Source organism: Serinus canaria, chromosome 2 (assembly GCF_022539315.1).
Source record: "Serinus canaria isolate serCan28SL12 chromosome 2, serCan2020, whole genome shotgun sequence".
Taxonomy (NCBI): domain Eukaryota; kingdom Metazoa; phylum Chordata; class Aves; order Passeriformes; family Fringillidae; genus Serinus; species Serinus canaria.
The window spans coordinates 42,714,579-42,777,535 of NC_066315.1; the positions used below are offsets into that span (position 1 = coordinate 42,714,579).

Consider the following 62,957-nt stretch of genomic DNA (forward strand, 5'->3'; position numbering starts at 1 on the left):
GCAATTTACAGAAAGGGGCATCCAGCTAATGCCCCTGAAGGGATCCTTCCCAATTTCCTATGTCTTCTGGCCAGACCGAAAACAGCCAGCAGAGAAAGAGACCTCCCAGTGACCAAGGCAACCAGACAAGTCTCATTTTCTGGATGTCCAACCTGGAGAGTCTCAATGGGTTATGATTTTCAGAGACTGGATTATCTGGCTAGACATAACAGCCTGTGAAATGATACTGGGTTTGGCACATGAATGACTGCTGTCTTTTGCACAACCCCTGTCTGGCATGGACCACTCACGGGTCCTCAAGGGATAACACATCTCCCATGCCAACTCATCCCCCTGTACAGAAAGGACAGTGTGACTCACACTGTGCGGAACTACAGCTCCATTGATGCACCTGGCTTCAAGCTGTGGGATGTAAGAGGTGCTTCTCTCCTCCTTCCTATGCTTCCCTTCTTCTGGGAGTAAGAACTTCTGAGAAGAACAGAATGGTAAGGACGGACAGGAGAGAAGTATGGACACAGGATAAGGATGCAACTTTACCTTCTGCTACTGCTAAAGCTAACACTGAGTAAAACAACCATAGATATCAGCCCTGGATCCCAGACAAAGATCAGGAAAGATGCTGAAAGAGGCTGGGAATATGTCCTGAATGGCAGCTTTCCAAAACAATGTCCACAATATTATTGCAATTGTTTTTACTGTCACAGTCTCGTGTCCCACCTCACAAAGGGGTAAAAGGCAGGGACCTACTCAGCAATGTTGCAGCAGAAACACCTCCCTGCTGCTCCCAGCCACCACATGACACTGCACACCTTCCATGGGTCACAGTGACAGGATGCAGCAGCTGATATGCATGTCACTGATGCAGGCAAACTGACTATGGCTATTCCCAGAAGAAGTGGCATTCTTACACGCATGAGACTTTCAAAGGTACAGCACTATGCATGGAGGGAAACTGACGGGAAAAGAGCTGGGAGCAGGAGCTGAAGTCTGGCAGGGGTTCAGGTCATCATGCTCAGGGGTGAGTTATTCCCCCTGTTTCTGTGATAACACTCTCAAAAAATTTTTTCTCTCATGAACAAGTCCTTTTAAAAAGATGTTACTATGCGCCTAAGAAAGGAGCTTCCTGCACCCTGACTGCTGCTCCTACCAACTCACACAATATCATAATGCTGGAGAAGAGGAATAGGCTTTTCGATTTGCCTTCTCTATCCCTTCCTGCCTCAACTATCTCAATGCATTAATCAGGCAGGACACTAACAGGAAAACACTACTGAGCTCAAGGCCTCAGTAGTGTCCAGAGGAGCTTTTTCATAAACTGCATGATCATGCGTGATCATCAATATGCAGATACTTGGCAGGATGGCTTTGGCTGTCTCAGAAATATCAGCATCTCTCTTTCTGAAGGGGCTTACTTAGCTCTCTCTTGCCCCTGCACTTGTCTCAGTTCTGAAATCTGCCTTTCCATCTGGCAGATGGAAATCCCATGTATTTCTCATCACTCAAGCAGCACTCTGCTTACTACATTCATGCAACTCATATTCAGAAGCACTAGTTCTGCAAGAGGCTCTGCTCTGCGTATTTATATTTAGTTAGAGCATGAAATGCCTATGAGAAAGGCCAAGGGAAAGGTGAAACCCTTCTGTGTCCTTTCGTTACTGGTTTGCTCTGATAATGCGTATCTCTGTTGACCCACAGACCTAAAGCGCTATATACACTGCTGGACAAATAATACCAACAGTCCCTTTCAGAAAAGGCTTAAGGTGGGACTTCCAAAGGAGTTATGCTGTTCCTGTTAAATTTTCTGGAGGCCTGCATGCATAACTCAGGCCTGTCCTGAATTCTCAGAGTCTGAGACCTACCTAAAACTCAGGGCAAGGCAATGGCAGAGCTACAAACCCACATCTCACTGAGTACCCAGGTTTGCAAGCATTTATGCATGTGTTGGCAAATCTTGTGTCTCAGTCTGGCAGCCTAGTCACAGGGTCATGCTACCCCTGATTAATTACTGAATGGCTACTAATGGCAATATGTGGTAGGAGGGAGGGAAAAATAAAATACAGATGAAATACAAAAACATGTTGTAGTACAACCAAACCAGCTCCACACCTCTCGCATCATTTGACAAGTATGGAAAAGTAACTCAGTAATCCAGAAATGTATTTGGTCAAAGTAAGGAATCAATACTTTTTGATAAAATACATTCTATATTAATGCTCATTCACATTTATTACATGTAAATTAAATCTTCTATGCATAAAATTCCAGTTTATTCTTAGTGCTGCCTGGTCATGCTTCAGTTCAGCAGCAGGGCTCAACATATTCAGCTCCTAGTGAAGTGAGAGGATATGAGAGTGCTCAGCTTTCTGCAGCACCAAGCCTCCTCACACATCCCCTGGTCCTGCAGGTCCTGCCTGAACAAAATCTCCCTGCCTTCAGTGGGAGTTTTGCAGGGGACAGCTCTGCAGAAGGGCTGGCTGTCCAGCACTTGCAGTCTGTGCGGAAGTCACTCAAATGGCACATGACATTCCAAAGAAAAAGTGAGTTAGTGAATACAGAAAATAATAATAACGTATCTACATAATTTACAGCGTTGTTTGCTTGCAACTGTACTAGTGCTCAACTGCTCATTAACAATTCCATCAATATGCAGGGAAAGGGAGCAGAGTGCAGTACACAATACAACCTGCAGGCAGTCACAAGCACTGAATCTTAGTCTTTCCTCATTTCATGAATTCCTGCCTATCCTGCTGCCACCAGCACCCAGTTCCCACTGGGCCTTGTGGAGTCAATCCCTCACAGCATTTAGGCCAGTCCACATCTCCGCCACAGGCCCCTGACACCGTGCAAGGTACATTTAGCAGCAGGCCCTCAGCTACTACCCATGTACACCCTGCACCCTCCCCTCTGCTGTGCCAGCACTCTGTGCAGCCACACGCTGAGCCAGGTTGTGGGACCAATCCAGCTGGAAGCCTGCCTGTCTGTAAAAGGCAGAGGGCTGTGTTCCAGTCAGACCAGGCTGGCAGCCCAGCTCACTGTGCAGGTGTGTGTGGGGTGCCTGCACCTGCACATTGGTGCCAGCCACCTGCCCCTCAAACAAATGGGTGAAGTTCCCAGCAAACCTGAACAGCAGGACTTTGGCTCCAGCTTGCACGACTGTAAATTGCTTGCTTGCACTACAGTAGAGCAGAGGAAAGTCAGCCCCATAAGATCTGCTTGTGTGAGCCACAACCCAAGGGTTGGATGCTATGAAGAGACTGGTTCTTCCAAGGGAAGGCTCTGCTTAAGGTTGTAGCATCTGCCCTTGCTGGAGAAGAAAGAAAAATTTAGGGGCTTAAAGCAGGGGTGGAAACCACTGGTCTTACACTTTATTTCAGTAAGCAAAAAGCCTATTGCTGCTATACAGTGTTATACAGTGAACTGCCACAGTTCTCACATCACTAGTCCATAGAAAAGGTGCTGCCACTACCATGTCTATGCCTGCATGCTGAAAGAATGTACAAAGTTGCATTAAGCTCTGGTTTTCTTCCACTTTTTTTTTTTATATTCTTAGACTCTGACTTTTACAGTGTTGCAGACACTTCTGTGCAGACTCCGGTAACACACATCATCCCAGTTATGGAAGATCTTTGCCTCCGACGGAAAAGTCATGTGCTATGCATCTCTCAAACCATCATAAATGTAAACCATCAAGAAAACTTGCTCTCTTTAGTAACCCTGGAAAAAGAGTCTTTAAAAAATGTATTGAAAAGGAAACATCATTAACAACAGGGTTTTCAAAATGATGCGAGTTATTTATAGGAATTGTCCAAGCATTTTCTCTTCGCTCACTCTTTGCTTTTATAAAGCTAATTCTGTATAAAAGGGCTTTTGAAGCGTGTGACCATCATTTTACAACATTTAAAAAACTGGAAAAAAAGGAGTTAATTTAGAAACATCGTTCTTGGTTGTGGAAAACAGCTGTATTACATCAGAATTACCTTTGCTTCTTATATTTTCAGTACAAAAGGCAAGTAAATAAAGAGACCCTGCATCTTCACAGTCTGGCACTCATCCAAGTTACTTGGAGCTATGTAAAACAGGTAAAAAGTATGAGGGGTCATCTTTTCCTTATTACTAAGGGCCTCACCAAACCCCTTAGGGAGCAAGTCCCCTGACAAGTAAAACCTCACTAGATTTTATATCAGCTGAAGCAGTATTTTAGCTCCCCACCAATAAGGTGTACATGCCCAGACTTGCTCAAAGGCCCAGGAAGAGGTCCAGCATAATTTTAAGAGCCAGGTGCTGGTTGATACCCTTATGGCTTCAGGGTTAAGTTGCATTCAAGTTGCGCTCAAGGAAGAGTCTGGAAAATACAGGCCTGTCAGTCTCACTTCAGTTCCCAGTAAAATAATGGAAAATATTATTCTGGAAGGTATATAAAAACACCTGGAGTACAATTCAGTCACTGGTCACAGCCAGCTTGGCTTCATGAAGGCAAAGTCCTGCTTGTCAAACCTGACTTCCTTTTATGACAAGGTAATTCACCTGGTTGATCAAGGGAAGCAAGTTGATGTCATATATTTGGAGTTCAGTAAAGCTTTTGATACTCTATCAAAAGTATCCTTCTGACCAAAATGTCCAGCACACAGCTGGATAAACATGTCATGGATGGGTCAGTAGCTGGTTCACAGGCTGGGCACAAAGGGTTACAGTGAATGGGGTGACATCAGACCAGTGATCTGTCACCAGTGGGGTTCCATAGGGCTCCATCCTTGGCCCTGTGCTCTTCAACATCTCATTAACAACCAGGACACAGGACTTGAAGGAATACTAAGTAAGTTTGCTGATGACACTAAATTGGGAGGAGCTGTCAACTCTAGAGGGCAGAGAGACGTCGACAAATTAAAGAGATGGGTAATCACCAACTGTGTGAAGTTTAGCAGGGGCAAGTGCTGGATTCTGCACCTGGGACAGGACAACCCTGGCTCTGTGTAAAGAGTGGGGAATGAGAGGCTGGAGAGCAGCACTGTGGAAAGGGACCTGGGGTCCTGACTGATGGCAAGTTGAATGTGAGTTAGCAGTGCCCTGGCAGCCAGGAGAGCCAAGTGTGTCCTGGGGGACATCAGGGACAGCATGGCCAGCCAGGCAAGGGAGGGGACTGTCCTGCTCTGCTCTGGTCTGCACTGGGGTGGCTTCACCTTAAGTGCTGGGGGCAGTTTTGGGAGCCACAATGTAAAGAAGACATTTAACTATTAGAGAGTGCCCAGAGGATGGCAACAAGGATGGTAAAGGGTCTGGAAGGGAAGCCTGGTGAGGAGTGGCTGAGGTGACTTGGTTTGTTCAGCCTGGAGGAGACTGAGAGGAGACCTCATTGTGGTCTTCAGCATCCTCAGGAGGGGAAGAGGAGGGGAAGCTACACATCTCTTCACTCTCATGACCAGTGACAGGACCCAAGAGAATGGCTTGAAACTGTCAGTGGCGAATTAGGTTGGTTATCAGGAAAGGTTCCTCACCCAGAGGGTGGCTCGGCACCTGAACAGGCTCCCCAGAGAAGTGGTCACAGCACAAACCTGACAGAGTTCAAGAAGTGTTTGGACAATGTTCTCAGGCACATGGTTTGACTTTTAGGGTGCCCTGCCTAGGGCCAAGAGTTGGACTTGAGGATCCTGATGGGTCTCTTCCAACTCAGCATATTCTGTGATTCCATGATTCTAATGCACAATGCCACGAGGTTTGAGTAATAATTTGGCAGTGTATCAAAACCAGCAAAGCTTAAAGTTAGTTGTCATGCAGAAGTGGGATAGGCGACAACTATTTTTTACTTGATTTGTAAGAAATCAGCATTTGCCTTTGGATCACATGGTGTCAAAGTACCAGGGCTGGTTATAATGTGTGCTGCTGGTGCCAGGTATTAATTCAGCACTTGGAAACTCAGGTGTCAGTGAAATGACACCAATATGTCTGACACCCCCTGGATTTCCTACGTCCCATTATTTTTGTTAAGCCTTAATATGCACTTCTGCAGCACCAACCACTACTAAACTACTGTTTTTCAGGAGAAGTCTCTCCATGTTTGGTACTTTGTCAAAAACCTATAGCTGTTGAACTAAAAAGAAAAGCGCAGTTGGTGTTTGCTCTCTGCGCTGGTTTCCTTGGAAAGGTCACGGGTGAGGACTCAGCACCCTCCCCACACGCCTCCTACATTCTCAGTACTCTACATTCATGTCAGCAAACACTACTCTCGAACACAAATCGAAGAGACAAGTCAGCGACAAAACTACTTCTAGACCGATAACGGCAGAATGCTACCAAGACAATTCCATAGAAAACCCACTGAAGCAGGAGCAAAATTCAGGTCACTTCTTAGCAAAGCTCATCACGGATTATTATTATTTTTTTAAAACCATTTTTTGTAAAATTTTTATCTTGGCAGCCAGATATCCCCTTGTGATGTGCTAATTCAAACAGGCTAACGTGGGACCACCTGACCCCACCTGGTACCAAAGGCTTCCGAATTTTTTTATAGCTTCTCAGAAAATCACTGCTGACTGACACCCATCTGTTGGTGATCGGCTTCTGGCTCCTCTTCTTCCACATCTGCGTTATATTCTTCAAATGCATCATCATCAACATCTGGAAGCCCAAGTAACTACAAAGAAGAGAAAATACTGTGTAACAGTGAATTACCCACTCATGCAGCTTTGCTGCAAATCTTCACACAAATCCTATGTGCACTTCTTAAAAACCTCAAACCCTGGAATAACAGTACTGCATAATGATCTTGACTCTCTTTCTCTCCCTCCTGGGATAAAGAAAGATTTGAAAATGCATCCTCACACCAAATTAAGCGCTCAGAGACCGGAAGATAAATAAAACCAAAACAGAGCACTCGCAAAAAGCTTCACATTCTTCCCTGAGGTCACATTATGAATTGTTGAGTGTTTAGACTTGGCAGTGGTTTAACTTCAGAAAGAACCATGATAATACTGTAGCAGTAGTTGTCTTGGTTTAAGTTTGTTTTTCATCAGCCCTATAAAAGCAAAGGAGAAAACATCCTCATGAAGGCCTGCCTAGTGTGGAATAGGCAAGGAGTCCCTAAGAGCCCAAAAACCCCAACATGTCAAATGCTCTTCTTGAAGCCTTCACTCCATCACACCAGATAAAGTCTTGCTTGCTGTATAAAGCCCATTCAGTAAGAATTACTGTGTATTCCACTGAAATGCCATTCCTTTAAACTTCTGCAAATTAGATTTGGGCTTGCAAGGAATTGCCAGTCCATCTTGCTTGGACAATGTTTGGATGCCTCCACCTGATGGCTCTGACCACTGCAATGTCACCTCTTCAGTACAGGAAGAAGAGCAAGCAGCCATGTTTGAACTTCTCCCCTCTCCCCCAAAAGGTTGCCACGCCAACAGAAGTGAGGAAGACAGATAAACTGAGTAACAGTCAAAATAAAGCATCTGTTGTAGAAATCTCAGATTCCTCCACTAACAGCTATTAATAGCCACAAAGCAAAATCATAGGCCCGGCATTACTGAGAATACCATGTATTTAGCTTGCCAGGGCTGGAAGAGCAGCACAGATGCATGTAACACCCTCTTTGGAGAGTGATGCAGCTGTTAGCTCTTGAAAGAGGCAAAGCCCAGAAAAATCGTGAGGAGGGTGACACTCTTTAGGTGAGAGCATGGAAATGAGAAGGCTGCAATGAGGCAGATTTTCAGGGACTTAAACTAATTCAGTCTTTGATCGACATTCAAAATTATTCAGTGGACATAAATACAAGGCATAGAATTAGCTTCTGGGTGCAATGAAGCTTGTATTCCTCACTGTCACTGGGAGAAAATCAGAGTTTTGTTACAGGCTTTCTTTGGCAGGGAAATGGAAGGAGAATTTGCTGACTAAATCCCCTCCTTCGCATTTTAAAAATACTCACAGAAAGACCCCAAATGGAAAATGTTTTTGTTTTCTGAGCAGAACAAAGTAATTTTTCCTCTGCATACATATTTTTCAAATCAAATGCTTAACAGAACATGAACTTCTCAGTTCATTTTCAGGATGCGGGGGTTTTATTTTGTGTTGAAGCTAAAATTAAAATACTCAGTTTTCAAAAGGCAAAATTAAGGACTCTTTCTAGATCTTCTAATACACCAGTATTATTTTTCATACACATATCTGGTATATTCAAATTAGATGTGAGTCTTGTACTCCTGTTTGTATCACCTGGCAGAAAGACTTTTGATTGCATTTTTTTTCCCCACCTCTGGTCATAATTACTCTTTGATTTGCAAGGAAATGAGTCACATGAATCTTAATTTTATGGGATACTGTACTGCAAAATTAGCATGAAAAACACAACATGCACCACAAGAACTCCAAACACACGCACAATCCCAAAGGATGGGGAGTACATCCTGCTTTTCACACATCCCCTCTCTCTTTGCCATCAGGAAATCCAGCTCCTCTTCCCCTGGAACAGTGTAAATCAGAGGGAGCAGTGTAAATCAGAGTGATGTTATAGGCTTTAGTGGTTTTACAGAGGAAGAATAGGGGTGGGGTGGGATGGGATTCTTCTCCAAGGGAGATGCAGTTTTATTATCTCGGAAACACTTTATGACCCTCCAAGCCACCAAGGACCTCAGCCGTGAAGGTCTTGCTTTTAGGTGTCATATCCTGTTGCTTCCCACAGGATTGTGGTGGCCCCTCACTGCTGTTAACCCCTTTCTGCTCTCTGGACTGCAGTGACAAATCAGCCCACACCTTCAACATATGAAGGGAGGATCAGGGTCCAAAGTGCAGGGAGCTCTACAAGCATTGGGACAAAACAGAAGAAGGATATACAAAAGGTAAGGACAAAGTAAGATGATGAAGATGGCCTGGGCTGATCCTAGATTGACTCCCTTATCTTCCTTCCCACACACTAGTTTCTGCTTCTAGTCCAAAACTGCTACGTATTTTGAAGTATCAGCTATGCTGCAGGCTTGAAAGGACTTAACTGCAGAGGAAAACAAGGAGAAAAGACATAAAATAGAAAAGTGTTGTAGAAAGAGAGAGCTGATTCATCAGCAGAAAGGTGAACAAAACTGCCAGGCAGGGATGCATGGCTAGGAGGAGGTCAGGGGCATGGTGAGGAGGAAAGGAGGGAGGGTAACAACCAGCAGCATTGCCTGAATGACAGCTATTTATTTCTGCAGGCCAGACTACCCATCTGGAGGTAAAGGAGAGGTCATGGGACATGCACGAATTCATGAATAAGGAATAAATGGCTTTTACACTGCAGCCTCTCTACTTCAGATGTAGGCTTTCCAGGCTGAAGATGAGCTCAGTGTAAGACCCCTGGAATCTGCTGCTGAATTGTATGACTCATGCCTTGGTTTCCTGCAAACTTTGCCAGTTGGTGTGATGTCCTTCAGGTATTTCTTATATTTGTCTTTCTTAACCCTTTCAAAGTGCCCTGATTTTACAAATAACCTCGCAGTTACGAACTCACAGAAGCAGAGCAATGCCATCTCCTACCAAAAGCTGGCACACAAGCACACTGAAAAAGAAACCATGTACAAGACTGAGTTTTAGCAGTCCATGTGATGCTACACTAGAGATAACCCAGATCAGTGGAATCCCTGTGGGAAGGGCTACGTCTCCAGACAGATATGCTTGAAAGCACCAGCATGGGCATCTCCTAGCACCGGAGCATGGCACCTCTGACACCAGAGAAACCAAAACACAGAAGGAGATGGTAGAACACAGAAGGATAGTATTTTTGAGCCCAGTGCTATTGGTTGATATCATATACCTTTGTGGTGTCTGGCACTTCTGGATGCTCCCTGAAGAAGTGGATAATAAGACAAATTACAAAGTTTTGTGGAAACTGACCCAGGAAGGCAGTAATGGGTAGAGACAACATGCCCCTCACCACCTTCAGTAAAGAAACACCTTGAGAGGTGTGGATAGTTGCAGGCAAACCAGCACTTTTTAAAAGCCTCATCTAATTAAATATCCTGCTTGGCACTGTGTTTAGGCACATAAAACATTAGGGAGAGATGCCTGAGAACAGTGAGGGACCGTGAGCAGACCTAGATCACCCTCATTGCCTTCTGTGCCCCAGGAAGACTGGTGAGCAGAGGGAATTCTCTGTCTCTCACTGAGAGGGATGCCAACTGCTGGGCATTCATATTCTCACTGTCTCCAAAACAGGGCCCAGCAGCATGAGAAGCCTCTCCACAGCCCCGGGGCAAGCTCATGAAGACAGGGCTGTTATCATGAATGTGCAGAGCAGGACTGAGCTGAGTTACCAGAAAAAGTTGGTTTTGGAGCCTGCAGTTATGGGAAGGCAGATGCTCATCCTGTGCAAAACGGCATGGAAAGCTGCAGATGCACTGCCACTGTTTTCTTCTAAATATTCCCCTTCAAAGGACTCCAACAAAGAATTTCAGAACTGTCTGATAATCACAGATGTCTACTGGGAATACCAAAATGGAGAAGACTTTCAGAAGGTGCTTTGCAGTGCTTAGCAAGAACCTGCTAAAAACCTGCTCCCTGGTGCCCCAGACTGAGAGCCAGAGCCACCAGATACTTCAGAAAAGCTCAGTCTGACCTTCAGTTGCAGTTTCTTCCTGAACTGCCATTTTTCACACCGGAGTTTGCCAGACTGGTCTCTGTCAGCTGATTCGCTGGGATAGAGGAGAAGAAATGCCCTGCAAATGTACTGTTGCCTTGAAGCTGACAGCAAGGTGGTCTCATTGGTAAATGGGTCCAGTTCAGAAAGGACAGGACACACTATGAAGTGATGCCAAAGAAATCATTTCCCAATCTCAAAGAAAAGTTGTTTTGTTCTGGGAAAGGCCTGAGGGTACAAAGTACTGTTTCCATACATCTACTGTAACACCATTCAATTTTTAAAATCTTTCCTCCCATGTATGTGCTATTTTTAATAGTTACTATTAGGAAAAAATGTCGATACATTCCTTAATTAGACTTGTCTACACACAGCCATACCTCAAATGATAAACCCTTACACTGATGCAAATCTCTCAATACTTGGTGAAAGGAGAATCTGAGAAACTTAATATCTGTGGTACAACCACGAGAAAATGAAGAGGCACTTGATTACAGTCTGAAAGAGGTTTCTGGCAACTGAGGACACCATTTTTGTGCAAACAAAAGCAAAATGAAATTCAACAGCTAGGAAGCAAAACTAGAAAAATGCAGATTGTAATGAGTTATTCAAAGCACTGTAACTAGCCATGAGAAGAAGTGCCCAGCAGTGTTCTATCCTGTAAGTCACCTGAAGACTACATCAAGAGCCGGTGTCTTTGGAAAAGACATATTCTAGTTCAACCTCATTTTCTATGGTCACCTGTGGGAATCATGAGGTGAAATGTGATGTATTAATGAAGGGCACAGGATACATGAGCATAATGGTTCCTCTTGCTTTCAACCTTTTTATTTTGAAGAGTAGCTCAACTTGCTTTGACTGAAGTCAATTTCTCAGTAACTTAAATTATGGTGGAATAAACATGTTTTAAATGAAATAAGTAATCTGCACCAATTTAATTAAGTCTTCTTTAAGTTCTCCTTAGTTAAACCAATGGAAGTTCTTCATCAAAGGCACAGCTTCCCTGAGCAGGAGAAGACAGCTATGAAGATTTTAGAGCCCAATATTGTTCCGGAAAACATAATTATATTTTTTGCATGTTTTCACAATTACAAGCAGCTGTAGTGACAGATCAGATTTCCAGCCCTTTCTAAGAAAAGTGTGCATCTGTTCTATTTATTTCTAGCCTCTCAAAGGATTCTTTAAAACTATGCTCTTTTATGTAGACCAGCTGTGGTGATCTGTGCAAGGGTGTAACACAGGGAGGGCCAGTGTTTTCAGATTGGTGCTCCAGGCCCTCCCTTTCATACTAAATACTTTGGATACATTTCCAGTCTTCTCAACTAGTCAGCCAGAAAAAGACAGGAGGGAAAAGTTGAGTATAAAAACATCCATTGGTGAACTTTCTCATGGACATGACAGGAGAATGGCTCTGGCTACGAACCTTCCCCTGCTTTGCACCAAGCCCTTAGCCAGCCCTAAACATGCAAAAGGAGTATTTGGCAGAAATGAAGGACAATGGCTAGCCTAAGACACCTCACCCTGATGAAATCTTGGCTTTGGCACAAATCTTAGTGTTAAACAAGGATGGAGAAAGCTGAGTAGGAGGAAAACAGTAAAATACAGGCCCCCTCCCCACAAAACCCAGCTACTCTTCCAACTTCTTCTCAAGCAGTGACCAAACCAGTGTGTGCAAATACCAAGTGGCAACCTAACAGCAAAATCTGCATCGTTTGGGGGAAAAAAACCCAATCATAAAATAAACCACCCTGAGGAGAGACCGCACTTCCAGTTTCCCAGAGCTTTACTCTTGCTGTTCATATCCTTGCAAAATTCTCCAATTCCAGTGCCAGAAAACAACTCTGCCACAAAGTCCCGTGGTGCTGACTCGTATCCCGTTCCTTGGAGTCAGAGCTGTATCAGCAGGATGCAAGCCCCTGCCCACTGCCACCAGCTGACACATCAGTTGGCCTGCCATCCCGCACAGGAATCTCATCCTCTCAAGCACAGAGATGGAAATAAAAAGGTAGCTGACTTCCAAGAAACAATTTCCAATTGCTTGATGCTAGCTTATGTGCTAACACTCCTGTACCCAGGCAGCTAAATGGAGATGTAAATCTCTGGAGAAGAACAAACAGCTTGCTCTATCCAGTACTCTCCTATTAAAAGTCACAGCTAACTGTAAATGTTTAGAAGGGCAAAAAAATCACTTACAGGTCTGAAGGATTTGAAGACTTTTTCCAATATTTCATGGAGTGTCTTTTTCCCACAGGAGGAGATGTAGTCCTGTGCAAGCTGAAGGAAAGGTAAGCAGTCCTCACTTTCGCTCCACACGTGCTGAAATCCAACAGCAACACAAGAAAGGAAAGGCATTAACAGGAATTCACGCCAATGTTTCCATGTGATTTTATAGGGTGACATGTTGTAAACATCTGCCAAAGTACACCGAGCCTCCTGCAGTTCAGACCCGCCCTGGGGACAGGCATTGCAGGCTCTTTTAGAAGCCATGTTTCTGAGGAGGAACCTGGATTTTATTAACATGATGCATCAGAAAACAGGGAAGTCAATCCAGAAGCAGAAATGCCTCATGGTTGCACCAGCCATGAAGTGCACAAGCACTTGGCGCACACACATTTTACCTATAAAGGTGCTTTTGTTCAACATCAGCTCTGCTCAGACCTGAAGTCGTGTTGGGTTTTCTCTTTTTCTCTATCATCTGCTGCAGTGAAGCCCTCAGGAAGAGCTAAAGCATCTCTTTGTCTTCTGGCATTAGTGCAAATATGATGCGACCCTGGAGGTGGAATTTGATGTGTAATTCTCTCAATGCAGAAGAAAAGATGCAAAATCTGCCTGCAGGCTAGACACAGAGCCAAGGAGAGATGTTTGGGCACTTGCAGCATCCTGACACTTTGAGCCTCCCACCCTGTTTTGAGATTTACTCCTCCTGGAACACAATCTTCTCTTCTCAGGCAGGCACATTTAAACCCACTTGAGATGCTGGATCCCCAGCCTTACACTCAAAGCCTCTCAAAACTGATATTTATTCTGCTGCTAGGAGGTTGCTTGAAACAGAGATGGCAAGCAATGGAGGAAGCACCCAGACAACAATGCTTCCTGTGCCCAAGGGCACAAGCTAATGCATCATCTTAAACACCTTCTGTTTGAAAACTTGGTGCATGGGACTGTCTTAGGCAGCCTGCTACACAGAGAAGTGCAATACTGCCAAACTGGTTTCAGACTCTTGTACCTCTCTTTTTGCACAGCAGCTCTTTTCCCCAGAGTGCCTTTTTACTTGCTATAAACAGCAGGTTATGCTTAAACAAGGAAGATGAGGATCTTTCCAAAACTTAACTAACATTCAGGGAAAGACTCAAAACGACAGATGTTTCAATCCCTAGCATAAGACTTGCATATTGCCTTCCTCTTCAGCGGTGAGTGCCTGCCAGGGATGCAGTTTTGTACTTAATGAAAGAAAACAGTACTTAACATCACCTGAATTGCACCTTTAAGATTAAACCTGTAACTGCTTTGCTATGAACCTCACTTGACCTACATTTTCTTTGCTGCTAGTTGCACTTTACAAGCATAAACATAGTGAAATGTTTTGTTATGAAAAGAGTCCTGCATTACTGAGTAGGTTCTGCTCTTTCCATATAACCAGAGTCATGTCTTAACCATTCTGGCAGTAAAAATAAGTTCTTTACAGTCTTGCCAACTCTCAAACGCACCTACCACAAGTCTCATGATGCTTCATGCCATCTTAAGAGTCATGGGCCTTGTAATCCTATAAATATACAACTAAATCTCAGCTTCCATTTACAACAACAACAACAAAAAAAAAAAGCTGAAAAAAAGTCTGCACTTTGTGATTCCTATGGCCTAAAAAGGCAGAATGTTCATGAAGTGAACTGAAATGAGCCCTCTTCAAAACACCAAATGAACACTTCCAAATCACATTTTTAAAACAGCCTTTGGAGAAGGTTTTGGAGGTCTGGCCCATGATTTCTTCATACTTGGGGTTAGCAATAACTGTTTAGTTACTCCTAAACTTCGGAGCTGAATGTTGCAGCTTGGCAATTCCTGGCTTGTGCCAAACGTGTTGCAATTGTTTATATATATAAAACAAATATGACTGCTGAGATCCTCATTCTTGTTTAAATTGTGGCTTCTTTTGACTACCAGAGCTATACACAGGAGCTTCCACATAAATGAAAATCAGGCCCTGCCCTTTAATAAATCATTGCTGGTTCGTTCCCTAGGGCAAGTTAACCCCGTGTTGTCCTATCATGTTTTTACAATCTCTTTTCAAGCTGCACCACATTTTAGACACCAGTGTGAATTCATCAGCAGTAGGCAGAGGAAGATGACCTAACACAAGAGGAAAACTGAAGAGAATAACCTGATCGCTGAGTTTTTGAGGAGATTTGTTTGCATAGCATCCTAGGACAATTAGCAAGTAACAATTCCAAAAATCTCCCCATCTGCAGAGGATTTAAAATGTTGACTGTGGCAACAAATGCATTACGAAAAGTTTCATGTGCCATTAGTGCACACATCTCATTCAGAAATGGTCTGATTTAATCTTCTCCCTCAAAAACCTCAACCATAATAAAGGCCAGGGCTGTGATGCCTGTCGGTTCAGCTGCATCTACAGCTCTCTGTGGCGTTTCAGTGCTGCACCCAGGCAGTGCAGGAACCCTCTCAGCACTCACTCACCCATCTCCAGAGGAATCTGCAAAAGGAATTTCAGTCTTTCAAAATAAAAACAAACATAATTTCAGGATTCAGCTCCTGCTTAGTAAGTTCAGTAAGGCTGCATAAACAGAGATGCTTTTCCTGGAAAACCCGATGCCTGAGAACTTCTCTGCAGTGGGAGAAGGTGGGTGCTGGCAAACTGGTGGAGCACAGTGCTTGGTTGTGGCTGTGCAGTTAAAAAAATATTAACTCCATGATCAGAGTATTTGTTTTCCAAGCTTGCCCAGTTTTGCTCGCTGTTGCTTTGTGTCACTACAAAAGCACACAGCCACTAATTTCCACCTAAGATCATGGCTGAATTATTTAGTTCAACATCTACACACAGCACATAGCTGATGAAATCAATAGGGTTGTATCTGGAGGGGTTTGCTTTCCCTCACACCTTTAGATGACTCAGTGTAGCTGGATGACAGAATCACTTGCTGGCCCACCTTTTTCTAAGCAGCCCACTTGTTGTGCATGACAGTAAAACTTTTTATTTATGGGGATAACTTGACTTGCATAAAATATTCAGACCCGCTGACTCTGTTCTGAAATATTTTCAGGAAATCTTGCAGCAAGATGGCATCATATTTTTATTTATTTTTATATTTATTTTATTTAGTTACTTTGAACACCACTAATAACATGACATGGTGACAAAACAAATGACAGACTGTAAAGAATAGCATCACAACTCTCACTCTCCTTGATTATGGCTACCCAAGTCAAATTAATTTCTCGAGAACCTCAGGATCATCAGGAGCTGAATAGTACATTGTTCAGCTATCTAAAATGCTGATTTGGAGTTTCAGTGTCCAGGTGGTACTGAAAATGCCAATAAGCATCTACATGGGTCTCCTGCATCTCCAGCATGTTAAAAGCCTAGCCTAAAGATATCTTTTCAGGAAATGAAAAGTATCAGATTGTTATGATCTGGGATCTCTGATGTTAGACAAAATTCAGTGTTTTTCTCCCCCAGACTGCATCTTGGCAACCTTTCCAAGTTTTTCTCGTCTCCTCTTTCCTTTTAAGTTCATCATGCTCATCATTTCCTCCTTACAAGTGGGTTATCATGGAATTCTCTGGCACCTCCTACATAGCTTTTTAAGTCACATCATTATGAAATTGAAATGACGACGTAAAGAAAGAACAAGAATACCAGGCATCAGATGCTTATTAAATGTGAGGCTCCTTTATAAGAGGCACAGGGTGCAAGAAGGCTGTGAAGTGTGTCACTGTGAATTCTGTTTATATTTACTCACTTTCACACTCCACACTGTGTTAAAGGAGCCATGCAACAAGGCTTTAAAGCGCAAATGATAATCAGTCCCTTGGCTTGTATTAAGTCTCCTTAAAATAAACTTTAGCCTGTGATTGCACACAGAAAGCAAAGTTATAATCTGGAACATTAAAAAAAAGGAAAGTGACTGCAAAAAAACAAGATGATCAAGCTGGGAGTAGAAATTAAGTCCCACAGTGCACTAGGAGAAGGAAAGAGGATGCTGGAGAATCTAACCATTAGTGGGTCTTAATCATATTAAAGAAACACCATCTCTTTAACGAAAAAGAATTAAGAATGACACCTATCTGCCTGTCTTAAAAGTATTAGCATTACAAAAAGTGCCTCAACTAATAAGGCTAGAAAAGACAGAAGAAAACGTCATTTCTAGTTTTCCACTCCTCATGTTCCAGATTTGACAGGAGTTGGCCCTTTGCTCCATTTTACTAGTGGTGACTCTGGGCAGAGAGTTCTTCCCACACCAACCCTGGAATGAAAATATTTTCAAAAAAAACCAAAGGGAAAATGTGATTTCAAATTAAAAAAAAAAAAAAATGGTCAGCATTGGAAGAGGATCTGGCCCTTTCTGAGAACAGGGTACAGGCATCTCCAAAGAGCAATGAGCACTGGGGTCTGACAGGCTCAGAGGTGCTGGGAAGACAGATGTGCAGAGCTAGTCCCACAGAGGACTCAGAGAATCCACATCCTGAGATACCCCACTGCTACATCTGAACGTCTCACAAATCCCTGGACAGATGCATAACTAAACTCCAGACATCTTCTTTCATAATTCAGCATGACCATCTACTCGACACAATAAATAAATAAATGTCCTGCTCGCTGGGATCTGTGCTCCTGGAGAACTCATTGCTCTTTGTTTCCACGGACCCATCTGTCAAATGGGCTCACTCTCCACTTACCTGTTGGAAAGGGAATTAGCAAACATTTGTCAAGCAAGTGGAGGGATGAAACTTGCTTCGTGAATGGAAGAACCTACAACATTCCTACAATAATGGTGCTAGGAGCTGTTTTGTTAAAATAAGTAAACCAAAATCCTTTCATTGAAGTTAACTGGCACTTGGCAGCTTACAAACCCCGTGGCTAGGCGCCGCTTTTCCGTGACTCCTCCTGCACTTCTGCTCACCACCGAGAGGGTCTGGCAGAGGGGAAAAGCAACCCCCGACCCTTCCCAAAGACAGGGCTTGTGGTGCCGGAGCCCTTTCCGCACAAACTCGGTGCTGAACTCTGCGAGGGGCGGCGGGGCGGGGGCGCCCAGCCGGCACCTGCACGGATCCCGCGGCGGGCCCGGGGAGCAGCGGGGGCGGGGGGGGCGCGGCCCTCCTGTCATCCTGACTCCATTTTATTCCTGCCCATTCTCCATTTGCCGTGACAGCCCTGCCAGTCCACCCGTCCCCGCGCCGTGCCCCAGCCCCGGCACCCCGGGAGGATGGAGGAGCCGCGGGGGAAAGCGGCAGCTGCAACCCCCGCGGGCACGGGGCAGGCTGGGGGGACCGCACCGCTCCTCCCCGCCCGCCCGGAGCCCGCAGCCACCCCGGGCCGGGTGATGGGGAAGGGGGGGGTGGGGGTGTCCCTGCCCGCGGGGCCGCCCCCCACCGGCAGCGGACTCCATTTTGCAGATTGTGGGAGGATCCCCCCGGCCCCACCGCCCTCCATCACCGCATCCCTCCCTCCCGGGCACGGCCCCGTCCTCCGCCCCCCCCGGCGCTCCCCCTCGGGTGCTCCCACCGGGCTCCGGGGATCCGCACGGACGGAGCGTCCCCGAGGGGCGCGAGGGCTCCCCGCGCGGCCACGCAGACGCGCGGGGGGTGCCCCGCACGCTCGTGACCCCCGATCCCCTCACGGGGCACTCACGAAATTGTCGCCGCAGGCGGCCTCCGGGCAGAGCACGTAGAAGGAGACGCCGGGCTCTGCGTAGAAGTCCATGCGCCGCTCCGTCTCCTCGGCGGCGATGAGCTGGAAGGGCGTGCGGGCGCACCATCGCTCCGCCGCCTCCGCCAGCGCCTCGAAAGCCATCGCCGACCCCGCCGCCGCCGCCGCCGCCGCCTCCCGCCCGCGTCCCCCGCGCCGCCCGCGCCTCGCGCCGCCCCGCGCCCGCCCCGCGCGCCGCCCCTCCCGCCCCCCGCGCCGCGCCTCGCGACCCGCGCGCGGCTCCCGGCACCGGCCCCGCTGGAATTCGCCGCAGACAATTGACTCGACGCCTTCTGGCAACTTGCGGGAGAGGGGAAATAAAATAAAATTTAAAAAAATAAAAGAAAATAAAAGAAAAGAAAGCCCTACGCATGAAGGCTCTGTCGGCGAGACCGTGCCTCCCCATACCTCATCCCTGGAACTGGTCGGAATGTCGACAGCACCCATTGTGCTGGGCACGGGGGTACCCCTGCTCTGGGTTCCGTGGGAGCCACCCACCTGTGGGCTGTTGGGCTGTCCAAATACAGGCAGAATCACCCCATGACATTGGAAAGCTTTAAGGAGGCTCCTCCTGGCCCACTGTCCTGTTACGGTGGATCTATGGTTTTACAATGAGGTTTGCACTACTCTTCCAAGCTTATCCCAAGGGATTACCTATATGTCCAGCCAAAGCATAGGAGACAGCAGAGCTGATCTGCATTTATAAAGGGCCTTAGATTTGCATTGGCGTGCACTGTGCTACAAAGGAAAACAAATCCTCACAGGCCCGTGTGGGTTTTCAGCGGGAAGCCCAGGAATTCACAGAGGTGAACAGGAAGCACAGAGCCCATACATGGCAGTGGGCAGAAAAGTTTGCACGGACAAAGAGAACACTGGCCTCAGAAACAGCCCAGTGGCTGTTTCTGGTCTCCTGAGTGCTGTTCCACTGCATTCCCAAGGCAGCTACCAAAAGCCCAACTGACTGTGTCGCTGTCACACATCGAGCACTCCCATCGTATGTATCAGTTGGTGCATAAATCATTCGATGTTATGGTGAGGTCACCAGAGGTCTTTTCCAACCTTAATGACCCTGAGGGTGGCTCGGCTACAGCACGGTGGCAATAACGATTCTGGGATTCTAAACTGCAGTGGGAATGTGACTGGGCATGGCAGCACCAGCAAAGCTGCAGCCAGGACACATTCCCACTGCCTCCGGCTGACCTGGGGCACACTCCGAACAGCCACGCTGCTGTGCTCAGCCCCACGGTCACTGTCTGCTGCCGCTGGCTTGCCACAGGTGTGGGCGTGGGTGCAGAACTCAGTAGCGATACCCCAGAGAAAATCCTCCACCGGCATTTCAGCCCAGCACGGAAGTATCAGGAAATGGCAACAACATGACTGCTTGTGCAACTGTAACTCAGTTCCTTTATGCAGGGTGGGATGGCAGTGCTTGCTGGCTTTTTTCCACCAAGAAATTTTTAATTTATTCTGCACAGATATTTTGGATAATGCTTTCATTCCTGGGGTGCTCTTAGAGTGGTAAGTGCTGAACACTCCTCATTACACTAAGAGCTGTGCTCTGAATGTGCAAATCATGGTAAAAGTTACCAGTGTTCCCAAACTCCTCTAGGTCTCGGTGCCTCAAATCTCAGAATCTGGGTGTGCTCTTGTAGGTACTTATCCTGGTCCTGGAAAACGAGGCAACATCAGTCTCCTACCTACTGCATAAATCTGGGGAGGTGAGTGCAGTAATACCTGCAAAACACTCGCTCTGTGGGGTACCTGTGGAAGACCTTTGGCTTTGCAGGCAGCTGCAGCAGTGAGTCCTGAATAGCTGGAAAGGAAGTTCTGAACCTCTTGCCACTTCCTGAGGGAGCCAGGGCTCCTGCAGAAAACCAAATGTCAGAGTTCCAGATGTTGGCACAGATGTGAGTCCTGTGCAGGACTTGTCACCTTTCATGTTCTCTCATCATTGGGTATTTGGTGTTTTCCTTTCCAAACACATTTAAGTAGTTAGTACAAAAATAGGACATGGAAAAATCTTTTCTCCTAATATGTGACATTTACAGCTTGCCTGCAACCAGCGGGCAGGGAGCCACCACGGGGACATATCTCCCCTACCACGGGGTTCAGCCACCAAGGTCAATCCCAATCCCACTGTCTCTTTGTGCTTCCCGGAGATCTGGCTTTGTTTTCTATTCTCCCCAAAGACCATGCTGGCATTGGGTGAAGATGTGGTGGTGGGAGTGAAGCCTTGGCCTTACCTGTCACTGTTGGGGCCATTGGGTTTGGGGCCTCTGAAGATGGGCAGCCAGGCAGCTGTGTCCTCCTGTCCAGCAGCGCCCTGGCCCATAGCAGCAAGGGGAGGTCAAGGCTGTGTTGCAAACAGGCACAGTTTCAAATAAATGGGGTCTCAGTGTTAACTCTTATGATTTATGTTCATTTTCAAAGCCCCACATGCACATCTTTTTAGTCCTTAAAACATCACTTTGAAGTATGTGGTATTCATTAGCTCCCTTCTGTGGAGCACGGAAGCTGACAGGTTTCAAACCAGATTTTAAATACCTTATTGCAGCATGCACTGCAAAATCCTTTGTCACGTTTGAGGGTGCAGCCATTAAAATCAGACAGATGTGACTTTGTGTTTATTTACATGTGATGAGTCTCTTTGCTCTAACACCTGTACCCCAAAAGCAGATTATAAAAACAGTCTGGTAAAGCGTAGTGATTTTGGCGATGCAGAAGTGCTGCTTGCAGGGCAAGCCAGGCTCAGTGGACCTGATCATTGTGCTGATGCCAGGGGCTGAGGGCTGGACATGTGGATGTCAGGAAGTTGCAATGCTCACAACACCCATAAGCCTCTCTGCAAGTCAAAATCAGAAGCACCTGCTGCTTCTTTTATGAGATGAGGAGATGGCCAACAGTGCTGTACAATGCCTGAGCTTCTCTGGAATAATGTATACTGAAATCACACATGGTTTTTCTTCCTACTTGTTTCAAATACCTGTGAGCATCCATGCCCCAAAGCATGGCCACAGAAGGGGAGCAAGTGCCTTCTTGGGAAAGAAGGGGGGAGGATCAAGGAGCTGTCTGCTGTGGCAAAGATGGTTTACAGAAGAGAAACCAGAGGGAAAGTAGTTTCCCCTATCTTGAGGGGATGCACTTCTGTTTCCATCTCCTTCTGGAACATAGCAGGTCTGATGCTTGCCATTGCCCTGATCCAGGCCATAGAGAGGGCAGGGAAATGTTGCTAGATCATTTCAGAGGGATGCCAGTAGCCAGTAACTATGACCAGCTGGAAAAGGCATTTCACTTTGAAGAGCATATGGAGAGCATTAGGAAGGGAGAGCACGTGCACTGCCACAGCCATGCTAGTTGGAATGAAAATATAAATATCAACATTCTACAGGTGACTTCTGGTTTTTGCAGGTTCTACACCTCCACAGAAATTAAAGAGTCAGGTGAGAGGGGAGTGTCAGCATGAGGGCTGAGTGGATAAAAAAATTTTCTGCCTTTTGCATGGATTGGAGGAGGTGTGGAGGGGAAGGTTTTCCAAGTACCTGGCTCACAGGATTTACCTTTACAAAAGCCCTTGCCTCTGCGATGCCTGGTGATGTGTGTGGTCTAGAAGGTAAAGAGGGTCAGAGTACCTTGCTAGGTGTTTTCGATTTCTCTGCTCCCCCTGAACACAATGACACTGGGAAAAGACATGTAGGGAAGGTGAAGCTAGAAGCTGTGGAAGGTGGAGGAGCAGAAGGGTTTCTGAAATGGGCCAGACAAACACAACTCACCCACAGCTGTGAAGTCTCTCTGAAACACCGAGCCACTGTTCTCTTCTACAGTGGCTTAGAAATCTGACTGGCTACCTTCAAGACTTTCTTTTGGTTTCTTTCCCTGATGAAGTGCCCTCATTGGTCTGCTTCTGGTGAACTGCCAAGAAATTCGCGTTCATTTGCCTGACCAGCTGTAAGAACCCGATTGCCCTCCTGCAGCCCTCATTAAGCACCCTCCCTGCTGATCCAAATACAGAAAGGTCAGGAGGGTGAGCTCCATTAAATTATAAGAGATACACCCTTAGCTGCTGTGCTGTGTAAGCTTGTTCTCTTGCATCTCTATGCTGAATCCATAGCTTGGTGTCCTAAGGAAAGACTAGTTCCCTTCTTCCAGCAAACAAAAGCATCAAGAAATCCTAGGGGAAATAAAATAGGTGAGGGGGGTTTATCCCTTCATGGACAACCCTTCATAGATCTTTATACCATAGACCTTTAAAAAGAAAATGTTTCTTATTATTATCAGTATTGGTTCATTCACAAACATGCTTTTCATACAACCAGAATGTCCTTCACACTTCCACTTGCTTGAGAGAGGTGCTTTGAGAGCTGTCCCTGCAAAAGCCTGGTCTATGCAGGGCTTCCAGTGCTGTTTGCACCCTCACAGCATTTCCACTGAGCCTTTAACACCATTACATGTCCTGCTGCAGCACAGCACCAGGGTGTTGTTCCAGGGACTCAAAGCTGAGTGACTGTTGGCCAGCAGATCAGTTCTAGGCTGGACTCCAAGAGCCAACATGTTGGTATCTTGCAAATTGTTCCCACACCTTACTTCCCTGCTCCTGAAGATACTCAGCTCTCCAGACAGCAGTCTGTGTTTATCTTATCTCTAATGAGGAGCACAGCTGTGGCTATCCTCTTTGCTTTGGGTTCTCTTTATTTTATTTTTTTTTTTTAACCCAGCGGTAAATGGAGTTCAGGATAGAGCAAGAAAACTTTGAGGAATAATCCAAGCCAAGAACATGTTGTAAAGGGAAAGTGAGTTATAAATGCACAGTTTCTCAATTAAAATAAAATGTTAGTTAGAAATCTATATAGAATAAAGATCCTGCTGCTCCCACAAATCCTCGTTTTGAAGTCAATGGTTCAACATCCTATTTCTTTGGCAGTAAGAAATTAAACACATAAATAGTGATGAAGATCTGGGCTATGAAAAATCCACTTGCTTAATTAGCAGCTTTCCCTGGTGGCATTGCCAGCTCCAAAATATGAACTTAAATTTTAAAAAGGCATCAAACAACCCCTGCATCCATCCTCCTCCTAGTCCCTCCCTTTTAGGAATAGGAAGTTCATGTGTTAAATGCGAGGGAGAGTATACTGATGTGCTGTCATCTTCCTGGTCTTTAGGCAGGCAATTCTGAGGTCTGTGTTGCTGTTGACATACAGGCCAGCAGTATCACACCACATTGCTGCGTGCTGTGCAGGAGCAGCACAGTGTCCCTCCACTGGTTTGACAGTGCCATGCACTTACTGGCGATGGCATGTTACATTTGTGAACAATGCACTGAAATACGATGGAATATTTGATGACTCAGCAAGCTGAGGGTGATACGAGGCTGGATTAACTGTGGATCCCTTCACCTGAAACTTTTCATCCATCTTCCCTTTATTCTGACCCTCAAAGCCTGGTACAAAGCCTTCATCCTGCCACATGCTGGTAAAACCAGCACCAGCTGATGTTGAAAGAAGTTGATTTTCCTTGACGCTTTCTGAAGCTCAGGCTGCATACACATTCTACATTCTGTGTCCTTTTGGAAACAGTATGTTTCAGACACAGACACAATGGCAGGAATGATGAGTTGTGAACTTTGTTTAGGGCCTGTCAGCTGAGGCGCAGCAAGCAGCCAGCTGATGTGGCCAGACATGAGGCTTAGTGAGCCCAGACTGGATACAGGGGTGGGAGAAATTGGGAGCAGAGCACTGGATACCTTCTCCCCTTGCATCTTTTTTGGACATATCACAGTTCCTGTCTTTTTCACCAGGAGATATCTGCCAACACTCTTTATTGCTGGATCTGTGTATCCATGATCAGACCATGTAGCCAGGAAAGCCAGGTGGGGGAGACATTATGAATTGGCTTATTAAGAGCTGAAAGGTGACTTTGCAAAGACCTGAATGTCATAATGCACCATAAGCTCTTCAGGCAAACAAACAGGATTTTTTTGTCAATTTGTGATCCTTTATGATATCGAGAGGGCACAGAGCTTCAGACTGTCCCTGATTTTCAAATGAATTGCTCCACTAATATAAAAGATATTCTCATAATAGTCACAAATTAGTTGATTGCTTGAAGTGCCAGAATCCTTAATGCTCTGCTATTTTAACATATGGAAATTGATTCAACACTTACCATCTATTTAGAGATGTAAATTTATTGAAAAAGATGCCACTTTTTCTTAAGCTTTAGGCAAGCTCTGATACTTAGCTTTCTGGGCACAAGCAGGTTTTTAAGAGGACTTACGATTTTTAACTGCAGCAATTTACTTTCCTTCTAAAGGAGGGGAGAAGCAGAGGAAAATTGACTGTATTGTGTGTGAGGGAAAAAAAAGATACTGGTGCAAGCACTGGTGTGAACTGACACAGATAGCACAGTATCTGGCACATCACATCCTGAGGGTCTTTTCCCAAGCACAGCACTGGCCCAGACCTTGCCCTAACTTCTGCTGCAATTGCTCTGTAAGTCCACTCTGATGTTGGAAGCATCCCTTATTTCTGACACAGACACTTGCTTTAGGGGAAGAGTCATGAAAAACCGAGCACAGGCAGTGACAGCAATGACATTGGCTGGGTCAACACCCCATGGAAAAGAGAGCTGCCCTCCTTTCCAAGGTTAGCCTAAGCTCCTAAAAGCAAACAGCCTCAGTCTCTTGGGAGGCCTTCCTGCAAGGGCAAGCCCTGTGCTGATGTCATGGGCATGAGGCTGCTGATAGGATTAGATGGGAAAATCTGGAGCCTGGTCCTAGCTGTGCTGCTGACAGCCTTTCTTTTGATTTGGCATAGTCACTTAGCACCTTATAAAATGGAGATTTGTGTGTATTAATTAGGAATACTGTTCATGCCTTACAGCTTGTGAAAATATGAGTTTCTCATGTAGAAAAAGATTTTTTTAAAAAAGTGGTTGTCTTAGGTATTTGATCCTGTGTTATTATTATTCAGTAAGATTTATATATTAATGCAATACCAAGAATGTCTCCACAAGGCCTAATATTATGCTTCTGGGATTAAGCAGTATTTCTTAATGTGTTTCTTATCCCAGTATTTTTGCAGAGAAGCTGGAATGGGGCCAGCTCACGCAAAGTGCCTGCACATTAATAGTTAGCCCAGGTCAGGAGAGCACTTACAAAGTGAATGCCCCAGTCATCCCTACTTACCCTGCTGTGGTTTGCATCATGAAGAGGGCACAAGAAGTGGCTTCCTCTCAGATGAAAGGCAGACAGTGCACATTGCAATCTCAGCACTCTCCTGCATTATGGATCTGCTCCTGGGCTGTACTGCTTGCTAGCACAGACACAGCTGCAATATATTTATTGCACCTTAAAATCTCTTGATGGCATTTGGGAGGTGAGTTCACTGGCTGGATTAATTAACCACCAAGCTTGGTATTTGGCTGGCTAATGGTTAATCAGGGACTTAATTTTCTAGTTTATGCTATCTTGTTTATGATGTTGAGTCCAGCCTCAGTAGCATGGAAGAAAAATCTGGCTCTGTTTCTGAGGTAAAGCATCTTAGTGTCTTGCATACACCTTTGGAAGTCACTTCTTGGGGTCTAGCTCAATCAGACTCTTTACTCCCAGTGGGAACTTGTGATATCCCTTGTCTTAAGACTCATTAGCTCTTCTTGGAAAAGTGCAGGAAATCACCACAGCCTGCAGCTGCTGAGTAACCCCCATCCCTACCCTTCCCTTCTGCCATTGCTCTCCAGCACCCAGACCCAAATAACTCTCTCTCTTCCCTAATTACAATGACTGCATACCTAGATATAAGACTTCTTACATTGGGAAGGAGAGGGTGATTATTGGGGAAATAATCTGATTGGTGGGAGGAATGATGAGGAGGACTCCATGATATCAGAAGGCTAATTAATTACTTTATTATACTATATTATTCTATACTATATTACACTTTATTACCCTACACCTAAAGTGAAACTGCACAAGAACTCAATTTGTGAGAACAAATCTCATGACTGCCTGCTGACCGACAATCTGGGCACGTGCTTGGTCCTGATAGGCCAAGGAAACCAAACACCATCACTTTGGGTAAACAATCTCCATATTGCATTCTACTTTGGCACAAGATAGGAGCAGCAAATGAGATAAGAATTGTTTTGATCATTCTCTTCTCTGCTTCTCTCGCTGCTTCTCTCAGGTTCAGAGAATGTGAATCCCACAGGTGGCAGCTACCAGTAACTCTCAGAGCATTCAAAGCTTCTCCACCATAAAGGTGACCTCTCACCTTGATTGTGCAGGGCTGCTCTGAGGCTATGGTCTGACTCAGCTGACAGAACACTGTGGTTGCCATCACTAGGTGGTCTCTCACCTTTGTGTCCTCTCCACTTCAGTCCTATCAATGGCCCTGCTGTCATCTCCTCTGTGCAAACCACTCCCAAACCTCTCCTCCCACTCAGCTTCCCAATGCACACGTGGCACAGCCTGTGGCTCTGGTATAATTGGCTATTTTGGTACATGTCCCATACACTCACACAATTTTTTGTCATCTTTGTTATGTGTGATGAGCATGCAGGGCTCAGAACACAGGTTCTGTGTTCCTAGCAGACTGTCACAATCTTGATACTTATTTGCAGCGCTGGAGCAAAATCCATGATGCTCTCTGAAGTATTTGGTAGCTGTTTTCCTGAGCAGGTGCTTGTTCAGTTTTGTTAGTGTTGTTAATGTCTGGCAGTAAGGAAATATTAAGGAGGTGTCAGAGCTATGGAGGAAAAAGCCAATTCCCAAGTTATGGAGGGGTGATAGCAGAATTTGTGGGCTGACTGGGGTGGCAAAGGAGCAGACAATTATATCATGCATCAAAGATTTTCACACAACATCCTACAACAAAGGTAGCTGTCTGGGAAGAAACACAAGTCAAAATTTTCATGTAAAACCCTCAACATGATATTTAGTGCATTTTTACATTTTGCCCTTCACAAAGCCCTATTTTTACAAAAGCTTATGCAAAGGAAAATCACAGTCAGAGGTACCAGAACCTACAGGTTCTGTGGGATTTCAAGTCAGATTCATATAATTCCATCTGAGTTATCCCATAAGTTGTCTCATTTAGTTCTCAGTGCCATTTAAAAAACATGCAGTTGAACTAAATCCAACGGCACACAGAAAAACAAAAATGTCAGCCTCACTCCAATCCCTGCTTCCACCAGCATCTGCCTAAAAATTTAGGGAAGTGCAGGTAACCCCAACACACAGGACACACAAAAACTCACTGACAGAGCTAAACAAAACAGCAAGGCAAATCATCCCCTCAAAACTCTTGCACAAATCCCTTTAGCAAGGTATTTTCAACCTAATTTTTCTCCAACCTCCACTCCTCCCAGTCACAGGGCAATGGTAGCGATGAATTTTGTGTCCAATTTACAACAAGGCTGTGAGAGCAAGTCAGGCTAGCTCAGGCCATGGCTCCAGGACAGCATCCTCAACATATGCAGCATCAGCTTGAGGTCTTTCACCCTCTGTCATCTTGCACTTTCTTCCTCTTGTCCAAAGAAATACTGTTTAGTCCTAATAAAAGCAAAGACAAGGAGAGGGAGGAAGATAGGTCCATTCACAAGGTCTTTGTCATTTACAGTATTTCCAGTAAGTTTAGAGCGAGGATGAATACAGCTAGGGCATTTGTAACATTTCAACACCTACCCACTTTCCTGTAAATTCCTGCAGGACTTTTTGGCAGCAGAAAGCATAACTATGCTAGATGGAATTACAAAAGAAAGAAAGGAAGGGAGGGTAAGCAGTGGGAATAGGAAGCAATAGCTAAACAAAGACTTTCCCATTTATATACACACCCTTCTCACATAAACCAGAGGCAGTTATTGCCTAACTGAGTGTTAGTTTTGTTGATCATTTATCTTCTGAGAACAGGGTTTGGGTGTAGGATTAACAACTTTTAGTCCACATGTCTGTCTCCAACATGGCAGCTTCTGTTTGTGAGGCAAGCATCAGCAATACTCTTTTCCTTTTGATGGCACACATATTTGTGTGGGTACAACAAACTGTAAATAACCAGACAGACCCAAGATGTCGTCATTCACCATCAGCAGCTGAATCCACAGTTAGCATCAGAAGCCTTCATCCCATCAAGATGCCCATTCCTGGGCAGCTGTGTTTTCCACAGGATTTCTCTGACTCAGCAGCTAGCACACTGAATAATGAAGCATAGGCAATTACAGAAAATAAGTGTTCACCAACACATGCATTTCCAGGCTATGTTTCTCTGTTTTCAAATGAAAAAAAAAAAAAAAAACGTAGACAAGCACAGATTGTTGAACTTTTTGGGTTTTTTTTGACAACTCAAGTAAATGGACTTTGAAGGAGAAAAAAAGACCGTAAAGCTTGGCACGTCAAAGTCTTTCTATACATAAACAGGCCTATATCTAGTCTATAATACAGGAAACTGCAAATCAACTGAGGCAGAGCATCTTCAAAATAGATGCACTACCCACAGTCAAATGCACAGCTATTCTGAGACATGCTGAAGAAAAACCTTTCTCCATCAGGCTGTCTTCCCACAAAATCAGTTCAGCCAAGACTTGTGAGAGGAGGGGGATGCTTTGGTGGAATGAGAAAGGGCAGTGCCACCCACTCTTACACATGTGACTCTCATCAGGGGCCTGGGACACCTTTTGCCCCGAGGTGGCTGTTCCTCTGGTTTAGCTGGAGTGATTCAAGCCGTGCCTGCCGGCAGGGCTGGTCAGCCCTTGGGGCTGCAACAAGGGCAGAGAGGGGGGGATGTTTTTCTGCACATGACTTAAATCTGGAACATGAGCTTAGGCATTGCTGCAATTGTATTGTAAGACATCCCACCCGGAGAAGCAGATGACTGAATTTGCCCCTTTAGAAACCAAGCGTTTTTATGGGGGAAAAAAAATAAATTGTTAACAATATTTGAAATTGTGACAATCTACTTAAATCATGATTGTTTATTACTCCTACAGCAATTTTCATTATGGGAAGTCAGAAGCAGGCCGTGCTTGGTGGTGAAGTTTAAGGAAAGCCAAACCACTGAAATGAATGAAGTCACTGAACAGAAGAAACCATCAGAAACTAAAGCTGCCCTGAACTGCTCACCCTGCTGTGGCCAGCAGGCAGCTCTCTGTGAATGCAAAGAAATTCTCAGTTTCAATTCATTCTCATAACTGTACTCCACATACACTGTTAATCCACATTTTAACTAACTGGCTTATAAAAGACATTCCTGCTTTATGTGGAAAAAATTATTGTGTGGTGATAAGATGTGCTAGTCCTAAAATCCTGCAGGACTAGAACCTACCACAAATAATCAGGAATACTTTATCTCATTAAAAAGCCTAATCAAAACATGTTAGTCAACAATTTTTCCAGCATGTTAAATATATTGCTAACTAATTAAGAAAATTCTAAATAATTGCTTGGATTCCATTTTTCCATCCAAATGAAACTTACTGCAAGTTATGAACCAATGAGCAGGCATCTAATAGCAACAGACAGACAATATTTAGTGTCTCAATATACAAAATATAAAATTTCAAGGGCCTCAGTCAAAAGATCAGGCTGGCAGTGGCTTTAAAACACACAGGTGTATTCAGAAAAAAGTCAACATATTTCTGGTGATGGTAGCAGCCACCTCTTCTGGTCTTAGAAGCTGCCTATGCACGGTTCACCTTCACAAAATACATTCCAGGTACCTGAGAACTGTAGGAAGGGTGGAGATGCCAGAGAGCTCAGGCAGGAGATGCCAGGAGCTGCTTGGGACAATGGCAGGGAGGGAGGGGCTGGTCACACACTCATAGGGACTGGCTGGCTCACACCCTCCAGCAGGCTGTGCTTACTCACCTACGTGTGGAAAAGGGCACATAAACAGCTCATGAACAACAGGCCACCCTTGATATGATGCATCTGAGGGGGATGCAAAGCACGGCCAAACCGAGTTTAAAAGTGTTGCAGTTGTGTGAAAGGATCTTAATTTGGTTACCGACAGAGAAGGGGGAAAAAAATCTGTCAGGGAGAGGTGAGCAGGAAAACATGGCTTAGAGTACAAAAACAAGGCAGAAATTGATTATCTGAATGAAGCTTTCCCAACTGCTGATCTAATCAGCAATTAAAGCAGCGATTCAAATCAATGTAGCCTGGGGCTGTCTTACCCTCTAAAGTTTAATATCTTTTATTTACACATAATTAATAAACTTCCTATGACATGTCCTGGATTTTAGAGTACATGAGAAGGTAGTGGATGGTAAGGAATGAAAATGCTGCACACTCTGCTGCTTTTCCATTTGAGTGCAAATAATATCGACAGAACTCGGGCATTCACTCCAGTAATGGGGAAATGGCATCAGAAAAATGTCTCCCTGCTTATTCAGATCTTTAGCTGGGGGAGAGTCAGGAGCAGCATTAACATTTATTAGACTGCAAACCATACCATGCAGATCTCTGGTACCAAAATGTGAAATCCTGAATTGGTACAAGCTTGGAAAACAGACCATTTTTACTGTTAGAGGGAGAACAGGGAAAAAAAAAAAAAGGAAGAGCAATTGTGGCTTTTCATCAAGTATATTTCATAATTGTCCATTAAAATACATACCTACATCACAAAACACTTTAAAAAAACCAAGTATTTTAATGTATGTACAATAATGCAAAAATATGCCTAAATATGTATCTAATGCAAAAAAATAAACCATTTAATAAAATCTCCCTTCAAATGTCTCCTTGCCCTTCAACATGTTAAAAAAAAGGACAGAGCTCAGTAAACAAACAGGAGTTAAAACACAAACTGACAGATGAGAGCAGTGCAAAGCAGACACCTGAGAATGGAGAGGCATCTGATTCAGCTTCCCATTCCTAAGGATTACACCACAACTAAGGTGCAACTTGTCCTATGTCAGCAGAATTTCAATATTAAAAAGTCACAAGAGGCTGCCCATGGCACTCATTTTCCATTTGAGCAAAAAAAAGTTAATAATAATCCAACCAAGCACCCTTTAAACACCCTTTAAACAGGGGTGAATTTCACCCTTGGCAAATATTTCATGTTCTGTGTACTCCTGCCAAGCACAAAGAGGTCTCGTCCAATGAACAGTATGGACTAAAGTCTACCTTTAAAACTGTGGTGGGAGAGAGACTTCTGCTGTTTCATCGCTACTTGTTTTGTCACCTCTTCTTTTTGCACTCTCTAGGAAACTGCAAAGAGGGCTCTAATCTTAGAATTTCAGTAAGTCAAATATTTTAAATTTGTGGCATTGCAATGTCACTAGTAGTTGGGATTGTAAGTATTTCTGAAGACTAGGTCTGAAAGTCTCGGTTAAATGGGACCCTTCAGTTTCTAAAGAGAATGATTATCGGATTCTTACTTGGATGAGTTTAGGTGATTGATGTGTATCCCTTATCTTGCTAGAGTCACTGCTCTTGGAGCATAGCAGGCCGTATGTGACACACAGCTCTTGTCTGCAGAAGCAATCTGAGGAGGTTTCAGTACTGCTCCATACAGGGAAAGTGGCAGGAATTGAAGCACTATTTAAAAAACCTGCATATAAGGCACTGATGCAGCAAGGTTTGTGACTAGCATGGTTTAATCATTCCTATTGTCCAACTGTTTAAAAGTCAGTCTATTAAATCAAGCATAAATAGCAATAAAAAGGCATTAAAAAAGTCCCAAACCAAAAAAACAAATTTAGTATTGAAACTTAATTTATGGCAGTCCCACTTCAGTGCACACACTAGCTCCTGCATGTTTTTTTAAACTCATTGTAGGCACATGCTCACCCTATATACAAAAGTCCCCCAAGAAAGTCATGATGCTCTGAACATACCCTACAAACAAGAGATTTTTAGATGACCTCACATAATTACATGTTAAACTTACAGATGGTGGACAGGAACATACATTGGCTCATCCACTGTACATATGTACTCAAAGCTTTAGCAGAATAAGAATATACACAATATATACACGTAATTCACACAGTAAAGCAGTCCTCAACATCTGCTATTTTGTAGGGCTATGCATTTCTTCTATTAAAATTCCACACATGGAACCATCTCTGTGCCAGCTCCTCTTCATAACCAATAGGATCACTTCAAGGTAAATTAGTTCTTCATGTATATGTAACAGAAACAGCAAAAGCTCAGCCTCTAGTCATCACTGTCACTCCCAGACTCACTCAACTGCAAGTCATTTCCTATGGAAAACAAAAACCAACAAAACACAACAAGTGAGTAGGCGTTAATTCACATTTCATGGCAATCACACCAAGGAACAGTCACATTTACACTGGAAGATTTAAATAAGAATTACACATGAAATGAATGCAAACATCATTTAATGAAACTGTCTAAGAACACCAAGAGCTGCATGGGGCTAATAGCTGTATTCAGGCCAAACCAAGCATCCTTGTCTCCAGAGCCACCAAAGGTGCTCCCTGGTGGGACAACAGCCCTCTCCATGCTAGCAGCTGCAGAAAACATTCCACAGCCTCCACCCACCAAAGCCCCCATATATGGCTCTGGAACAAGGCATTGGGGAATTCCTTGGCTTTCTTTACCCTTTAAAAGAGAGGGTTTTTGTGTAAGGCCTTTTTTTTTTTTTCTTTTTCTTTTTTTTTTTTTTTTTTTGATGTAAGGCCATTTGGGCAGCCAAGGCAAGGCCTCCACATGTCAATAAACCAAAAGGACTGTTAAAACCATCACAACTCAAGGCTGAACTAAACTGACACATGCTGTGAAGGTAAAGGCTTCCCTCCAAAGTGCAGAGATCGGATGAAAGGCCAGGATATGGATGAAACCTACTGATCCTGTTTTGCAGAGCACTCATGATTTGGTGAGATGGAGGGGATAAAAAGGGGCAAGAATCATGCTTGTGTTCTGATAATTGAACCTAACTCTTCCAGCATTCTCCCACTGCCCTCCCCTCTAAACAGCTGCAGGGCATCTATTCAACAGACATAGAGACAAGACATGGGAGACAAGAACTTGGGTTAGGGGTGATTCTCCCCACAGCAAAAGTATTTCAAATCCAAAGGCAAAAAGCACTGCATGAAGAGAGGAGCTATCCTAGTAGTTCCCAGATTCTCCTGCAGTCAGAGGCTTCAGATCATTAAACCCATGCAGTATTGTGGTTGAGGAGAAGCAGGGAGGAGGCTGCTCACAACCAGAAACAGGGAAATGGACACAGTCCTAATGCCTTTGTTGAACTTCAGATTTCACTTAGTCCTTCATTACTGGCAGGAAGACTGACAGGCCTCTAAGTTTTCCAGCAGAGCTTTTTGGTGTGGTCTGCACAATATACTTATCTTCTCAAAGCTGGAAACCTTACTCATATCTGTATTCAGACTCCACTGATTCCCTGTGAATGGGTGCCAAGAGATGTGTGCAGACATGCCTCAGGAGGAATTAAAAACAATTTATGGCAATAGCAAATTCAATATTCTAACTCCAAGGAGTCAGAATACACCTGATGTAGCAAAAGGAAAGAGCAACACAGATGCACACCATGTCCCCAGAGAGAGTCTCATGGGACACAACTGTGCTTTAAAAATGTTCCTGATACTTTTTAAAGGGTGAAGTGAGCTTGTACTGATTCAATGCTTGCAACATCATAGCTGCAATATTTTAACATAATTTTAATTTAAATTTCCCTTCAAAATGTGGTATTTGTGAAAATACAGCTGAGACCAACACAATAAATATGCTGACAAAGCAATACTGAAGACCACAGAGACTGCACTTAGGAACCCAGGACAGCCTTGAGCCATTGGCAGTTCTTTACAGACCTTAGCTGACACGTGTCAACCCCACTATTTCCATTTAATCTGTGTATTCACATGAAAATAATTCCCATCCTCCAGTGCACCTGATCCTCCCACACCAGTGGCTACTTGGGGGCCTGAATCAAGACCCAACAGGGACAATGGGGGCCACTGCACTGATGCCCACAGGCTCTCCACACCTTCAGACAAGTCTCAGCCCCCTGTTCATAAAATCTGCCCATGTATTTCAGCCAGTGCAGCTCCCTGGAACTACTATTTGGCAAAAGGCATTTCATGAAGTTAGCCTACCATGCTAAATAAATGAGTGGTCATAATCAGCTTTCACCAGTGGTAAGACACAAGCATTTACTTACGGAGCGTGTTCATGAGCTGATTGCTTCCTTGCGGCCTGCTGGTGCCATTAGCAACAGCATTCCTGTTGTTATACTGCTGGTGGGGTGGCTGGGAAGGGGAAACATGTGCTGGCTCTTCCCCCTCGCTGCTGGAGCTTTCATCTTCACTCCCAGATGAGCTCTCTGAATCCGACGAGCTGCTTCCACTGCTGCTGCTCATCTGCTCAATAATTTCAACCTCTGCTCTCAGCTCTGAAATAAAAGAGAATTCATCTGGTTGATACCATAAACAGGGCCCCATGGAATTTTGGAAAAGAATGTGCAAATGCAATGGTTTTGTCAAGTATACTTTATCACACCAAAATATTTCACATGAAAGATCAAGACAGGAAGGGAAACAAAAAAATCCTGAAAAATTTTTTACTTATTGCTATAGCTAAATATAAAGAAGCAACAGCATAGGTTACTATCATAAAACCTTCACTTCCACAATTATTCTTCATATACTTCACACTCCAGAAAGCACTTTCAGCTTCATTATTTCTGACAGACTATGGTCTGCAAACAAAGAGTATGCACACAAAAAGTAAGCACATTAGCTGATCGAGGAAATCTAAATCTGAATTGTTAGATGCTGGCGACATTTAGGCTTTTGGAAATCACAAAATAACTATGTGTTGGGGGGTGGGTACATGGACATGAGCAAATGATCACAACAGAAACTGCCTCGACTTCAGATAATGTATGAAACTACTTCAGCACAGTCACACAGCCCATTGTAAAGAAACTTCAGAAGCACATGGATGACATCAAATAACTTTGCAGTAGGACAGATGAGGATAGCTGAGAATTTTCACACACTGGGGAGTGGCAAAAATACCATAACCTGCTATAAAGCTTACAAGTAGCCAGGAAATAACGAAACTACTCTGAAACTAGGAAGTTATACAACTCAAGACACTGCCCACTTTAGGGTTTCCAGTGCAAAGAAATACTGGAACTTCATGACAGCACCACAACAGCCTCATCAGCAACAGGTAGTGCTGGCTGAATGACTGGTTACTAAAGAGCTATTAAGGTATGTCACCCCAAATTATACAATATTGCTAAATTTGTCATAATTATAAGTGGCCTAAACACCAGTAGAGGACAACTCCTTTGTATCTACCCACGAGGCTGAGTATCTAATGACTCGGTTCATCTTGGCAGGTCTCCATGACAGAACAACATCCACACATATATTAAGCATGGGATGTGAAACCCTCAAAATTCAGACTTTTGTTGTGCTAGCAGTACTATACCCACAGGGTTAGAACTCAGTGCTTGCCCTGGAAGCTCAGATTGAAGGGACAAGAATGAAAGAAGGGAGAGATGAGATATTATCACCCCTACCTAACAAGTGGAGAACTGGTGCCAGGAGTAATTCATGTTAGGTCAGATGTGTGTCACGAGTCCCTTCTTAATAAGACTCATTTTCCTTGGGCTAAAAAATAGCCCAATAAAAATAAAAGAGTAACAGCTAAAGTTTTCTAAACTTTAGAAAGCATTAAAAGTCTAAAATAAAGAGTAACAGCTAAATTTTCAGCCTCAGCAGTAGTTGATGGAGAGAATTCCTCTAGCTTAGCATGTATTAGTTTGAGAAGTTGTGTTTTCTTTTGCCAGATTTAAAATCACTATTTTTCACTTTCAAGGTTTAGAGCTCAATTTCAAGTGCTATGGTTATACTCCAGCTGGGTATTTAAGGATAGCAGTACTGTTTCTCCAATTTATTTCCTAAATCTAGATCCCTGCCTATACCATCTGTGCTCTCTGTAGTTTACCAGTGTGCCAGGTAAAACCTACTCTTTCAGCTTGAAGACGTAGCTTAAGAGACCATTGGAAGAGAAAGAAAATAGGATTCAACAGAATCATACATTGATTCAACTGGCCAACAGCAGATACTACTTTGTACTGTAATATCTTTCTCCCTTATTGCCTCTCAACACAGTCTTGCAGGCTTTAAAAATACATTTCAGGCCTGGAATCTGATACACAAACAAATGAGCACCTGTGAATCACTGTTCTCAGCCTACTCATATTAAGGCTTTCAAATAATAAATGTTCCTTGTATTTAAGGCTAGGAAATTAATAGGGGAAAGCTAAAGGAAAGGTAACCAGGAATAAGAGTACTTTCTCTTTAAAATGCCCAGGTTTAAACTTCCCCCCCCCCAGCTTAATGATGTAAAATTTTTACATTCTTCTAGTGATGGAGTTGTTAGTTGCATATTACAGTGATTATAATACATTGTTAGGATATCCTGGATTGCAGCAAGCACAAATCACCTATCACAATCCATAGTGCAAAAAGATACAACAGACAAGTCTAACACAGGACAAGTGCCTGAGAATTAGACATGTACCACTACAAAGCTGGGCTCTGTGGCTGGAATGGAAGAATGTTGGCACATTCTGACTGAGAACATAGAGCCCATAAGTAAAATAGAGTGAAGAAAGTGAGGTGACCTTAGGCATTGGTGGTGAGAGGGAAAAGTTCAAACAAAAACACACTGCAGAGACCTAGGGAAAAAAAAAAACTAAGCAAGAAGTGTGGACTCGATACAGTAGGTGAGGAGATCACTGAAGGAAGTGACGCTGTCTGACCAATGGGAAAGGAAGATTAGCCTGGCCAATTTTAAACAGAATTGGAGATTAGTGTGAGAATGAAGAATGGGAGGGAGGTTTCTGCTGGTGAGGCAAAAAACTAAGAGCCCATAAAAGAGGCTTGGGTATGAGAAAGGAATAAAAGAATGCCTTGGAAGTAGGGCTAAAGCCCACTATGCTGAACAGAGGCAAGAAAAGGCAAAACAGAACCAGTATCACAAGCTTCAAGGACTGGGAAGTTAAGGCTGTTATCAGTGACACTGGTCATGGGTAGAAACTTGGTCAGAGCCCATCTTCTGATCAACTTTTGCCTCACAGACTGACGGCTTCACCTCAGATCTCTGTAGTCTCTCATTCCTTGAGCCCAGAATTTTAAACACATTGTCTGAACAGATGAGAGAAAAGCAATTGTTTTCACTAATGTTCTGGTGGCTGCAGCACCACTAGAAGTCTGTCAAGAGAAATTCAGCAGGACCACTAAGGAATTCTGTTTGAAACACTCTTGTCTTACACTGTCAGTGACTAAGCCAATGATGACATCAAAGCTTTATAGGAAAAACACAGCTGTTTTACAATGGTTTGATTTGCATTTTCCCATTTGACGGCTATGCTTAGTACAGCTATAGGTACTGAAGACGTGAGTTAAACATTTCCTCATGGTGCTTCCAATTAAAATAGCTGTGTGTGTATGTGCACATATATTCTAAGCTGAACAATGAAAGAATTTGACCTTTCCTAGATCTTTCTGTGCCGTAAGATCAAACACCTCATGTTGATGCACCTTTGCAGTTTAAAAGATGACAAGAGTCAGGATGTGCAGCAGTTACTTTTAAAAAAGCTTTCCATACAGTACAGTTTTGAGCACTTGCCTTAATTGAGTCTACATCATCTGAAAAGGCTGACACTGCTTTGGGAACCTTAACTTCTCTACATTTCATGTTACAGCTGTAAGATTTCTTTCAAGAAGACAAAATGACCGTTTTACACTGGCAGGCAATGCAGGTTTTAGAGTAAAAAAAAAATAAATTCAAGGTCAGAAATCATTATCCAAACAGAACAGCCTTTCTCAACAGGGCTGTCTTCTGTATATATTCAGTATCAAATACCATAAGAGTGCTTAACTGTTCCTACTTCTTCTCTCAATTCCAATAGGTTGTGCAGATTTTTTAACTAAAACCTTCACCTTAGACTGCAAGAATACCAAGGACTGCCAGAAAAAAGTAATTTAGCTTTAGGGAGGGTTAAGTTTGAATGCCTATAGCAGAACACTTACTGGTAATAATAGAATGCAAGGTGGAGAAATCAACTTGATACAGACACCCTGAGCATGTGGAGATGGCAGCTAGAAGAGGCAGTATTTTATAGTGATGTGCAGAAAATTTGACTGAGGTGTCCTTGAGAGACAAACAGGGCTATGGCATAATCTTTACAAACCACAGCTACATTCCAGGTAAATAAAATCTGCTCAGATTTTTAAGCACTGAGTCTTCAAACCTGAAATATGTTTCTGTGGGGTTTTTTCTCAAACGTTGTAATCATGTCAATATTACTGCATGCTGTAATTTTTCAGTATTATTGACATATGTCAATATGTTGCACGCCATAATTATGTCAACGCTGTTGAATACATTTCTGCTGTGGTCAAATTGGTCTGATAAATGTCAATTATTTTGTGCAAATAAATGGCTGTATTGTGGTATATGTGTGCAAATGTTCACAGCTTAATGAGACATTACCAGAGGTAGCTGAGTGTTCAAAGGAACAAACTCCTACCCTCTCCTAGGCTCCCTTCCAGCATGAGGACAATATAGAAGCTTGAAGAGGAAAGGACTCCACTTGTGCAAAACCCTCGACACAGCCTCTCAAAAGCCTCTGTCCATGAAGGAGGGGAGTGGTTCAATTCCCAGATGCTCTGACTCTGTCCTCAGACACTGCTGTTTGGACAGCTGTGTAGTGGGACAGAACTGACCTACCTGAAAGCTCATTTCCAGCTCATCTGTAAGGGAGAGGTGGAAATGTACAGCTGAGGGTGCCATAGAAAGCAGAAACCTACACTGAGGTTACCTTAGAACTACTGTGAAACATCATGAGGGCTGTGTGTCTCACCACACCCTTAAGTAGGGCATACTGGAAGGAAGAGGCTGTCAAAGTGACAGAGATCCTTGCAAGAAGCTCCTTTGGGAATTTTAAGTTCTGTGCTGTGTTCATTAAATAAAACCAACAGAATTTCAGCTTTCTGTTTATCTTTCCTTCATACAGAGGAAGTACTTCAACCAAAACTCAAACTACTATTTGAATGGAAAGAACATATGCCCTTCAGAATTTACAAGTTTGTGTTCATAAAAACACACATTAAGGGAAGACAACAGGATTGCAGCTTTTACAGGTCATTGTCTATATTTCATTGTGGAATGGGGCCATTTCAATTCTACCTTTTTAAAGTAGGTTCTTATGATATAAATGGTTTAGCAATGCTGACACTCTACATCATCAGTGCTGGAAAAAGTTATACACTATAAGCAAAAACACCTCTGCCCAGGCTTTTGGCTCTTCTGGGGCTTTGTACAACTCCCCCTAAAAAGCACCAAATTAAAGTTCTATTTTTAATACAACTCAGGTGCTTTAACTCTTGATTTCTGGAAACAAAACCCCACAGGTTATTTATTTGGAGGTACTTTCATATAAAAGATTATCAGGTGGCAAAAAAAAAATTAGGATAGCTCTGAAAAATGTGACTTATACTTCGGACCACTAGAAAATGATCTTTCGGAATAGGCATCACCCCAGACAAATGTAATTATTTTACTGTAATACAACCTTTACAAATTGTTGTACATATACAAAAGAGTGCCCCAAAGGTTAAGTAACTTATTACACCCTACAGGAAAAGACACTTAAAATCCACAACTGATTTGATTTAAAAATTATATATCACCTATTATCTTTTTCCTTACCTATTATACAGAAAATAAAAATAACAATGTAGCTAACAGAATCTCTCAGATGTTGATTCTGGCTGCTGACCAGCATTCAAGTATTGAAAACACTACTGCTGCAGAAAAGTGAGACCAGTCAGCACCTATGCAAATACACAGCTTAGCAGCAAAAATGTCACCTAGTAATTACCATGAACTGAAAAAAATACCCTGCTGAGTAATTAACTTCAGCTGGGCAATTAACATAGGCTAAGTCTACAGACAAAAATAGCTATATGGGACAGAGAAAAAAGAGAAAGAAACCCAGAAAAAAAAAAGTAGACAGAAAGAACAAGCTTAAAATAAAATAATTGTGTCTGGTGTTGGTGCCAGAGAAGAACCAAACAAAAATTTAAAGTCTTCTTTATCATGACTGTATTATCCACAGCAAAAACAGGTATCACATCAGTAGCAAAAGAAGGGCATGGGCAAAGAAAGCTTCCTTCCCGCAGCAGAACACTAAGACAAAGCTCTGCCTAAGCAGAAGAGTGAGTTGAGTCAATTCCTTTAAGATACCTTTAAAATGGAAGTTTAGCAGCCATATGGCATGTGTGTCAAAGCTGCGAAGGAGTGGCTTTGGAAGAGGGTAAGCTGCAGGTTTGTTCAGTCTCTCATTCCTCCCCTACCAGCACTGCTTGGCATGGTGCAAGCTCGTCTTGTACTGGGAACACAGCTGCCCAGCCCTTCCATCCCACCAACCTTACTCAGTGCAGGGTAACTTTCTCCAAGTGACTTGACTGTGTAAGGAGACCTTGGACCATTGCACTTTGTTATTGCTGCTGTGGTGGCCGAAGACACCTGTGCAATTGGTCCAGCACTGAGCTACAGGTTTCTGAATTCACAATAATTTTTTTTCTTCTTTCCCAAACAGAGAAATAGTTTGGAAGAGAGAAAATTATCCAGAAAGAGGAAGTTTTCTCATGCCAGAGAAGATGGCAATATAAATACCTATTCTAGTAGAAGAGAATAAATAATCACCTTACTAAGATGAATAAAGAAACAAGATATAAAGAAGTCAACACAGCTGTCAAGTACCATCTTGTACATCAAGTACCCTGAATGTTTTTAGAAATTGCACCACCATAGTTTTTATTATAAAGAAGAAAGACAAAGAAACTACAAACCCTTCTTTACCTCTCTTAATATCATCCAGCTGGGGCTCTGGTGAAGGATTATCCTTCAAAGGAGAAGTTTTAGGTCCAACTGCTGGCTTGGTTGGGGCTCTGAACTGTGAAGGAGGCTGAGATGCTCGGGCAGACTGTTGCTCTATTCGGGCTTGGATCTTACTGCTGCCCTCTGCTCTGAAGAAACAACCAGACACATTTAGTGGTACTGTGCAACTACGTCCAGCTTTTTCAATATCCTTGTGCTAATGCATCATCTGTAACTTCCTTTCGTACAGATCTCTAATTTGTTTTACAAAGATGAAGACTGAATTACAGCTTTCTGTATGCAACACTTACTTTCAATAACAAAGAAACATATACAACTACACTGCAACACCCTTACAAAATGTATTTTCAAATCCAGATGTGGTTCAGTGATGCCAAATTCTCTACCTGAACAACAATGAAGGCTTTAATTTAGCAATTAGTAGTTGTATTTTTTTAAAAAAGAATGATCAATCATAGTAATTTAAAGTAACTACAAATCCATTCACAACAAAATCCTGCTTAAAACAGCCACAGCAAAAGAAACAATTTTCTCACTTGCAATTGAATCATCTCAAACTGAACTCTCTTAGAGGTCAACTTGGCTAGAGTAATCACTCTTACTGCTAAATACAGCATACAAGCATTTAATTCCTGGGTTGTATCCATTTGCTGTTAGCTCTTCAAAACAGTTTAAGCTGTTTCCTTAGTGGAAAATAGTCTCCAGAATAACAACTGTGCCAATCTGTTCAGTTCAAACCAGGTATTTCTGCCTTTTACTGAACTTCTGATGTGATTGAGACTGCAAAACAGTCAATACCCTTGGCAGAAAAAGAAACCCAGAAAAACAACCACAAACCCAAAGTAGGTTCCTTTACAGTACACCATAATAAGGTTAAAGGGTGTGGTGTATTTATTGCTTAATAGCAAAGCCTTTGGGGTTATGGCTTTGTGCAGTGCAGCACAGAAGCAGGTTGTGGATATTAGAGCTCAGTTTCTTTTCTAGGAGGGTCCCAGTTCAGCAGGGTTACACTTTGTGTCTGGAAACTAATCCCATAATGCGAGATAAGTTAAACCAGCCCATGTTGAACTTCCTGGGGATTCACCTAAACCACATGTGGTAGCAGAGCTGGTACATGGAGCATTCACTGGAATATCTCTGTGCCTCAGTGAACTCTAGATTCAGCCTCACACAGAACCCCCTCTAAATTCATCAGCGACATGCAGCTGTTGGATACCACATTAATGCAGCTTATCTGCAGCAGAAGTGAGGAGATGGGAAGATACTCACTGTATCAAGCAGAAGGCAAAAGTCAAAGATTTCCAGTATTAATTATGCTCTTGGAACTACAGATGGTTTTATGTGGAGTAAGTTCACTTACTCCCCTGTGAATGTCATCAAGGTATTAACACTAAAAGCCCTGTTCCCACAGTGCCAACAGGTTGTTAAAGATCAGAGCAGCCGTGAAAAATAAAAGGCACTTCTGATCTAGAAAATCAATGACTTTGCAAAGCACTATTCATCAAAACAGGGATCCCCAAACTTTTCACTACCTGAGAAAATTTGAAGTATTTTTACCCACACGAGACTCAGAACTCAGTGTAACCAAACATCTCACAGAACTCAAGCCCTCCTGCACTTATTTGCTCCCTTCTGACTTAAGCTTCACCCAGACAAAGTCCAGCAGAACTGAAATTGAGAATTCCAATCTCATCTCTGACGTGCTCATATCCACTGGACAAGATGAATACTCCATGGATGAGTTTTCACATCACTGACTCAGAAGAGTGTTACAGTCCATTTACCTTGAACTCAAGGTGTTCCTGGCAAACACCCAGCCAACTACCATTGAGCTGCAACCCATATTTCTAGCAGCTTTAGCAGCTAAGGGCTCTATACTGCAACAAAGTGTTTTTTAATGTAAAACTTCCAAACTTATTTAAGAGTTCTTTCTTCGCAAGATATTCGAATGACTGCTTTCTCTTTAGGTCTCACCCTGTGGTTCAGTGATGGTGAAAGATCCAGACACTTCAGGTACTTTCAGAGCAGTAGGACTGCTAAAACTTTCCAGCTGCATACTTTGTAGCATTTGTGCAGCAGAGTATTGGGTCAGAAAGGATTTCTGGCTTCATCAATTCTTCTAAGTAAAACACCATAACCATTATTTCTACAGCTCTGCCCACCTCCACCAGCTGGAGGCTTTGTACTTGTGTTTCACTTAATATATTGCTTATCCAATATGAGAATGAGTGTTTCTTGTTCCCTAAGATTATGTTATTGAAACATCCTGACTCCCACACGAAGCTGTAGGGAACAAACCTAGAAAGTCCAGTAATCCTTTTGACAGTCTAATATTTTCATGGGTTTTTTTGGCTAACTAGAGATTCTTGAAGCACATCCCATCCTTCAGCCAGCAGCTAAAGCCTCAAATCATCACAGGTGCTTCACTGCAAACTATAATTATGTCATTTCAGCTGTGGAGAATTTACAAATTCTTTACTCTTGGATTCACATTCCTATTTGCATTTTTAGGCATGATAATTGGCCACGTAAAGCTAAGGTTTAGTAATTAAACATCACTACAAAATAAGAGAGTTCTGTTTCAAAACCCAATTTTAATAAGAAACTTCAGCAACAATTAATCCTATCAATTAACCCTGTCCCCAGCTTTACCTTGTTTTCTTGACTTGAATGCTGCTACTAAGTTTTTCCAGCACATATTCCCCAGTGTCATGATTGATAATAAGCACACAGTCCTTCTGATACGGCCTTTTATTTCCTTTAAAGACAGTCATTGGTGGAGTTGAACCCTGGTACAAAGAAAGAGCACATATTTGTTTGGTTATATTACCCTGTCCAAAAATTTATGAATACTAAGAGGAAAGAATGTATGTTTTGTTCTGAAAAAGAGGCTAAGCACTTAATGTTTAGTACCTACAGAAAATATTCATTCATGAAGAGAGAAATACAGAGAAAATGTGCAGTAGATCAGACATTTCCTCACAGCAATATTATGCCTTTCATCATTTTAAGTGTCTCTGTTGTGACAAAACATCTTCGCCATGGCTGCCTTTATTTACAGTTCTCATTCCCAAAATGGCAGCATAACTAAATTTGCATAGCTGTCCCTGACACGTATCAGAAATCTTCTTGATGTTTCTGCCCTGGAAATCATGGGTTTGGATAAGAAAGTTCTAATTATTTGTGCAGCAGAACTGTTGCCCAAGGAAATATGTGGTCAATTGAAAAATAATTTAAACTGCGCCACACATTTTACATAAATATATATGGCAGTATTTTCACAGTGGATTACAAGTAACTGTCACTTACAAACTGTTAAGAGCAGATGCCTTCTTCAAAGTCAGATTAGCATGCATGTGCCCATGCAATTATAATGAAATGTCTTCTCAAAGGCAAATGGGGTATTTTGATGCCTTCCAGAAAGTCCCCAAGTCCATACAATGCTAAAACCTTAAAAGTCTAAAGGCTTAGTCTGAGAAGCAAAAAAGACAAGAAACTCATGTGGTGGTGCACACTGGCTAACTGGTAATGCTGAGATTATGCTCAGCTGCACTGCATCCTTGCACAGCCCGGCCCATACACCTGGTTTTGAGATTACAGCCAGCTGAATCCATGGTCTATCTGCATGTAATAGAATGGATACACACCTGGCCATGTCAAAAAGCTGTTACACAAGGGGTTATGTTCTCAACTATAAAACATCCTCAGGCTTCTCTGTAATGTGTAGATACTGTATAAAAGAATGTGTTTTTAAAAATAAATGTTTATTCATATGCACCTTTACACATACTGTAGGAAAGCAACTGAAATCAGGGAGCAAATGGAAAAACCCTGCACTCTCCTATATATTATTCTAAGTAACAAAAAAGAACAATCACATTTTAACTACTCTGAAAGCAATTCCTATTCTCCATGTTGGTCACAGATAGAATATATTTGAATTTAAAATAGGTTTTGAACAGTAAGTGTGAAAAATCTGAGTTCCTAACAAAGACAAATTGAAAGAGATTCAGAAAGGATGTCTTAAGAAAGTCTAGTCTTCAAAGGCATGTTACATTTTTATCATTCCTACATTTAAGAGAGGAAAGTAACATTTAAGAAAGTAAAAAGAAAGCTTAAAGTCAAATCCTGCTAGCTGTTGGCAACTAGGCCAGGAAACATATAATACACAAACATAATGAAAATTGATCAAAGTTTGTTGGCTATCATTCTGCTACCCAGAAGCCTCCTAAAGCAGCAAAGACTGCGATTTTGGCTAAATAATATGTAGAAGTGTAAGTGCTTAAGCAAATTAAGCCTCACTCTTCTACTTAAAACTAAATGTTTAGGGTTTATATCAGTGCCTAAGTAACAGTGCCTTACAGATTTTGCTGATTACAGGACAGAATTGTTTTCACCTGTGAGGGTTTTTTGCCTGACAGAGTTCAAGAAGCACTTGGACAATGCTCTCAGGCACATGATATAATTCTTGGGATTGTTCTGTGCAGGGTAAGGAGCTGGATTTTGATGATCCTTGTGGGGACCCTTCCAACTCATGATAATCTATGATCTTCCTCTGTAGTACTCTAACAAGCAGAAATTTTCTCTTCTCCAGTCCAGATTGTTTTTCAAGTACTAAATCCACATGTCGAAATAGAACTTCACTTTATCCAAGCTGTGAGAGACACCAAAATATTTCCACCAAACAAATTATCAGAGATATTCTCAGGCATTATGCAGTTTCAAAAAGAAAACCTCAATTCAGAATTTGAATGCTATCCAATTGTTGGACAACTGGGAAGCAAAGCAGCATCCAAGAAATTCAGTGAAACCTGTCAGGATGAAACAATCTTAAAACCTCTCATTCTTTTCCAGTATGCCAAGTGTTTTCTGTCCAGAACACAGGCAGCACTGCCTTGGAGCAACATACACAAAGTGGCTTGGTTGCCTCAGCCTTTGCAGCTTACCATAAACTCAAGGCTGCTCATACTGAGGGGAAGATAATCAAATTAAGCTCCTCAGCACAGAGATTACAAGTGATGCCACTCAACACAAAAAATTAATGAGCAACTCTGTTTCCAACTAATCCAAGATGAATGCTGCTGTTAGTTGTGCTGTTACCTGCTCTCCAATAGCACTACCACACTCATCCTTTCTACAGACAAAAACTCACACAAAGGAGTATGTGACCTCCTGCAGCACTGAAGGTGACCAAAGCCATATAATGAACAGGATCAGGGTGAAGCAGGCTACAGCTTCATTCAGTGAGAACTATCACAGTACCATCACCTACCAATTAAAACCAGGGGCATGCTGGGAAGAACAATACGAAAGGGATCTGACACAGGCTTCCAAACTGACTGGTGCCCCCCTGCAGCTACCAGACCCATTGATGTCTGTGAATTCTGGTTTATTGGCTTGACACATAGCATTAATTTCAGCTAATAAACAAATCCAGTTCCAGCACATGAGCGCTTTCTTTTGTTTTGGTAAGGAAACCACTGAATCTTCAATGACAAACCAGCTGCACCTATAAACAGATTGATCACTTGTTTTATTGCTGTTTGACCATCATCCTCACACAGTATATCTTTATGGCATCATTAGGGAAGTAAGTCGATGGGAAACTACTTCATGGCCACTTACCAGGACTGTCCCCTTGCTTTCAATGATAAAGCTAAAGGCAGGGAACCCTCTATGCCCTATCCATACACCACTGAGTAAGGGCAGGAGCATGCTTACAGGTCTTGTCTGTGGGTTCTGAACATCCAACCTTGACTGAAGCCTGAGTTACACTGCCCTTCTTCAGCAAGACACAGCACTAAAAACGGATGGAAACCAGGTTTACAGCTTCAGATAACAGTAAAAGTCTCCTTGCCTTTCAAGGAAGAGTAGGAAGGAAGGAATCAGAAGTAAAGAACAATATGACAAAGCCCCTTACAAAGAGCCAGCTGTACAGTCCTTTCCTAAAGTAACAAACTACAAGTCTGGCTGCTTGAATACTGAACTCCCAGTATTAATAAAGAAAGTGAAAATAGCATTTACATTAGACTGTAACAACACTGCAAATTTGTTGGAGAGAAAACAGGGGCACATATATAAGAGACTTACTGGAATATGTGGCAAAGTGATGGTAACGTCATCTCCTTTACCCACTTGGAGATCCCCCTCACAAGACGTATCAATTGATGCTGGCTTAAAATCATCTAAAGAGGAAAACAATTGTGATTACATTTGTTAGAGTCTCCAGAAGCATCAATGTGCCCTGCAAAGAGCTGCCATACATTTACAGTGATTATAGGGAATGGTTAAACACACACTAGTGTTTACAGCAGGGTGGAATAACAGACTAGTACCTTGTGTCTACATGTAGCAACTCAGTCATGTGGTGGCACCATATTCTGAGCTTCCTTTTTAAAATGGAAATAACGTTCTAGATCTTGTATTTGAACACCAAAAACAGACTTCTCCAAACGCAAGCTTTGAGTGGCACTTGGTTTTACAGGCAAGTGTAAAACTGTACCAATCAAACTCAAAAGAGTAACAACTTCCAAAACCCTGGGCTCTGCTTAGCTCTTGCCAATTACAAACCTGACGACTCCTCTGTGACAATCACCAATTTAATGACACCCACTTATCTCGTCTTACTGATATTTCAGTAATTTCTTTAACAGCTATCTGGCCTCCACGATAGGACTAAAAGCTCCTCATGGGTGGAGATCTCAGCTCTCACTTCTGAGGAAAAAAGAGAGGTGCTGATCTTACTACAGCAGCTTCATGCTGGTCCAAAGCCACCGTGGACAGAAACCATCAGTGAGGGAAGGCATTGTACTGGCCTTAAACTTACACTTGTTTTAGGTATTTATGCTCCGTTGTACAATGCTTTGTCTCCCAACCAAGGCACCTCTGTTTAATGTATTCATTTGAACTGAGAACATTTTAAGTCAAAAGTATTTTCCCCTCATTATTCTATTGTGCTGGTGAGCCATTAAAAAAAAAAAAACAGAAAAAGAAGCCTATCAGAACCTCTAATATCTTGAGAGAGGATTTAGACAAATTGAAATAAAATCACACAGCTATAGGCTAGTTTGCCTTGTGTTTGTTTTTATAAGAAGCCTGCATTCAACTCCAGCATCCCTGCATCTGAAGAGGTGCAATTATATTCATGATCAAGGCTTTTAATTACTGCATTAGTTATGAAATTAATACCTCAGAACAAATTTAAAATATAATTCCACAATGAAAAACACATTTGTAAAAAACTACAACAGGAGAAAAACTCCAAATCCCGGCTTGTAATAAATTCTCATTAAGAGGATGTTAGTGATTAATTGAGTTTTACTTTGACAGCACAACAAGCAGCATCAGACACACTTGACTTAATCTTCATGCCTTAACTGCCAGATCAAATCATAGCCTTCAATTTCATCGGAGCAATCTGTTTCTAGCTATTGTTTCCCTCCTACTTTATGTGCAAGCTTGCTAAATAAAATAAACCAGCTGTACAAGAGACAGCATCTTTGCCAAAACGGGACCAAGAGTTCCAACAGCACAGTCACCAACTTAAAAGGAATATCACTACCAGACTTCTTTCTCAGGCACAGCAATATAGAGTTACTTTAAACAAACACTCAACTAATTGTTTTCATTTTGTTAGCACGTGCCTGGCTAGTCCTCATCTAGATCAAGAGCACATATTTCCCTCCAAATATACCCACAGCTCTTTTCCCAAAAAATCAAATGTTTTCAAGATGTGTTTTTCAAGGATAATCCAGTTTCTCAGTATAGGAATGAAGTATCTTAAGAAGGTTGAAACAAATGTAGCCTACAAAATCCTCTCATTGTAGTTTGTGTGAAGAGGATTATGGCAATAAAATAATGTTTGGATCCCAGATAAATCATTCCAGAACAACGGTGAGGGGAAAAATATAACAAGACAATGAAGAAATCTCATTTAAAAGACACAGATGGAAAACAGAGCATTCAGAAAGATCTTCTGAAATAAAATTGCATGCTTCCAGTTGTAGCCTGAAGACCTTTGGCTTTGCAATCCCTTAGGAAATTGGTTATTGAAGCACTTTCCATTCTAGAAATCCAGTATATTTCCACCTGGATATAGTTTGGGTTTAACTCACACAGGATCAGGCACTTGGGTGGCCAGTATCACTAAAACTACTATTTGTGGTGTATGAATATAGGCAATGAGACCAGGCCTATATTTGTGCATCATAAACCAAAATATCCTACTGTTTTTTGTATAAATTCCCCACTTTCATAGAAAACTACTGAATTATAAGTTTAGTATTCTTTACATTCACTCTTGATGGTTTACCAGTCATTTTAGTAATAAAAACCGGACTCGTTTTGCTCAGATTTCTTGCCCCACAGAATTCAAGTACAGCAATACAATGAGTTCCTCTTCAAAACAATCTAGCTCAGGATTTATCTTGCATTTATTAGGCATTACTGTCAGTGTCTGAGTCCCTTCTGCTTGCTTTCCTGGGATAGTGATTTATTACAGCTGGCTGGAGTCGGGACAGCCAGGGAGAGCTCTTCTGGGATACACATTGCTTCATCAAGAAAACACCCAGTTAGAAACCCAACTCTGGATGCTCCGGCTACCTCTCCAGGCCGGGCCTGCGGTGGGATCTGTCCTGCGGTTAATTGCCACGAAGAGAACAAAACAAGATGGCAAAGCCACCCCCTTACGGGGGGAACTCTTCATGCTTCCGAGCGATTAATGGCAAACTTTCTAAAGCTGTTCCTTCGCCTTGGCCTGCCTCGCTCAAACCCCCTCCCCGCCAGCATCCACCTCCCCCTTCCTCCCGGGCGGGACTCCTCTGTGGGGAAAACACTCGTGGAGAGGAAAGACGGGCGCGGGAAAGGAGGAGACGGCTGTGGAGGGGCAGCAGGGAACGGGAGGGGGGAGCAGGGCGCTAAAGGAGATAGGAGAGAAGGGGGGAGACGGGCGATGAGGGGGCAGGAGGGAAGCGGGTAAGAAAGCGGGGACGAAGCGGGGAGGGATCGCCGCGATGGCGGAGCGAAGGAGGCGAGGGGAGCAGCGGGGTGGGCGCGGCAGAAGGAGCAGCGCAGCCGGGGGACGGGAGGCGAGCGGGGAGGAAGAGGCGGCCGCGGGGGAGGCGCTCACAGCGGATGGTGTGGAAGGAGGCCTTGGGCCGCCGCTCGAAGCTCTCGCCCAGCTGCAGCGGGTGCTCCTCCTTGTCCAGCAACGAGTTCGCCGAGCCGTTCATGGCCCCGCTCCCGGCCCGGCCGGTCCCTTCCCTCTCCTCCGTGCGCTGCCGCCCGGCGTCCTCCCGGAAATTCTCGGCTTTCCCTTCCGGGAACCCTCTCCGGGGCTGGCGGCGGGTACGGCGGGGCGAGGCGGGGGCCCGGGGCCGGGCTGGGGGTGCTGCCCCGGGGAGGGTCCCCGGGGAGGTGGGAGCCCGGCGCTCCCCGCCCTCGGTAGGGTAGGGCAGGGCAGGGCAGGAGGGGCTTTCCTTGCCTTCCCTGCCGGGGTATCCGAGCCCCGGCTACGCCGGGGCAGGAGCTGCCGGAGGGAAGCTGGTTCCGCGTGGTGGGACCGGAGGATCACACGGAGGTGTTACATGTTTGTGGGCTTAGCTCTGGATTAAACACCTTTAAAAGGCTCTTTAGCCTAAGGATGGGCTGTTGCGACTGAGTTGATCATCGCGCTGCCTTCCCACCGCAGCAGAGGCGTCACTGAAGGGACTGGCTCGCGTTTGTTTGCTTGCGTGTGCTCTCCTTCTGTGGTGAAATAATGGAGCGTGCCTGGGATATAGGCAGAAACACGGCAGAAAATGTTGCTGATTAAGTTTTTGTTTGTTTGTTTTGAGGACATGCTCTTCTTGAAGAGACGTCCTTTCGAAGGAGCCTCTTCTTCATAACCTCTTGCGCTGTTTTTGGAGGAAAAGGGGGCGTGTCTGTGACGCTGGACGAAATTCTGACAGTTCTTTACTTCATTTGCACGCTTCCGTATTTTATGTTTGTGTTTGTGTCATGACATGTACATATCATGATAGCATCGTCTATAACATGTACAATCCATGAAGAAATCTCATTTCTATGAGATTCTCATAGAATGTATTTTATCCTATGATAAAATACATAAGCAAAGTAGTAGCTTTGTTTGTTTGTTTGTTTGTTTTAGGGTGTGTATTGTTGTGGTTTTCTCATTTCCTTTTTGGTAAATTGACAGCAGTGCCTGGCTCTGGGCACTGATGTACACAAGTGGTGTGTGTTTGCTACCTGAGCTTCCCTGGAAGTTACTGGGTCATACAGGATTTAATTCCCATATTCCCTCATCCAGGATCTGCATGTTTATGACAAGGCAGATGTCAGAACCAGTTTAACATCAGAGAAAATGTTTGACTCCCTTCCCAGCCTGTGTGAAGCTCTTTTTATGAACTTCTGAAAATAAAACCACCTGTGAATCCTCAGGAGGAGGCAGTGGGATGAATGCTGGCACAGCCAGCTCTGGGCATTTTGGCCACAAGTACTTGTTTTGTTCCCTTCCTTAGGTGACATATTATAAATGTGTTTTCTCACAGAGCTGAGAGCAGGAAGGAGAAATGCTAATATGAATACACTTTGTTTCCTTAATTTGAATGTGACTGTTAAATGTCATCTCTTCTTAAGTTACCTTTTTTTTTCTGAAGTGTTCTAAGTGAGATTAATGAGAAACAAAGCCCTTGCATTCCCTCTCAATCTCTTTTAGTGAAAATAAAGTTACAGCTGCACCATCTTTCTCTTGTTGGGTTTCTAGAATGCAGAGGGAAGACCAGGATACTCTCAAGTGCCTTATTTAACTTTGACATCAGTGTGGTGTTGTATACAGTTCTTAGTTTAGATGAAGGTTTTCTGAAATTAAGAGAAATCTGGTACCATATAAGTCCATTGGGTAGGACAGATCACTAAAGTTGTAGTAAATGCATACTGTAATTATTTCTTATTTTTAATTCTGCTTCTAGATTCTCACTTATTTTACCTAAGTTAAGTGATGGAACCATACACTAAAGAAAAAAAATCATCCTTGGGTCTTTTATGTTCATGTTTGTGTGAAAGAATCTAGCATGTTCCAAGAAAAGGCCTCAGCAAATTGCTTAAATATATTACCAACATCTATTGAAGATGGTGCTTTCCAAAAAAAAGGCCATAGTGCTCGAGTCCTTAGCCCAGAAGAAGTGGAAAAACTGGCAAAAGATCAGGTTTTGGTGTCTGAGTTCAAACAACTAAAACTGGAGAAAGAGGCACAGAAGAACTGGGATCTATTTTACAAAAGAAACAGCACCAACTTCTTCAAAGACAGACATTGGACAACCAGAGAGTTTCAAGAGTTAAAGGCGTGTCGTGAGGTAAGGTCTGTGCAATTCTGCTGTAAAAGATGGGACTGATTGTTTCCAATCACTTGTTCCCAGGGGAATTAGTAATACTTAGAACAAAGCCATTTGGGTAAGAGCTGACACATGTAAAGTTTGCAGTGCCCTGTGTGTTTTCATTTCAAAGGTAATGTCTCAGAATCACATGCATCAGTTTAGTTTCAGTTTATAATTGGCCCTTACTGGATAGGGATGCATTCATAGCATCCTGGATGCTGATAATGCAGTCTGGAATATTTGGTTTTTGAGTCCTAAAGTAGACAGCTTGTCTCTCTGTGTGCAAGCTGGTGCACTTCAGTACACTTCTTTAAAGAAAAGCATCCAGAATTGCAGGCTGGCTGCTGAACACAGTTAGGGAGAATAGCCAGATGCATCTGTTGTTCCTTACAGCTGAATAAAAAACAAGGCAGAAATAGCACAAGTCTGTTGATTACCTAAGGGGTAGATGACTGAAGAAATATTAATATGTTCTAAAATAATTTCTAATTTTGCAGAAATTTGGGATGTCTGGGTTTTAGTGTCAGATTATGCAGTGGCTGTCTACTTTGGTTTTTTGTGAAGAATCCTAATTAAAATTGATTATAGCTTTTAAAAATGCTGGTTGAACAGAGACTCTGCTCGTATGATGAGAAAACAAAAGTTATGTTTTGTCTTGTATTGCTTTCTCCCCAGTTTGCAGATCAAAAACTGACCATTCTGGAAGCAGGCTGTGGGGTTGGGAACTGCTTGTTTCCACTCTTAGAAGAAGATAAGAATATTTTTGCATATGCCTGTGATTTCTCTCCTAGAGCTGTTGACTATGTGAAGGTTGGTGTGATATTTGGAACTTCTTTTAGAGTGTTTTTTAGGAGCTTCTAAAATTACAAATGACTGTAACAACAGACTTCTCTTGGCTTCCTTTTTGTAGGAAGGGCAGAATATGCTTTGCCAAAAAAATTGAGAGTGATGCATTTCAGTGGAGATCCTATGTAAGAAGCCAAATCATTGCTCAAGACTTGGCTTTTAAGTGTCAAATTAGAGCATTATGGTATATTACTTGAATGATTTATGAAGACAGTGTTTTTTGGGTGCACTACTATGTCTCTGCTGACTGTGCAATAAAAGCGAAGTTTTGTTTGTCAGGGAACTTACATTTAATAGAGGGAGTCCCAAGGAGAACGTTAAAAACAAGGCTGGGAAAATTATTGTTAAAGGGATTTGTAACCTGATTAGGAGTAGGTGTGTTTACACTTAATCGTGGGTACTGCAGTCCAAAGTGGAGCCTTGCAGCAGGGCTGGTGGTGGCTTTGGGCATTAAAAGTCTTTATGAAGTTTGTAATCACAGGTAAATTTCTATATATCTGTTAACTGAAAGCATTGTGACCAAGAGCCACAAGGCACAGACAGCATTTATCATGCAAGAGATGAGAAGAAATACCTGTGGCAAAGAGAAGAGGACAGCAGCTCCCTGGGATGCTGTGGCTGCACCCCAAGATGAGGTTGGGCTGAGCCTGTACCCTGGGTTTTGGATGACATAATGTCATCTGCCTCCACGGCTCTTGCTGAATTTATTTTTTGCCAAGACTGAGGTTTTGTTTTCCACGGCAAAACTGTGAGCTAGAGCAGTCCAGCTGCAGATTATGTGACAGGAACCCTGACTGTTTGCACTCTACCTGTAGCTCAAGAGCTTTACTTTCATCACCTTGTAATATGTAATTTCTTTCAATAGAGTTTAAGTGTTCTTTAAAAGAAGCAGGGGTAAAACAGAAATAGTACGTTTTCTGAATTGTCTTAGTGCACATTCCTTCTCAAATTTGTGGGAACAGACTACTCTACTAGTCTGTGAACAGACTATTCTACTAGTTAGAGTTTCACTATTGTAGTTAGCTGCAAAGAATTTCTGTGTTAGCTGTAGCCACCTGTTGGAGGTTAAGATTATCTTACCACTGTGTTTTGTGTCTCTCTACTGATTAATTTCACAAGATTTTTACTTTATTTTAGCAACAAATGCTGCTAATTTTCAGTGAAAGCTTGTTCTTTTAATTTCTCTAGAAAAATGCCTTATATAGTGTTGAAAGATGTAAAGTGTTCCAGTGTGATCTTACCAAAGATGATCTTCTAGACAATATACCAGCAGATTCCGTGGATGTTGTCACACTGATATTTGTGCTTTCTGCCATTCATCCTGACAAAATGCATCTTGTCCTGAGGAACATTTACAAGGTAAAACCAGCTGATTTCACAGCCTTTAAAGCACTTTCCTTCTTTTTAGCTCAAAAGTATATTTTATTTCTGAGAAAATTACTCTCTTGCAATGGTGAGTTTTCATATTATATTCCATGGATGTGTTTTGTTTGTTCACCAAGTGTGCAGGACTAAAATATATTTTACAATTTCCTTTTTTTATCTCCTGGAATTGTGAGATTGCTTGGATTGAGACCTGATTCAAAAAAGATATAAAAATATATAAAATATGGCCTTCATGTACCTGAAAAGGGCTTACAGGAAAGATGGAGAGAGATTTCTACAAGAAAGAGCATGTAGTGACAAGAAAGGGGGAATGGATTCAAACTGACAGTAGGTTTAGATTAGATAGTAGGAAGAAATTCTTTAGGGAGGTGCTGGTACAGGTTGCCCAGAGAAGCTGTGGATGTCTTCCTCCTGGAAGCGTTCAAGGCCAGGATAGATGGGGCTTTGAGCAACCTGATCTGGTGGAAGTTGTCCCTGCCCATGGCAGGGGAGTTGGAACCAGGTGATCTTTCAGGCCCATTCTATCCCAGGCCACTCTCTGACTCTGTGATTTTAAAGCTGTGACTTGGGTTGTATGCTGTGAATAATGTTTATATATTGCAGAGCTGTGTTCATAAGTGAGCCAAAATTAATTTCCAGAGATCCAGTGACCTGCAGTTAGGATGTTGCTGTTATTATGAAACATATTTGACCTGTGGTGATTTAAAAGTGGAGTATTCAGAAGTCAACATTAATCTAGAGAGACTCACTCCCCTAAGCTGTCTTTGTTAGTTGACAGACTTGGACAGGGTGGGTCAAACAACCTGAACTGTGATTGTTCTGAATTTTCTTGAGATGTCATATATTGACTGCAGAGGAAAACAGTCAACATATTTTTTTACTTTTGCATACGAGTGTATTAAGGGTCTTTTATTTTCTGATATTATTTGGCTTACTATCAGCAGCTTGAAGAAGGAACATTAGGGGTTTTTTTTTTATATCTCCAGCTGTTTTCCAACATCAGGATTGGTTCTTAGTTCATATAAATATTTAGATATCTAAAATCGGCATGGGCAATGACCATGTATTTATGAATTTTAAACTATAGCTTGCTTTCTTTACCAAAAAACAATTTTAAATATCCATTATGTGCTTTGCTAAAATGGTTTCTTATTTATTTCGTAACACATTGCATATTCTTTCTCCCCTGAAAAAAGAAATGTCACAATATTCCAAATTTTATTGTTAACCATTAAAGAAAATCAGGTGCTAAACAGGATAATAGCCAACGGAAAAAAATTGCCCTGTTAGGAATTTTTATTAAACTGTGTATTTTCTTCTTTTTTCTGTGTTTGAAGAGTTGCTAATTTAGCTGATCAGCACCCAAATAGGTATTGTAAAACTAGTTGTAGTCTTTTATTCATGGGGAAACATTTTTAAGAGTCAATCCAGTTTTTGGACAACCTTTTTGTTGCACAGGGAATGAATTATATCTATATCTATCTACATCCATCTATCTATTTATCTATAGATATAATTATAGATATCTATCTCACTGTTGTATTGTATTCCTGTAATCTTGTATTGACTGTGTTAGTCTACCTTGTCTTAGTTACCTATGTCTGTACATGTACACAAATAAATATACCTATATATGACTAAATCTGTTTAGCTTATTAAAGCATGTGTGTATTATGTGATGACAGGTATTAAAACCAGGCAAGTGTGTCCTGTTCCGAGACTATGGCCTCTATGATCATGCAATGCTCAGGTTTAAATCAGGCAGCAAACTTGGGGAAAACTTTTATGTCAGACAAGATGGGACAAGGTCGTATTTTTTTACTGAAGGTAAGACATGTTGTAGAGTGCTTTCTTTTCTGTACATCTTCTGTTCAAACTTTCTCCAGCAAACTGCCAGCATGCCCATGGAAGTTCTATTTTGTGTGGATGAGCTGTTAAATTGTGGTTTATTGCATTTACCATCCTTTTTGGGAAGAAGCAGTTATTTAGGATGGCAGAACTTCGGTGAGCGCTTTCTTGTCTATAAGCTTGTTGTATGGGCTATAATTCTCCAAGAGGAGGAGTTTCTGAATTAGCTGAATTTCATTCAGGTTTGTTACCTAAGGGGAAAAGACCTGTGTTCAGTAAGAGAATTAATCATCTTCATGAAACAAGTAAGCAATTCTTTTGGCATCATTCTTTGTGCAGGTGAGCAGGATGAGATTTATTGACTTCTAAAAGCAGAACCATGACTGCTGCACTGAGAAGCTCATGCACAAATCCTGCTGAGATAGCACTGACTAGCTGTGGTCACTCTGTCTTCTAGGGTTTGTTTTTTAGTGAAGACAATGCAAAAAACCATTTCCATGTGATACAGTATTTAGTTTTTGTTCAGTGGTCATAAGGGTTTAGGAGGAGGGGTAGTTATTGCAGTTTACTGGTGGAGAATTTGAAGCTCAGAGACATGAAGGAATTTGCTTAGAATCCCAAAATGAATTGGGTTTATAGCTTGGCTATAGCTTCTAATTCCCAGTTCCTCATGCTAAACTCGCTACTCCCCCCATCACTTGTAGAGCATTGTGTAACAAGAGCTGTGAATTTATTTCTGTGGGGTTCTTTGTTCTTAGTCTAAAGCAAGATACAGCTGCTGAAGAGACCGATTTGGAGCCAAGTAAATGTTATTAATATTTTATGCCATAACATATTGACTAACTGCTTCTGATACATAAAAACCATTATTCTTCTCTGAGCTCCCCCTATTCTTTATAGGTGTCCTGGTTTAGGACAAATTAGGGGAAATCTCCGAAAGGGAGTCCCCTAAAAACAAACCTCCAACCACCCCTCCCCCAATACCGGGTTCGGGAAGGAATTCCTCGGAGGAGCTAAGTGGAAAATAAAACCTATTTAATAACAAGTAACAAAAGAACACTCCCCAACACAAGAAAAGAAAAAGAAACCAGGCAGTGTTGTGGAGGGTGCTGAGCGTCTCTCGCAGACTCCGGGGGGTCCTGGACGTCCCAGGTCAGGTCCGGAGCCGGTACGGTATCTTCAGGGGAGGGTAAGAAAGAGGGAAAGGAAAAAAAAAAAAAAAAAAAAAAGAAGAGCGCAAAAAAACCAAGCAAGCCAAGCTAAGCAGCAGCAGCAAGCAAAAGCAGCCAGCAAGCTAAGCAGCAGCAGCAGCCAGCCAGCCAAAAGCAAAAGCCGAGGTGCCCGGTCACCCTCACCCCCCCCCCGCCTCCCCGCCCCGCCGCGGCAAGACGGCCGGGGGGGGGGGGGGAAGAAAGGCCAGACACAACACACGATATTGGGATAAAGGCTGTCACCCCACGACAATAGGACAATGATGAAATCTAATATAATGCAGTGCTACAACTTCATTGAAGCATTTCTAGATCTGTTATTTATTGATTTTTAGTTCTCTTTAAACAATTAGCTCTTACAAAGAGAATGGATGCTAAAGGGAACAAATAAGATACTGACCTATCTGTGGAATTTTAAATCTCATTTTTATTGTGTTTTAGAGTAGTTTCTGAATGAGAAGTTCCTTGCTAGTATGCATGCTTCCCTTGCAAGAAGAATTGAGGTAGGGATGAGGAAGAGGAAGAAAGGAGAAAAGAGAATTTATTTTATATTGCTCATGTCAGCAATTGTTTTTCCTTGGGCTAGTCTGTGACTGTCTCACAGATCACCTCTACTCCCATTTTTAATCATTATGATCTCATTCATTTCACGTAAACATTGCTTAATACTTGAGAATTCTTTTGTTACTGGAGACATGACTCCCATCAGTTTCCACAGAGGTTGCAACCTTTGCTGTTTTTCATTTCTTTAGCACTGCATTGGTACACCAAGTTATTGCTGCATGGGGTGATTTGAATTATACTTGTTTATAATATGGCAGATGGCAACACCAAACTTCTTCCATGGGAAAAAAAAATCCATTCTTCTGCTGTTTGAAATAATACTAAATTTGTGTAGGAATGCGTGGTTGTAGTTTTGTATTATGAAATATGTGCAACTTCCTCACAATAGGATTTCAATAGGTCCACAATGGAGTGCTGTTTATTTATATTTCATTGGTGTGGGTTCCCATTTTACATGAACACACAGTGTTTACAGTCATGGTGGGCTTGGGTTGATCTAATCCTGCAGTGCCACCAAAGTGGGTGGTCTCATCTTCCTCAGCACACCATCTCTGGTGGTGCTTCCTGTACCCACATGATCTCTGTTTCATCGTGCTAATCCCCCTGAGCAGTTAAAAATGGAATGTCTTTGTTTTCTGTCAAGTAACGGAAGTTTAGAACAGCTTAAATGTACTGTGAAATTGCTGCCTGAGTAAGTGAACTGAGGTGCAGGAAAGGAAAAATTATGATTTTTAATTAACATGACAGGTCAATAGCATGAGCAGACCTTCCTGCTGCATAGGTCACCCTGTTTGTGAGGTGCTTCTGCCTTCCCTGAGGGAAATAGGCTCTGAGTAAAATTTTTTTGTTTATGGAAAATACTTTCAGTTCAACTTAGTGGAGTCTTGATACCTCCATATCCTCTTTGCCATTTTGTCAGTTTTTCTTTTGAGCAATTGCATGTAACATGGGGTGTTACTCTTCGCTGAGCAGAAGCGTATCTGCACAGCTGGATTACCTTTGAAATATTTGTGGTAAATGATGTATTCAGCTAGTGAAGGTCAGCTGCACAAAGGGAAAATGCACTGGTGTCAGTCACAATGAGAATGACAAGGCTTAATAAAAATAAGAGATGTGGCAATTTTTGGAAATTCAACTGAGTAACTGGCTTAAGCCCCAGTTTTACAAGCTGTTTTGCTTAGGTTGATGTTTCCAAAGGAGATCTTTATTGATTTTTATTCAGCAGTCTGCCCACGTAGAACAGCTTGAAATCTGAAGGCCTGTGTGATTTTCATGCTGTAACACATAAGAACATATGCTTATATAAATGCTGTCTGGTGTTTTAAAAATAGTTTAAACATAATATTTTATCTTCTTTTTTTTAAATTCTCTTTCAGAGTTCTTATCTCAGCTTTTCAAGGCTGAGGGATATGAGCAAGTGGTCAATGAATATGTGCAGCGAGAAACTGTGAATAGGAAAGAAGACTTGCGTGTTCCAAGAGTTTTTCTTCAAAGCAAGTTTCAAAAGCCTTTCAGGGAGACATAAGTTCATTGCTTGTTTGAAATGGAAACTAGCACATCAGCTGTGTGCTCATCTTTCTGGTGAAGCAAAAATGTTGGCATCCAGTCCCTCTTGTTGGTTTACATCCTAGGATACAAAATATGAATTCTATTTCTAATTCAATTTTAAGACAGTCTAGTGATGCAGGCAACCTGTTGAGCATCTGTATTCCTGCTTCTAAAATAAAACCTGTGCCACATTGTTGGAGGAGCAGGTAAAGCATATAAATAAACTTCCATTTTTATTAAAAACTATTTTTAAATAAGTATCCTGTGTTTCCTGTCACTTGTGATTTTTGAGGCTCGTTAAAGTTACAGTATTTAATTCACTTTCAGTACTTGTAAGACTTTGGAATGTACTTTCTCAGGTACAGGAATGAAACAGACTCAGTGAGCAGTATAGTGTAAGCTGCCTTAATATTTTGATAATGATATCTTTTTAATATGCTCAGCATTTAGATGTGTAAACAAATGTTTATATTCTAAGGCAGATCCTAATTGATCTGATTTCATGCTTGAAGAAGCATGTTAGCAGATCAGGTTGTATTTATCCCTAATTAATTTAAGATGTTCTTCATTTAATGTGCAGAAATATTTGATGTTTTGCAAGTCAGTTTCCTGTTTGAAACTGAAATCAGTATTTCTTTGATATGAAGTGTAGTCAGCTGCTTCTTTCCTGGGCAGAGGTCTTAATTCTTTTCCATCACTCCCAGGAAAGCTGTGTTGGTCTTTGCTCTTCCTACCACTAAAAGCCACCATAGTGTTGCTGCTGCAGATGTAACTTCTTGAAGGAACTTCATCCTTTCCTTACAGCTCTTTTCACTGTGGCACTTTGCACTGCAGGACCTTTTCAGTGCTCTTGGATGATGTAGTTTCAAAATCATGCCTGGATTTTTAACCTGCATTTTGAGCAGCTGCAGTGCAGCAGAGGAAGGCCAGAAGTATCCAGTGACTTGTGCAATGGCCTGTGCTGATCCCATGTAATGTACACAGTTTGCAACAGGGGAAATTCCAGTGAAATACTGAGGGGAGATCAAATGCTGGGGCAGGGCCCAATGAAGTTTTGGAGCCTTCATTCTTGGGAATACTTGGAATAAGACTGGCCAAGGCCTGGAGCATCCTGTGACTGTGAGGGTGGCCCTGTTCTGAGTAGGGTTTCAGTCTCTGGCTATATATATGAGTATGTGATTGCTTGGCTCAAGCTGTCATCCCACTGGAATTGTGTGTAGTTAGATGACCCAGTCATACACATCTGATGTGGACCAGCGGTGACTTTTTCCCTCTGTTTATGACATAGGATATAATAGTGAATTTTTTTTTCCAGGCTCTTAACACTAGGTGTATTGTGCATGAAACGAAAGAAATAATAATTTTCCAGCCTGAAGCTTAATGTTACAAAGTTAACCAGTCAATTTTTTTTTTTTTTAACAAATTGCAGCTGCCAAAGGTCTTATTTGGTTGATATGGTTAGAAATAAATTTGCAACAGATCACAAATCTTTGGCCTCAGGAAAAAAAAAACCTTAAATCATTCCCAATTCTCCTAATGACCCTTTGAGGAGGGTTATTACATGTCATCTCCTTTTCCTATGAAGGGTATTATCCCAGAGATTTATGCATTGCTGGGCCCTGCTGTGCAACCCATTAGCTCTTTCTGCCATGCTTGTAATAAATATCTAGTAACACTTACAGTAAATGAAAAGCTGTTGCTAAAAAGAGATATAATGATGACAGCACTATCCTAATCTGAGCTATCATAATTTGGTGGCTTTCATCAGCACTTGTTCTTCTTTAGCATGGCAGTTTTGCAATGACTACGTGTAGTCTGAGCTCTGTTGATATTTAGTGTTGCTTGCAGCCTGTAACTCCAAGTGTCTTTCAGGACTGCAGGCTTTGTCCTTTTGGAGTATATAGCACATTAATGAGACTGAAGGAATGCCTTGTGTGGCTTCTTATCGTGGGCTGTGTGCTTGTCATCACATGCAAAGGCAAGTGGAATGAACTGTTCATCCCCAAAAGGAAATGAGATGTAGGCAAGAATCAAAAATATTAATCAGAGGACCTGAGTCAGCCCAATAGACTTAGCTAATAGACTCAGCCAGCCACTGAGTTCCTTTTTACACTGAGCTATTGCCAGAACAATAATTCATGGTTTTGTGTGTGGCTATAGCTTCAGTATTTCTGTGTACACTTTTTTGTGTAGCAGCATGTCAAATGGAGTGCAATATTTCTAACTTTTTAAATTATATCTCATTCAATCTCATTTCCAGTCAGACCTGCAAAATAAAGTAGCATGCATTAATGCCCCTGCCAGAAAGATCATCTTCTGTAGTTCTCATGAAGTAGATGTTATTTTGAGATGAATGGTCAGAAAGGTTAATTTTATTTCTATGACTCTGCTTCTGTGGACTTTAAATCATGGCAAATTTTTGTAACTGTGGTAAAGTTTGAGGAAGCTGAATCAGCTTTAAGAAATCCTTGCCTCATCATGTGAGACATAGTAACTGATGGGGTGCATGTGGTTGCTGCAGTGCTGACTAAAGTGGATCTACTCCACCAACTCTTCAGTCTTCCCAAGCTCCAGTAAGCTCACCAGCAGCACATGCCAGCAATACCTGTACCTTGTGTCCTTGAACAAACTGCAGGGATAGGACAAGGAGTTAGTGGCTCAGACTGAAAGAGGGGAAATTGAGGTTAGACATAGGGAAAAAATTCTTTACTGTGAGGGTGGTGAAGCCCCAGAACAGGTTGCCCAGAGAAGCTGGGGATGCTCC

The 62,957-nt window shown here is 42.6% G+C and overlaps 3 protein-coding genes across 5 annotated transcripts; 1 reads left to right on the forward strand and 2 right to left on the reverse strand.

Moving 5' to 3' along the window:
- Nucleotides 1-3,343: 3,343 nt before the first annotated feature.
- Nucleotides 3,344-18,643, reverse strand: MTURN (maturin, neural progenitor differentiation regulator homolog). Its single transcript, XM_030231469.2, has 3 exons — nt 18,459-18,643; nt 12,785-12,907; nt 3,344-6,628 (listed from the first exon to the last, which is right to left on the reverse strand). The coding sequence occupies exons 1-3, from the start codon at nt 18,618-18,620 to the stop codon at nt 6,518-6,520; spliced, it is 396 nt and encodes a 131-aa protein (XP_030087329.1). The 5' UTR covers nt 18,621-18,643; the 3' UTR covers nt 3,344-6,517.
- Nucleotides 18,644-31,478: 12,835 nt separating this feature from the next.
- EAF1 (ELL associated factor 1) lies at nt 31,479-50,688 on the reverse strand. Its single transcript, XM_009086162.4, has 6 exons — nt 50,546-50,688; nt 47,509-47,603; nt 44,071-44,207; nt 41,380-41,546; nt 34,652-34,882; nt 31,479-32,711 (listed from the first exon to the last, which is right to left on the reverse strand). Exons 1-6 carry the CDS (start codon nt 50,646-50,648, stop codon nt 32,665-32,667), a joined length of 780 nt encoding a protein of 259 aa, XP_009084410.1. The 5' UTR covers nt 50,649-50,688; the 3' UTR covers nt 31,479-32,664.
- On the forward strand, nt 50,616-60,451 carry METTL6 (methyltransferase 6, methylcytidine). Of its 3 annotated transcripts, none has more exons than XM_009086163.4 (6): nt 50,616-50,763; nt 52,386-52,769; nt 53,466-53,600; nt 54,825-54,995; nt 56,708-56,849; nt 60,022-60,451. In XM_009086163.4, exons 2-6 carry the CDS (start codon nt 52,488-52,490, stop codon nt 60,168-60,170), a joined length of 879 nt encoding a protein of 292 aa, XP_009084411.1. In that variant the 5' UTR covers nt 50,616-50,763; nt 52,386-52,487; the 3' UTR covers nt 60,171-60,451. The 3 variants fall into 3 exon arrangements, with proteins under 3 accessions (XP_009084411.1, XP_050826783.1, XP_050826782.1); XM_050970826.1 differs by lacking the exon at nt 50,616-50,763 and adding an exon at nt 50,875-51,364; XM_050970825.1 differs by lacking the exon at nt 50,616-50,763 and having other exon boundaries at nt 51,381-52,769.
- The last annotated feature ends 2,506 nt before the right edge of the window (nt 60,452-62,957 follow it).

Bases quoted from the DNA above. Each gene is read 5' to 3' on its own strand.
- MTURN (XM_030231469.2), bottom strand. From the start codon at position 18,620: ATGGCTTTCGAGGCGCTGGCGGAGGCGGCGGAGCGATGGTGCGCCCGC. The intron at 12,908-18,458 runs GTGAGTGCCCCG...GTTGGATTTCAG, and splicing joins CCGCCTGCGGCGACAATTTC to CACGTGTGGAGCGAAAGTGA. The intron at 6,629-12,784 runs GTAAGTGATTTT...TCTTCTTTGTAG, and splicing joins TCTTCAAATCCTTCAGACCT to TTACTTGGGCTTCCAGATGT.
- EAF1 (XM_009086162.4), bottom strand. From the start codon at position 50,648: ATGAACGGCTCGGCGAACTCGTTGCTGGACAAGGAGGAGCACCCGCTG. The intron at 47,604-50,545 runs GTGAGCGCCTCC...TTTCCTCTTTAG, and splicing joins CTCCTTCCACACCATCCGCT to ATGATTTTAAGCCAGCATCA. The intron at 34,883-41,379 runs GTAAAGAAGGGT...CTTTTATTTCAG, and splicing joins GCTGGATGATATTAAGAGAG to AGCTGAGAGCAGAGGTTGAA.
- METTL6 (XM_009086163.4), top strand. From the start codon at position 52,488: ATGTTCCAAGAAAAGGCCTCAGCAAATTGCTTAAATATATTACCAACA. The intron at 53,601-54,824 runs GTTGGTGTGATA...TAATTTCTCTAG, and splicing joins GAGCTGTTGACTATGTGAAG to AAAAATGCCTTATATAGTGT. The intron at 56,850-60,021 runs GTAAGACATGTT...ATTCTCTTTCAG, and splicing joins GTCGTATTTTTTTACTGAAG to AGTTCTTATCTCAGCTTTTC.